The 65,956-nt window shown below is 44.1% G+C and overlaps 4 protein-coding genes across 6 annotated transcripts in view; all 4 read right to left on the bottom strand.

Annotated features, from left to right (window-relative positions):
* LOC131204477 (phospholipase A2 inhibitor gamma subunit B-like) overlaps positions 1-5,903 on the bottom strand; it is a 10,200-nt gene extending 4,297 nt beyond the window's left edge. The window contains exons 1-2 of the mRNA XM_058195833.1: positions 5,748-5,903; positions 1,326-1,422 (exon numbers count right to left, since the gene is read on the bottom strand). Of these exons, the coding sequence (XP_058051816.1) occupies positions 1,326-1,374 (49 nt within the window). The 5' untranslated portion in view covers positions 1,375-1,422; positions 5,748-5,903. The remainder of the gene's footprint in view (positions 1-1,325; positions 1,423-5,747) is intronic.
* Positions 5,904-15,496: 9,593 nt separating this feature from the next.
* On the bottom strand, positions 15,497-30,848 carry LOC131204681 (phospholipase A2 inhibitor NAI-like). Of its 3 annotated transcripts, XM_058196183.1 has the most exons (7): positions 30,664-30,679; positions 30,265-30,336; positions 29,765-29,912; positions 29,083-29,196; positions 26,411-26,554; positions 22,883-23,020; positions 15,497-20,587 (listed from the first exon to the last, which is right to left on the bottom strand). In XM_058196183.1, the coding sequence occupies exons 3-7, from the start codon at positions 29,811-29,813 to the stop codon at positions 20,307-20,309; spliced, it is 726 nt and encodes a 241-aa protein (XP_058052166.1). In that variant the 5' UTR covers positions 29,814-29,912; positions 30,265-30,336; positions 30,664-30,679; the 3' UTR covers positions 15,497-20,306. The 3 variants fall into 3 exon arrangements, with proteins under 3 accessions (XP_058052166.1, XP_058052168.1, XP_058052167.1); XM_058196185.1 differs by lacking the exon at positions 26,411-26,554 and having other exon boundaries at positions 30,664-30,848; XM_058196184.1 differs by lacking the exons at positions 30,265-30,336; positions 30,664-30,679 and adding an exon at positions 30,083-30,098.
* A 5,356-nt stretch (positions 30,849-36,204) lies between these two features.
* LOC131204588 (phospholipase A2 inhibitor PIP-like) lies at positions 36,205-45,687 on the bottom strand. Its single transcript, XM_058195992.1, has 5 exons — positions 45,551-45,687; positions 44,456-44,578; positions 42,419-42,565; positions 40,285-40,437; positions 36,205-37,250 (listed from the first exon to the last, which is right to left on the bottom strand). The coding sequence occupies exons 1-5, from the start codon at positions 45,597-45,599 to the stop codon at positions 37,042-37,044; spliced, it is 681 nt and encodes a 226-aa protein (XP_058051975.1). The 5' UTR covers positions 45,600-45,687; the 3' UTR covers positions 36,205-37,041.
* A 10,906-nt stretch (positions 45,688-56,593) lies between these two features.
* Positions 56,594-63,700, bottom strand: LOC131204560 (uncharacterized). The gene is made up of 5 exons (XM_058195949.1): positions 63,631-63,700; positions 63,457-63,523; positions 60,042-60,169; positions 57,356-57,508; positions 56,594-56,861 (listed from the first exon to the last, which is right to left on the bottom strand). Exons 1-5 carry the CDS (start codon positions 63,698-63,700, stop codon positions 56,599-56,601), a joined length of 681 nt encoding a protein of 226 aa, XP_058051932.1. The 3' UTR covers positions 56,594-56,598.
* Between the last annotated feature and the right edge of the window lie 2,256 nt (positions 63,701-65,956).

Genomic DNA, 65,956 nt, shown 5'->3' on the forward strand with positions numbered 1-65,956 from the left:
CTGATGGAATTAGCCCAAGGGTGAAATCCAAGAATGGATTTTTATGGGAATGGGGATTTTGCAGTATCCTTCCCCTGGAGTGGGGTGGGAATGGGGATTTTACAGTATCCTTCCCCTGGAGTGGGGTGGGAATGTGGATTTTGCAGTATCCTTCCCCTGGAGTGGGGCGGGAATGGAGATTTTGCAGTATCCTTTCCCTGGAGTGGGGTGGGAATGGAGATTTTTCAGTATCCTTCCCCTGGAGTGTAGGGGGAATGTGGATTTTGCAGCATCCTTCCCATGGAGTGGGGTGGGAATGGGGATTTTGCAGTATCCTTCCCCTGGAGTGGGGCAGGAATGGGGATTTTGCAGGATTCTTCCCCTGGAGTGGGGTCGGAATGGGGATTTTACAGTATCTTTCCCATGGAGTGGGGTGGGAATGGGGATTTTACAGTATCCTTCCCCTGGAGTGGGGTGGAAATGGGGATTTTACAATCACCTTCCCCTGGAGTGGGGAGGGAATGGGGATTTTACAGTATCCTTCCGCTGGAGTGGGGCAGGAATGGAGATTTTACAGTATCCTTCCCCTGGAGTGTAGAGAGAATGGGGATTTTGCAGGATCCTTCCCCTGGAGTGGGGTGGGAATGGGGATTTTGCAGTATCCTTTCCCTGGAGTGTAGGGGGAATGGGGATTTTGCAGTATCCTTCCCCTGGAGTGTAGGGGGAATGGGGATTTTGCAGTATCCTTCCCCTGGAGTGTAGAGGGAATGGGGATTTTGCAGTATCCTTCCTCTGCCGCACCCATTAAGCCACACCACGCCCACCAAGTCACGCCCACAGAGCCGGTAGTAAAAAAAAATTGGATTGCATCATCGGATTAGCCCAATGTCTGTCTTATGTAGGCGGATGGCATGGTGGCCTAGCTCAGGGGGTTCCAGACTCGGCAACTTTTAGATGGGGGGACTTGAACTCCCAGAATTCCCCAGCCAGCATAGCTTCTGGGAATTGAAGTCCACAGGTCTTCAAGTTGCCAAGACTGAACAGCCCTGGCTTACATTAAAACGAACGAACGAATGCGGTCTACAATGTGAGGGGCTCCCCTGCTTCTCCTACAGGCAGAGATGGCTGAGGGAACAAAAAAAATAAATCTAGAAAGGAGCCATAACTATGCAATCCAAGTGCTGCCTGTTTTCTAACACATGCAAATGATGATGATGATGATGATGATGGCTGGGGTTTCAGTCACACGATGGTGGGCACATCTTGAACCCCTTCCGTGGACACCCGAGACCTGCCTGGAGTCCTGGTAGTTCAAGGTTCTTGAATTGCTCCCAAGGTCTTCTCACCTGTAGCTAAGAAAGCGCCAAAGAGGCAACAGAATAAGAGGGACTTCATGGTGGAGGACAAGTTGACTGATGCCCAGGGCAATCTGGATAGAAATACCTGGAAGGGAAGGCAGAAATAAACAGGACCTAGAACACAATGTCGGTATAAATTTCTCAGAGGGCCAGTTTTCAAATAGCAATAACAAACCGGTTTCAAGAATCTTTCCCCCCCCCTTTAACAGCTTTAAAAAAATAGGAAGAATAGAAAAAAGACAAATCGAATAGAATAGAATAGAATAGAATAGAATAGAATAGAATAGAATAGAATAGAATAGAATAGAATAGAATAGAATAGAATGTAGAATGTAGAGTAGAAGAAAGAAGAGAAGAGAAGAGAAGAGAAGAGAAGAGAAGAGAAGAGAAGAGAAGAGAAGAGAAGAGAAGAGAAGAGAAGAGATAATATAGAATGTAAAATAGAATAGGATAGAATAGATCTGGAATGGCATGGCATGGCATGGCATGGCATGGCATGGCATGGCATGGCATGGCATGGCATAGAATAGACTAGAATAGAATGTAGAATGTAGAGTAGAGTAGAAGAGAGAAGAGAAGAGAAGAGAAGAGATAATATAGAATGTAAAATAGAATAGGATAGAATAGATCTGGAATAGCATGGCATGGCATGGCATGGCATGGCATGGCATGGCATGGGATGGCATAGAATAGAATAGAATAGAATAGAATAGAATAGAATAGAATAGAATAGAATAGAATAGAATAGAATAGAATGTAGAATGTAGAGTAGAGTAGAAGAGAGAAGAGAAGAGAAGAGAAGAGAAGAGATAATATAGAATGTAAAATAGAATAGGATAGAATAGATCTGGAATGGCATGGCATGGCATGGCATGGCATGGCATAGAATAGAATAGAATGTAGAATGTAGAGTAGAGTAGAAGAGAGAAGAGAAGAGAAGAGAAGAGAAGAGAAGAGAAGAGAAGAGAAGAGATAATATAGAATGTAGAATAGAATAGGATAGAATAGATCTGGAACGGCATGGCATAGAATAGAATAGAATAGAATAGAATAGAATATAGAATGTAGAGTAGAGTAGAAGAGAGAAGAGAAGAGAAGAGAAGAGATAATATAGAATAGAATAGAATAGAATAGAATAGAATAGAATAGAATAGAATAGAATAGAATAGAATAGAATAGAATAGAATAGAATAGAATAGAATAGAATAGACCCAACAACATATTAATTCAAAACCGGAGTTGTTTTTATTGGGGATCCTACCTGAGAAAATTAGTAAAGAAAATATTTATTTGATTATACATGTAATTACAGCAGCAAGAATTGTTTTTGCACAAAATTGGAAAGCAGAGAAAGTACCCCTGGAAGGAGAAATTATTAGAAAAATTGTGATATTTATTTATTTTTATTTATTTTATTTTGTCACAACAATATATGTAGGTATCATACAAAAAGATTATATAGTATATAAACACATATATGAGTAAATATAAGGAGGTATAAGCATATATAGGAAGAAGAAAAGAAAAACAATAGGACAGGAACGGTAGGCACGTTTGTGCGCTTATGCACGCCCCTTATGGTCCTCTTAGGAATGGGGTGAGGTCAATAGTAGAAAGTTTTTGGATAAAACTTTTAGGATTATGGGAAGAGACCACAGAGTCAGGTAAAGTATTCCAAGTACTGATGATTCTGTTACAGAAGTCATATTTTCTGCAATCTAGATTAAAGCGGTTGACATTAAATTTAAATCTATTAGTTGCTCTAGTATTATTGCAATTAAAGCTGAAGTAGTCTTTAACAGGAAGGACATTACAATAGATGATTCTGTGAGTTAAGCTTAGGTCTTGTCGAAGGCGACCGAGTTCCAAGTTTTCTAAGCCTAGGATTTCAAGTCTGGTGGGATAAGGTATTTTATTGTTTTCAGAGGAATGGAGAACTCTTCTTGTAAAATATTTCTGGACACGTTCAATTGATGTCAGAGATGTGGTGAGGGTTCCAAACAGGTGAGCTGTATTCTAGAATTGGTCTAGCAAATGTTTTATATGCTCTGGTTAGTAGTGTGGTGTTTTTGGAAAAGAAGCTACGCAAAATTAGTATATAATATGTATATAAATCTTGTATGTTTGTCTTGTGTTTTAATGTGTTCAAAATAAAAAACTTTTTATATATGTATATAAAAAGAAAAATTTTAGATTGTACAGAACTGAACAGATTAACTTTGATGATCAAAGAAAGAGAGGATTCAGAATATTTTAAGATATGAGATAAATTTTACCATTGGTTAGAAGAAAAGTACAGATAAGCAATGGATAACTATGTAAGAAAATGATAATAATGTATTTGTGGAAAAATGGTAACAGTTTAAATTGAAGTGAAGAAAGAAGAGAAGAGAAGAGAAGAGATAATATAGAATAGAATAGAATAGAATAGAATAGATAGAATAGAATAGATAGAATAGAATAGAATAGAATAGAATAGAATAGAATAGAATAGAAATGACCCAACCAACATATTAATTCAAAACCGGAGTTGTTTTTATTGGGGATCCTACCAGAGAAAATTAGTACAGAAAATATTTATTTGATTATACATGTGATTACAGCAGCAAGAATTGTTTTTGAACAAAATTGGAAAGCAGAGAAAATACCCCTGGAAGGAGAAATTATTAGAAAAATTGTGATATTTATTTATTTTATTTATTTATTTTGTCACAACAATATATGTAGGTATCATACAAAAGATTATATAGTATATAAACACATATATGAGTAAATATAAGGAGGTATAAGCATATATATAGGAAGAAGAAAAGAAAAACAATAGGACAGGAACGGTAGGCACGTTTGTGCGCTTATGCATGCCCCTTATGGTCCTCTTAGGAATGGGGTGAGGTCAATAGTAGAAAGTTTTTGGTTAAAGCTTTTAGGATTATGGGAAGAGACCACAGAGTCAGGTAAAGTATTCCAAGCACTGATGATTCTGTTACAGAAGTCATATTTTCTGCAATCTAGATTAAAGCGGTTGACATTAAGTTTAAATCTATTAGTTGCTCTAGTATTATTGCAATTAAAGCTGAAGTAGTCTTTAACAGGAAGGACATTACAATAGATGATTCTGTGAGTTAAGCTTAGGTCTTGTCGAAGGCGACCGAGTTCCAAGTTTTCTAAGCCTAGGATTTCAAGTCTGGTGGGATAAGGTATTTTATTGTTTTCAGAGGAATGGAGAACTCTTCTTGTAAAATATTTCTGGACACGTTCAATTGTATTGATGTCAGAGATGTGGTGAGGGTTCCAAACAGGTGAGCTGTATTCTAGAATTGGTCTAGCAAATGTTTTATATGCTCTGGTTAGTAGTGTGGTGTTTTTGGAAAAGAAGCTACGCAAAATTAGTATATAATATGTATATAAATCTTGTATGTTTGTCTTGTGTTTTAATGTGTTCAAAATAAAAAACTTTTTATATATGTATATAAAAAGAAAAATTTTAGATTGTACAGAACTGAACAGATTAACTTTGATGATCAAAGAAAGAGAGGATTCAGAATATTTTAAGATATGAGATAAATTTTACCATTGGTTAGAAGAAAAGTACAGATAAGCAATGGATAACTATGTAAGAAAATGATAATAATGTATTTGTGGAAAAATGGTAACAGTTTAAATTGAAGTGAAGAAAGAAGAAACAACAAAAGATGGAGCCAGGAAGAAACCACTGAGACGTCCCATAGAAGGAATTATTGATGTTTTAAGTGTATGTTTGTCTTTAAAATAAAAAACTTTTTAAAAAAAGAGAGAGAGAAGCAGCCAAGAACTAAGAAGAAATTTCCTGACAGTTAGAACAATTAATAGAACAACTTGCCTTCAGAAGTTATGGGTGCTCCATCATTCAAGGTTTTTAAGAAGAGATTGGACAATGATAGAGCTTCCTGCTTAAGCAGAGGGTTGGACTAGAAGACCTCCAAAGCCCCTTCCAACTCTTTTATTCTGTTTTCCTGCCTTCTGTTGAGCTCCCAGATCATTTGAAACACTCGATGGGGACTAGCCATCATCTCCATCTCACAGATGCACCCGTAGACAAATTTCCCTGGCTTTCAAGATCACTATTGTTTTCAGAGAAAACTTATGCTGGAAGCTTAGAGTAAACTCCATTCTTACTATCTACACAACAAAGAAAGGCAGGGAGCCTTTCTTTGTTGTGTAGCTAGTAAGAATGGCGTTTACTTAACCAAGTCCTTCAACCAAGGTCAGCATCTGCCCACCTTGAAGTAAGGTAAAAAGGGAAGAGTAAACCGTGTGGACCTTCACAGAGGAAAGCCAGAATACAAATACCTGTAGGATATTGTCCCCTGAAAGGAAACCAAGTCTTGGTTAGAAAGATCCTCAACCCTTAAGAAGGAAGAAGGCACTTACGTAGAGCTTCAAGAAGCTGCAGCCAGTAATTTTTCTCAGGGACTACCAGATGCTACCAGTCAATGGGCACAGCTCCTTCTCCCTTTTGTGTTTCCTTTTTGTAGGAGAGCTGGAATGTTTTTGGAAACACCTTTCAACTGGCCGTTATCCCTCTGGGATATATTTACTTTCCACCCAGATAGAGGATTTTGAAAAAAAGGTAAATCTTTGGCCAGTCCACTGTCCTTTTCAAGGATAACCTGAGGCAATCGCCCAGAAGGGCTTGACCTGTTCTGTTCTTGGAGCCAACTCTCCGTAGCCTGCTGGATCAGCCTGTGAACATGAGAGAGGCAGAGTGGGGGGGGGAGAGAGAGGCAGGGAGAGAGATTGACAGAGAGGGAGCGGGAGATGGGGGAGAGAGAGAGGCAGGGAAAGAGGGAGAGAAAGCAGAGCAGAGTGTAAGAGAGAGGCAGGGAGAGAGGCAGAGGGAGGGAGAGGGGACAGAAAGGGAGAGGGAGGGAGAGGGGGAGAGAAAGAGAGGCAGAGAGTAAGAGGGAGGCAGGGAGAGAGGGAGAGGAGAGGGGCAGAGGAGAGGGAGGAGAGAGAAAGAAGGAGAGGCAGAGAGTAAGAGAGAGGCAGGGAGAGAGGGAGAGAGAGAGAGGGGGCAGAGAGGGAGAGGGAGGGAGAGAGGAAGAGAAAGAGAGGCAGAGAGTAAGAGGGAGGCAGGGAGAGAGGGAGAGAGGGAGAGGGGGCAGAGAGGGAGAGGGAGGGAGAGAGGAACAGAAAGAGAGGCAGAGAGTAAGAGGGAGGCAGGGAGAGAGGAGAGGAGAGAGGGAGGGAGGGGCAGAGGGAGACTGAGGAGAGAGGGAGGAGAGGCAGGGAGAGGAGGGAGAGGGGCAGAAAGGGAGAGGGAGGAGATGGGGAGAGAGAGGCAGGAGAGAGGAGAGAAAGCGAAGCAGAGTGTAAGAGAGAGGCAGGGAGAGAGGCAGAGGGAGGGAAAGGGGGCAGAAAGGGAGAGGGAGGGAGATGGGGGAGAGAGAGAGAGGCAGGGAGAGAGAGGAGAGAAAGCGAAGCAGAGTGTAAGAGAGAGGCAGGAGAGAGGCAGAGGGAGGAGAGGCAGAGAGGAGAGGGAGGAGATGGGGAGAGAGAGAGGCAGGAGAGAGGGAGGCAGGAGAGAGGAGAGGAGAGTAAGGGAGAGAGGGAGAGGGAGAGGGAGAGGGAGAGGGAGAAAGGAAGGAAGGAAGGAAGGAAGGAAGGAAGGAAGAAAGAAAGAAAGAAAGAAAGAAAGAAAGAAAGAAAGAAAGAAAGAAAGAAAGAAAGAAAGAAAGAAAGAAAGAAAGAAAGAGAATTTGGGACAATTCTATTCAATTGGCCCATAAAATGCTGGGTTTGAAAGAGATTCCTGGCTTATTCGACCATAAGCACCCCTTGTTTAGCCATCTGCAGTTATAACAGTGCTGAAAAAGTAACTTTACAACCCATCCTCACATTTATGGCCATTGCAAGTCTGTAAGACAAAGAAAAACTGAAAGCACTGTTGCGGTTCCACTGAGTGTTCGCTCTGCTTAATGACCGCATTTCTGATCCCGGTTGTGGCCACTGAAGGAGGGCTACTTGTATTGATGTAGGATCAGACCATGCTACTGAGGCAGAATGCAAAGCAAAACAGTATTTTTCATGAGAGGTCAAGAAATCTAACACTAGCACTGATGATGTTACCTAGTTTGGTGAATGAAACGCCTGCAAGAAAACCACCAAGCTCAGAGAACGCCAAGGACCCTTCATGTCAACCCTGAGCTACAAATATTCTCCTTTGTTGGTATTATTTTTCTTATCAGATCCCACCAGCAGGTTCCCTGTGCTTCTATGGCTTCTCAGTAGATTTCTATGCAAATACAGAGTGTATTCAAGAGAAAAGGAGAGAGAGAGAAAGAGGGAGGGAGGGAGAGAGAGAGAGAAAAGAAGGACTAGGGGAGACATGATAGCAGTGTTCTGATATCTCAGGGATTGCCACAAAGAAGAAGGAGTCAAGCTATTCTCCAAAGCACCTGAGGGCAGGAACAAGAAGCAATGGGTGGAAACTAATCAAGGAGAGAAGCAACTTAGAACTAAGGAGAAATTTCCCAACAGTTAGAACAATTAACCAGGGGAACAACTTGCCTCCAGAAGCTGTGAATGCTCCAACACTGGAAGTTTTGAAGAGGTTGGACAACCATTTGTCTGAAATGGTCTAGGGTCTCCTGCCTGAGCATGGGGTTGGACTAAAAGACCTCCAAGGTCCCTTCCAATACTCTTATTCTGTTAAAAAGGAAAGCTGGTATCCTTTTCTGGGCTGAGATCTCTCTGTGGCTTTTGATACCATAGATGATAGTAGGTGACGAGGCTAAAAGATACAAAGAATGACTGCCGGAAATGGATAGGTCTAATTTAATGAAAAGAAGGACTAGGGGAGACATGATAGCAGTCTTCCAATATCTCAGGAGCTGCCACAAAGAAGAGGGAGTCAAGCTCTTCTCCAAAGCACCTGAGGGTAGAACAAGAAGCAATGGGTGGAAACTGATCAAGGAGAGAAACAACCTAGAACTAAGGAGAAAATTCCTGACAGTGAGAACAATTAATCAGTGGAACAACTTGCCTTCAGAAGTTATGGGTGCTCCTTCACTGGAGGCTTTTAAGAAGAGCCTGGACAGCTGTGGCAAGAAAGGTCGTAAAACAGGGCAGAACAACTATCTTGCTTAGCAACAGAAATGTTGGGCTCAATAAGGGCCTCTGGTGGCTCAACAGACTAATGCAGTCTGTTATTAACAGCAGCTGCTTGCAATTACTGCAGGTTCAAGTCCCACCAGGCCCAAGGTTGACTCAGCCTTCCATCCTTTATAAGGTAGGTAAAATGAGGATCCAGATTGTTGGGGGCAATAAGTTGACTTTGTATATAATATACAAATGGATGAAGACTATTGCTTGACATAGTGTAAGCTGCCCTGAGTCTTCGGAGAAGGGCGGGATATAAATGCAAATAAAAAAAAAATTTGTGGCCCTACATCAAGGACTTACCTATAGTATGGAACAACAATATAATTGCAGGATTACTGACTGTTCTCGCCCCCACCCCCCCGCTTCTTATATAAATATTATTATGCAACACCAAAGTTGCATACGGGTTCAGGGTACACTTCTCCTCTTGTCTGATCTAGCTGGTATTTTGCAACATATATGCAAACCTTTTTAGACTTTTTAAGGGAGGTCGATGCTCTCGTCGACTGAAGGGATTCCATATTGGTACATGCCCAGTTTTTCCAAACATTTGAGGATGCTGCATGCTTGGCCTTCCTGTTTTCAGGAAATACATGGGCAATACAGATCGTTCTCAACTTACGGCCACAATGAAGCCATCCCCACCCCAAAAAAAAATTGGGGGCGCTAAACGAGAAATTTGTTAAGCGAGTTTTGCCCCATTTTGCGACTTTTCTTGCCCCGTTTGTGAAGTGAACCTTGGCAGTTGTTCAATTAGTAACAGATGTTTGTGAAGTGAATCCAGTTTCCCCATGGACTTGGCTTGCCAGAAGGTCGTCTTGGAAGAAATTTCCGTCTGGGTTCAGTTCCAAGTGGGGAGAAAGACAGTGGAAACATGGAGGCTGTTTGGAAAGATGGTTTAATGGTGGACAGGACCATATGCTTTGAGGTCCTGGGCAATTGAGCACATGGGTGAGACAGCGAGAGAGATTTATACCCTCTCTTGGGCTTTGAACTTGCTTCCTGTTCCTGTGGCAAGGGCATGTATTCTGATTGGTTGGCAGACTCCCATGGGGGCCATACAGGGGTAACTTTATAGGCTGTCTTGAGTCCCAGGCTTGGTTGAATCTTACTGGGTGATGCAATCTTCCCAGGTGCCATGTGGTGAGATGGGTAGAGGGCTAATCCTATTATGTCCTGAGGGTGAAGGTCTTTTGTCTTGTAAATAAGCTGGCCCAGCCTTTTGTCTTGTAGATAGGTTGGCACCAAAATATCTTCCAGGGGTGGGGGGCAGGGAGCAGAGGCTCTGAGTTTATGTCTTTAGAAAGGATGTTTCTCCTTTAGGGAAAATATAATATTCTGCCTTTTTAATATTTCCTAGAATATTTCATTGTTCTAAGAGATGAGTGGGTGCTAACTTTCTACAGTCGCAAAAGAGGATCACTTGACCCCGGGACAATGCAACCATCATACATGTGAGTCAGTGGTCAAGTATCCGAATGTAAATCACATTAGGGTTAGCGTTAAGTTAGGGCTGGGGTTGGGGTTGGGGTTGGGGATGGGGATGGGGATGGGGATGGGGATGGGGATGTGGATGTGGATGGGGTTGGGGTTGGGGATGGGGTTGGGGATGGGGATGGGGTTGGGGTTGGGGTTGGGGTTAGGGTTGAGCTTAGGGTTAGGGTTGGGGTTGGGGTTGGGGTTGGGGTTGGGGTTGGGGTTGGGGTTGGGGTTGGGGTTGGGGATGGGGTTAGATTTGGGGTTGGGGTTGATGTTGGGGTTGGGGTTGGGGTTAAGCTTAAGGTTAAGTACAATACAACAATGATCCTAAGTATGAAAAACAGTCATAAGTCATGTTTTTTTCAGGGCCTTTGTAAGTTTGAACATTCACTAAGCAAACTGTTGTAAGGTAAAGGCTACCTGTACAGTACAGCCAGCCTCAGAGACCTGGATCAGTCAACCTATTACAATTGGGTAGGTCTGGTATGATGAAAAGGACTAGGGGTGACATGATAGCAGTGTTCCAATATCTCAGGGGCTGCCACAAAGAAGAGGGAGTCAAGCTCTTCTCCAAAGCACCTGAAGGCAGGACAAGAAGCAATGGGTGGAAACTCATCAAGGAGAGAAGCAACCTAGAACTAAGAAGAAATTTCCTGATAGTGAGAACAATTAAGCAATGAAATGGCATGCATTCTGAAGTTGTGGGCGCTCCAACACTGGTGGTTTTCAAGAAGAGATTGGACAGTCATTTGTCTGAAATAGTGTAGGCTTTCCTGCTTGAGCAACGGGTTGGATTAGAAGGTTAGGGTTAACCCTAACCCTAACCCTAATCCATACCACATCTCTGACATTAATACAATTGAACGAGTCCAGAAATAATTTACAAGAAGAGTTCTCCACTCCTCTGTAAACAACAAAATACCTTATTCCACCAGACTTGAAATCCTGGGATTAGAAGACTTAGAACTCCGCCGACTCCGACAAGACCTGTGTTCAACACACAGAATCATCTATTGCAATGTCCTTCCTGGTAAAGACTACTTCAGCTTCAATCGCAACAATACAAGAGCAAACAATAGAGATGGCTAAAATCTCAGCTTTTTTAAAAGACAATACGCAGGAAAGATATTTAATTGAATGGAAAAAATGGATTGATTATCTACAAAACAGATATCAGATTAAGAAATATCAGATTGCCTTTGAATAATTAGGAAGTATTATTTTATGTAATGGGGAGGGGGTTGGGAGATGAAAAGATTTGGATGAGGTTAATTGGATTAGAAGGGAAAATTTTACTCTATGTTTGGTTTATGTTTAACAATACCTTGTGATTGACCCGGGAAGCCGGGGAGAAGGGAGGGGAAGGGGGTTTTTAGGGAGGGGGGGGGAAAAGGGGGGAAATGTTTTTGTTTTTGAAAACTTTTTCAATTAAAAAAAAAAAAGAGCAAACAATAGATTCAAACTTAATGTTAACCGCTTCAATCTTGATTGCAGAAAATATGACTTCTGCAACAGAGTTGTTAACGCTTGGAACACACTACCTGACTCTGTGGTCTCTTCTCAAACTCCCAAAAGCTTTAATCAAAAACTGTCTACCATTGACCTCACCCCGTTCCTAAGAGGACTATAAGGGGCGTGCATAAGAGCCCAAAAGTGCCTACTGTTCCTGTCCTATTTGTTTCCTTTCAATATATGTGCTTGTATATAATGTTGTGACAAAACAAATAAATAAATAAATAAAAAGACTTTCGAGGTCCCTTCCAATTCTGTAATCTGCCTTTCTGATGAGTGGAAAGGAAGTAATGATATCAGCTATAGTGCCACCTCCTGGCCATATCATGCCAATGATACATACCAGCCCTTCAAGCTAGTCCAGATAAAAAGAACCAACGTTGCAATATTTTTTCCCCTCGCACATACGTGCTAGTCGTTGCCGACTCTAGGGGGGCGGTGCTCACCTCCGTTTCAAAGCCGAAGAGCCGGCGCTGTCCGAAGACGTCTCCGTGGTCATGTGGCCGGCATGACTCAACGCCAAAGGTGCACGGAACGCTGTTCCCTTCCCACCAAAGGTGGTCCCTATTTTTTCTACTTGCATTTTTTACGTGCTTTCGAAACTGCTAGGTTGGCAGAAGCTGGGACGGGTAACGGGAGCTCACCCCGTTACACGGCAGCACTAGGGATTTGAACCGCCGAGCTGCCGACCTTTCGATTGACAAGCTCAACGTCATAGCCCCTGAGCCACCGCGTCCCTATTTTTATTGTTAGGTTACAGTAATAGAATCTTGCAAGTCCAAAGGTACCACCTCTCCCCTCTCTTACTTTTTTCCCTCTTCGGATAAACTAGAAGACCTCCAAAGTCCCTTCCAGCTCTATTTTGATTGATTCCCAGAATGTGCCTGCAGTTTTCTTGGTAAAGTTTTTCAGAAGTGGCTTGCCATTGCCTCCTTCCTAGGGCTGAAAGAAAGTGACTGGCCCAAGATCACTCAGCTGATTTCGTGTCTAAGGTGGGACTAGAACTCACTGTCTCTTGGATTATAGCCTTACGCTTTAACCGCTATACCAAACTAGCTTTCTCCTGAAAACTACAGTAGTGGCCAAAGTTGTGGAAACCTTTTGGGAAAAGTGTATTTTTGAGGTTTGATGGATAATAACACCACCTTTTTGGGGGGGAGTTTCACAATAATCCTATTCTACTGCTCGAATGGCCTGGGAATAGCCCAGACCTTAACCCAACTCAAAATCTGTGGAAACTTGTTATTCAGAAGAGACCCAGTAATAACACCCAGTGAATAGAAGCCATCATTCAATCTTGGTTTCACATTATAGCAGGTGCAGAACTCAAGGACTTGGTTCACTCCATGGGAAGATGTTGTAAGGCCATAATTCATGCTAAAGTTTACCCAGCTAAGTATTAACTGACATGGTGATCATTTTTGCATATCTCATTTTTTCTATGGCGATAATTTTTGTACATCTCAGTTTTTTCTATGTGTTTCACTTTTCTTCTTTATACTGTAACTGCTATTTTAACAGCAAATCCTTCATAAAAGTGATTCCATTATATTCTTGACTGAATTACCTTTCCATTGATATATAATTTTATGGTACTACTCCAAAAAAAAAGTGGTGTTATTAGCTAGTTTTAGAAAATACACTTTTCCCAAAAGGTTTCCCCAATTTTGGCCACTCCTGTGTAGAAGGATCCCTTCTGAGATGCTTTCTCTACCTCCCATCATCCCCATCCCAGACTCAAATGTTTTCACGATCGGTTAGGGTTAGGGTGAGGGTGAGGGTGAGGGTTACAGTTAGGGTTAGGGTTAGGGTTAGGGTAAAGGCTAGGGTTAGGGTTAGGGTTAGGGTTAGGGTTAGGGTTAGGGTGAGAATTAGAGTGAGGGTGAGGGTTAGAGTTAGGGTGAGAGTAAAGGTTATGGTTAGGGTAAAGGTTAGGGTTAGAGTTAGGGTGAGGGTTATGGATAGGGTGATGGTTAAGGTTAGGGTACAGGTTAGGGTGAGGGTGAAGGTTAGGATGAGGGTAAAGGTTAGGGTTAGGGTTAAGGTGAAGGTTAGGGTTAGGGTAAAGGTAAGGGTTAGGGTAAAAGGGTGAGGGTGAGGGTAAAGGTGAGGGTGAGGGTGGGGGTGAAGGTGAGGGTGAGGGTGAGGGTGAGGGTTAAGGATAATGTTCCGCCCAGCTAAACAAACTTTACCCTCCCTTCCTTTATCTTTGCAAGAACTAGGGAGGGTCCTATCCAAGATTCTTCCTCAAATTGCAGTTTCGTCCCGGACTCAAATTTTTTTTATCTGGTTGTTGTCTTGGTGATGGTTCATCCTCCGGTTCCTTCTTCCCACTGCAACTTGTGTTCAAATAACAAACCTGGTCAGGTTAGTTCAAAACTAGCCTCTGTATTTGCCCTGTGTACATTAAGCCTGGCTGGTGCTCAGGCCCGTTGATTTGATTCAACTCTTTGTCTGAATGACAAAACTATGCACGAGGGAAGGAGAGGCTGGAGAGGAAATTCCAGGCCTCCAATCCAGCCTGCAGCAGGCCAACTTTGAGGAAAACAGATGTTTCCTGTCTGCTTATTTTGATCAACTCACTGACCTCAAAATTAATTTTGGACATTAAGTTCTAATACAAACTGCTAGGTATGAGAGAGAGAGAGAAAGACAGAAATATATATTTTCTACCAATATGCCAGAACAACTAGACACAAGAACTATTTACCGAATCTGCACTACTATTAATCGTTTCATAGTTCCCATCACCAATCTCTTTCCACTTATGACTGTATGACTATAACTTGTTGCTGGCAATCCTTATGATTTACATTGATATATTGATCATCAATTGTGTTGTAAATGTTGTACCTTGATGAATGTATCTTTTCTTTTATGTACACTGAGAGCCTATGCACCAAGACAAATTCCTTGTGTGTCCAATCACACTTGGCCAATAAAAAAAAAATTCTATTCTAAATTCTATTCTATTCTATGGAATTCACTTCACAGTTCCTTTCTGATTCAAGGAAGTTCCTCATTTCCTGAAGGAGCACCTGCTCAACCACAATGAGGAGGGGAAAAAGCCCCTCCTGAGATAGTCCTAGAACTATGTATGTGTACGCTGATTTCATATGGTTGAAAAATAGCCTGTGATGGAAGAAACGGACCGGAATTTGCCTGTGTGTAGGAGAGATAACGATAGTAAATGAATAAGACACATAGTACACTATGCCATGGGATATGGTGGCTCAGTGGCTAAGATGCTGAACTTGTCGATCGAAAGGTCAGCAGTTCAGCGGTTCGAATCCCTAGTGCCACGTAACAGGGTGAGCTCCTGTTACTTGTTCCAGCTTCTGCCAACCTTTGGTGGGAAGGTAACAGCGTTCCTTGCGCTTTTGGCATTGAGTCGTGCCGGCCACATGACCACGGAGACGTCTTCGGACAGCGCTGGCTCTTCGGCTTTGAAATAGAGATGAGCACCGCCCCCTAGAGTCAGGAACAACTAGCACATATGTGCGAGGGGAACCTTTACCTTTTTACACTGTTCCATGGTTTGGTTAGCTGTGGTTTAGTAAATAAATTGTTCAACACCAGCAACATCTGGTGCTGTAAAAATTTATGAATTAAAATTTATGACATCTTCAGCATGCAAGGAGAGATAGTGTTGGATTCATATGCAAGGAGAGATGGTATTGGATTCATAGTTCTTTTAATAGTCTATATGCCCTTAGTTGACCAAAGCACCTGAATTCCTAGTTTTTAATCATCTTTGCCCTTAACGGGCCTGCACACCTGAGTTCTCCAGTTCTTTTAATAGTCCAGGCCTTTAGCTGACTCAAACATCTGGTCATCCAGTTCTTTTAATAGCCCACACATTTAGTGGTCTCAAATTCCTGGATTCTCAGTTCTTTTAATAGTCTATGTTTTTAGCTGACTTGAACATCTGGTTATCGTTCTTTTAATAGTCCATGCCTTTAGAATAGAATAGAATAGAATAGAATAGAATAGAATAGAATAGAATAGAATAGAATAGAATAGAATAGAATAGAATTTTTTATTGGCCAAGTGTGATTGGACACACAAAGAATTTGTCTTGGTGCATATGCTCTCAGTGTACATAAAAGAAAACATACGTTCATCAAGGTACAACATTTATAACACAAATGATGGTCAATATATCAATATAAATCATAAGGATTGCCAGCAACAAAGTTACAGTCATACAGTAGCTGTCTCAAACAGCTGGATTCCCAATTCTGTTAATAACCTATGTCCTTACCTGCCCCAAACATCAGCTTAAATGTCCATCCATCATCAAAAATGTGAAAAGAAGGCGGGTCTTTTAGACAAACTGAAAAAGATATTATGATATATTATTTGATATTAAAAAATGTATAAGAACCCAAGCAACCACTGCATGAGGGACACCCCTATCCTAGGGAAGAAAAAAAATCAAGTGAAGTGATGCTAGGAGAAGGCCACTTCTCCTTGATAAAAATAAACACGGCTGCCAGAGAGCAGAGCAGAGCCAACTCGACAACATCTGTTTGCAAATGGAATTAGACTCCATCAACTCAGTATGCCTAGTTTAATGAAAAGAAGGACGAGGGGAGACATGATAGCAGGGTTCCAATATCTCAGGGGCTTCCACAAAGAAGAGGGAGTCAAGCTATTCTCCAAAGCACCTGAAGGCAGGACAAGAAGCAATGGGTGGAAACTAATCAAGGAGAGAAGCAACTTAGAACTAAGGAGAAATTTCCTGACAGTTAGAATAATTAATCAGTGGAACAACTTGCCTCCAGAAGTTGTGAATGCTCCAACACTGGAAGTTTTTAAGAAGAGATTGGACAACCATTTGTCTGAAGTGGTGTAGGGTTTCCTGCCTGGGCAGGGGGTTGGACTAGAAGACCTCCAAGGTCCCTTCCAGCTCTGTTATTCTGTATTCTATTCTGTATCTGGTTACCTCTATCCAACCCATGAATCCATGAAAAGAAGGACTAGGGGACATGTAATAGCAATGTTCCAATATCTCAGGGGCTGCCACAAAGAAGAGGGAGTCAAGCTATTCTCCAAAGCACCTGAGGGTAGAACAAGAAGCAACGGGTGGAAACTAATCAAGGAGAGAAGCAACCTAGAACTAAGGAGAAATTTCCTGACAGTTAGAACAATTAATCAGTGGAACAACTTCCCTCCAGAAGCTGTGAATTCTCCAACACTGGAAATTTTTTAAGAAAATGTTGGATAGCCATTTGTCTGAAATGGTGTAGAGTTTCCTGCCTGGGCAGGGGGTTGGACTAGAAGACCTCCACGGTCCCTTCCAACTCTGATATTATTATTATTATTATTATTATTATTATTATTATTATTATTATTATTATTATTATTATTATTATTATTATTATTATTATTATTATTAAGGCTGCAGGTTGGAGAGGAGAAGAATTAAGGCCTTAAGTAGCCTGTGGAGATGCAATCCACAGGCAACTGACCTGAGAACAGCCGCCTGCCACCCCCACACACACACACACACCCGTTTCAAAAGAGGATTCTTCATCCGGTTCAAAGTAATGTGTAAGAAAAATGACAATAACCAAGCTGACCAGACAAAGAAGCATCTCGATAGGAAGACGGACTGTTTTTATTGAGAATGGCTACAATAGAGAAGTCAATCTCCACAAGGAAAAATGGGTAGGGAAAAAAAAAAACGATGGGGGTGTCAAAGCTGTTTTAATTAAAGAGGGAAAAACATATCCGGTGTGTTTCCACCTGGAAACAACTTCTGGACTTTATGCTCAAAACAGAAAAAAATAAATAAATAAAACTTTGGTCTTGGGTTTCGAAGACTAGATTAACATTGTTGTTATAGAAGCGATTTATATCTACTAGAAATACAAAGCCGAAAAGTTGAGGTGACAACTGCATTTTGTATTGTACTGCACAAAATAGAGCGGGAGCTCATTCCCTTTTTTTTCTTCTGTTTCTTTTTACCTTCCTTCCCCTTTCCTTTCCAAACTTAACTCAACCCTTTGTGTTTTCCATTACGATAAACTCTAACAGAAACTTTTAAAGAGAGGGAGGGAGGGAGGGACAGAAAGACGGGGGGGGGGTGTGCTAGAGTAGCAGAATCTGGCAAATCTGATTCTGCTATGTCCCCTCCCCCTTTCACACCTATCCAAATTAGGGAGGTGTCTGTCTGTCTGAATCTTTTATGAATCCTTTCTGCTTGGTTTGGACATAAGCCATATTTTTCTCCTTGTCACTCTGGTAACAGATCCGCCCTACATCCGGCAAAGACATTTCCCTGGCTCTCTACAATAATCTATCTGTTGCCTGTAATTTGTTTGTTGGCGTAACCCAGCCTTTTCTCTCAGGAATTGACCGGATGGAATCAACGACCGAGAAACATGGACCGTGTTTGCCCGAAAATAAGACATCCCTGATAAGAAGCCCAATTGGGTTTTTGAGTGCATGCATTGAAATAAGCCCTCCCCGAAAATAAGCCCTCCCCGAAAATATTTAAATGCATGCACAGGCGGTCCCCACCATTTCCTCTGGTTAGGGTTAGGTAGACAGAGCTGGAAATCAGATAAGATGGGAAGAGGAGTCCCGTCTTGCTCCATGTGCCCCAAAATAATAAGACCTCCCCGAAAATAAAATGAAATGAAACAAAAATAAATAAAATGAAATGAAACAAAAATAAAACGATTAGGGGACTGGAGGCTAAAACATATGAAGAACGGTTGCAGGAACTCGGTATGTCTAGTTTAATGAAAAGAAGGATTAGGGGAGACATGATAGCCGTGTTCCAATATCTCAGGGGCTGCCCCAAAGAAGAGGGAGTCAAGCTGTTCTCCAAGGCACCTGAGGGCAGGACAAGAAGCAATGGGTGGAAACTAATCAAGGAGAGAAGCAACTTAGAACTAAGGAGAAACTTCCTGACAGTTAGAACAATCAATAAGTAGAACAACTTGCCTCCAGAAGTTGTGAATGCTCCAACACTGGAAATTTTTAAGAAAATGTTGGATAGCCATTTGTCTGAAATGGTGTAGAGTTTCCTGCCCAGGCAGGGGGTTGGACTCCAAGGTCCCTTCCAACTCTGTTATTATGTTAAAATAAGGCCAAGCGCTCATTTCAGGGTCCAAAAATATAAGACAGGGTCTTATTTTTGGGGAAACACGGGTATGAAAATGCAAACGTTGTGTGTTGTTGTTTTCAAAATTACAAGCAGATGGATGGGAATGTGAATCAGAATAATTGAAAACTGGAATCCACTGAAATGGATCACTCTGTCCTGATCTTACCAGCTCCACCTAAGACTTAGCTTTTATCTAGTGAACCGTGTTCTCCAATGATTGGCAAACTACAGTCCTCATTAAATTCCTCGTATATGACAGGCTGGAGATTGCTTCTCAAACAGACCGAGAAGGGGGTTGATGGTTTTCAAAGTTACAAGCAGGTACAGTTTTCCAGAAAAATGAAACTTCTGTCCTTGTTTCTCTTCCTTTCCATTGGAAGGCCCTAAAAAAATTGGAAAAGATTTTGGCACTGGAATGAATTGTATAAAGAGGCTTTAGATGAAAACCATGTTGATGGAGTTCTTGTGTAATAACTAAAATTTTTCTTCTTAATAAAAGCTACTAATCACAACCTTATGATTTATGATGAATGTATTTTTAAGATGACTATGATCACTTATAGCTTTATGTACAGTGAGAGCTTATGCACCAAAAACAAATTCCTTGTGTGTCCACTTGGCTAATAAAGAATTCTACTCTACTCTACTCTAAGAACTCTACTCTACTCTACTCTACTCTACTCTACTCTACTCTACTCTACTCTACTCTACTCTACTCTACTCCATTCCATTCCATTCCATTCCATTCCATTCCATTCCATTCCATTCTAATCACAACCTTTGAATTTTTTTCTGGAACCAACCGCAAAGAAGAAAGACTGTCTTGGCTAGTGCTGAAGGGAACTGAAGATTGTATATCCATCTGATAGTGAATGAGAACCACAATTGAACATTATTTCTCACCATCACAGTTGGTGATAACATTACAGCACATTAGCCGGCCCTTCTATTGTTAGAGGACAGCCCTGGACATCAAAAACATTAACTCAAGTGCTGTGAACCTCTGAGTAAGGACACTTTCCTGATTTTCTTTTGAAATATCTATGATTGTAGAAGATACAGAAGCTGGAAGCAAGCTGGATCACTTGAATCTTTAGATGACCTGACGATTTAATGCAGGGGTCTCCAACCTTGGCAACTTTAAGACTTGTGGACTTCAACTCCCAGAATCCCTCAGCCAGCAAAGCTCTGTGGCTCAGACTGGTAAGACAGTCTGTTATTAACAGCAGCTGCTTGCTATTACTGCAGGTTCAAGTCCCACCAGGCCTAAGGTTGACTCAGCCTTCCATCCTTTATAAGGTAGGTAAAATGAGGACCCAGATTGTTGGGGCAATAAGTTGACTTTGTATATAATATACAAATGGATGAAGACTATTGCTTGACATAGTGTAAGCCACCCTGAGTCTTTGGAGAAGGGCGGAATATAAATGCAAAATAAAATAAAAAATAAAAAAAATAAAAAATTCTGGGAGTTGAAGTCCACAAGTCTTAAAGTTGACAAGGTTGGAGACCCCTGCTTTAAAGCATCTAACGAAGCATACATTGGATGCAAGCTACAGCTCACAAAAATTATTAATATTAATAATTATATTAATATTAATATTAATTATTGTTTTTAATAAACTTTCTTAGCTGAAAAAGTGCTACGAGACTCCGGATTTTGGAATACCGTAGACCAGCACGGCATTTTTCCGATGATGAAATCTTGGCAAAAATCAAGCCAGGAATTTCCTAAGAAGGACGCCAGAAAGAATTGTGAGGGAGAGTCCAAACCATCTGGGAATGGGATTAACACCCCCAGAGAACCCTTGAATTATAGTCAAGTTATTCCACGGGCCGACGGTTGAGAACTCCTGCTGCTGGATTGAAGAGTCTGGTGTGCATTCCATAGCGTGATGTTCACTGTTCTCAGGAGCCATGGCTTCATATCCAACCAGGCTATCACAGAGAGCTTTGTTTGCACATCCCTTCAAACTGACCTCCACAGAAAACATACCTGTGGAGAAAATGAAAGGGATGAAGTGCCAAGATTGGGTCAATCACAATATTGCAGTATAACAGGGACGTCAAACTCAATTTCATGGAGGGGTTGTGTTTGACCTCAATGGGCCAGGGTGGGCGTGGCTAGCTTGACATCACTCGTGTCAGGGGCGCCTGTGGGGGCCCAAGTACTCCGCCAGTGAAAACGGGCTCTCAATCTCCGTTCTTGGCTGGGACGGCTTCCTGCAGCCAGTGGTGGGATTCAGCCAGTTCGCACCACTTCGGGAGAACTGGTTATTAACTTTCTGAGCTGTTCGGCAAACCGGTTGTTGGAAGAAATCATGAGGGCAGAGAACCGGTTGTTAAATTACTTGAATCCCACCACTGCCTGCAACCCTCTGCCAGCGAAAACGTGGCGTCCTCCTGAGCTCCATTTTCACTGGCAGAGGGTTTCAGGACACCGTCCCAGCCGAAAACAGAGATTGGGAGACCATTTTCACAGGCAGAGGCACCACGGGCCAGATCTAAGCACCCCCCTCAAGACGGATCTGACCTTGAGTTTGACAGCCCTGTAGTCTAATAAAGTTGGAAGGCATTTTGGAGGCCTGCTCATTTCCAACCTTCCCAGATTTCTGGTAGGCCCATTTTTCACCCTCCCCGAGCCTCCGTGTGCACCCTGCGCTTACCTGCATCCAAATCTGACTGCTTGGGGACTTCTGGGAACAGTGGGGTGGGCAGAGCCAGCCAGGGATGGGATTTGGGGGGTTCTCCAAATTGCACAGAATCTTAGCTAGAGGTTCTCCTGAACCCCTGCGAACCCCCAGCGGCCCACTGCTGATTTAAATGCAATCCACAATTTTTTTTAAAAAAAAAACTGACTTGAAAGGTCCAAAGAAAACCCTACACTAAACCGCTGAACCAATCAACCATAGCTTTGCCCAATGTGTGAACACAACGCGATGCTCCCATGTAACACCTCTCCTGTGCAGTCTGCACTGGTTGCCAGTGGTCTTCCGGGTGCAATTCAAGGTGTGGGTTTATTTATTTATTTATTTTATTTTATTAATTAAATTTCTATACCGCCCTTCTCCCGAAAGACTCAGGGCAGTGTACAGCCTTATTTAAAACACATAAATACACAACATAAATCCCAGATTTAAAATGCATTTAAAACGAAATATTTAGCCGGCCTAATTAACTAAAACGGTCATAGACCGATATAAAACCCTTAAAATTTAAAATTATAAATAAATTAATACATCAACATTAAGTTAAAATTAAGTTAAAACACTTAGGCTAGTCCCGCACGATTGAATAATAGAGTCTTCAGTTCCCGCTTGAAGGTTCGGAGGTCGGGGAGTTGGCGTAGCCCTGGAGGTAACTCGTTCCACAGGGTCGGTGCTGCCACAGAGAAGGCTCTCCCCCTGGGGGCCACCAGCCAAGTTATCACTTTTAAAGCGCTCCATGGCACAGGACTCGTTTACTTACGGGACCGCCTACTGCTACCAATAGCCTCCCATCGGCCTGTGCACTCCCATAGGGAGGGCCTCCTCAGGGTGCCATCAGTCAAACAATGTCGACTGGCGGCCCCCAGGGGCAGGGCCTTTTCTGTGGGGGCTCCTGCCCTTTAGAATGAGTTACCTCCGGGGTTGCGTCAGCTCCCCGACCTTCGAACTTTCAAACGCGAGCTCAAGACTCTGTTATTTCATCGGGCGGGGCTAGCCCAACGAAATTTTTAAATTGGGGTTTTATGATGGTTTTATACTAGTTTTAATCTGATTTGGCCAAATTTTTAGAATCGGTTTTTTAATAAACTGGACTAGAATTTTAATTTTAAATTTAATTTTAATGGGGTTTATATCATTTTAATTGTAATTTTAAATTTTGGCCTATTTAAATAAGTTTTTTAATTTAGTGTTTTACCTTGTATTATATTTGTATTTTTTACCGGCCTGTAAACCGCCCTGAGTCCTCTGGGAGATAGGGCGGTATAAAAATTTGAATAAATAAATAAATAAATAAATAAATAAATAAATAAATAAATAAATAGTTTTTAATGTTTGTTTATGTTTATGTTTTTATCTTTGGCTGTAAACCGCCCTGAGTCCTTTGGGAGACGAGCGGTATAAAAATCCAATAAATAAATAAACAAACAAACAAACAAACAAACAACCTGGAGTCCTCTAAGACAGATGGAAACTTCCATTGGAAATCCTGAGCTAGACCTCTGTCCCTTTTGATCGATGGAAGCTGTCCTCCAAAATCAGGCTAATGTAATTTGAGGAAGGTTTGACCTAAAGTAGATAATTACTCATTTTTGAATCCAGAAGTCCTTCGGCACAGTACAACTCGTCTCCGGTGCAATCAGTAACTTCTTCATGACATGTTTTTCCCAATGCAAAACATGCTGGGCATTGTTTCCCATTGGCTGGAGCCTTCTCGGGCAAGTCTATAGAAAAGATAGAACAATCAGACACGGGATGAGAAGCAAATATATTCCCAATGAAAAGGGCTTTAGAGAAGGGGTCTCCAGCTTTGGCTAAACGGGACGACTTGTGGATTTCAACTCCCAGTGGCTGACTGAGGAATCTTGGGAGTTGAAGTCCACAAGTTGTAAAGTCACCAAAATTGGAGACCCCTGCTTAGGGGGAAGAATAGAACAGAATGGAACAGCACAGCACAGCACAGCACAGCACAGCACAGCACAGCACAGCACAGCACAGCACAGCACAGCACAGCACAGAACAGAACAGAACAGAACAGAACAGAACAGAATAGAATAGAATAGAATAGAATAGAATAGATTTTTTTATTGGCCAAGTGTGATTGGACACGCAAGGAATTGGTCTTGGTGCACATGCTCTCAGTGTACATAAAAGAAAAGATACCTACATCAAGGTACAACATTTACAACACTTAATGATGGTTATAGGGTACAAATTTAACACTTAATGATAGAACACTTAACGATAATCATAGGGTACAAATAAGCAATCAGGAAGCAATCAATATCAATAAAAATCATAAGGATTACCAGCAATAAAGTTAACAGTCATACAGTCATAAGTGGAAGGAGATGGGTGATGGGAACGATGAGAAGATTAATAGTAGTGCAGATTTAGTAAATAGTTTGAGAGTGTTGAGGGAATTATTTGTTTAGCAGAGTGATGGCCTTCGGGAAAAAACTGTTCTTGTGTCTACTTGTTCTGGTGTGCAGGGCTCTATAGCGTCGTTTTGAGGGTAGGAGTTGAAACAGTTTGTGTCCAGGATGCGAGGTATCTGTAAGTATTTTCACAGCCCTCCTTTTGATTCGTGCAGTATACAGATCCTCAACGGAAGGCAGGTTGGTAGCAATTATTTTTTACAAGGCACACCTGCTGATGGAGTTTAAAGGAGAGGCAAATGGGAGGGGCGTTTGTCAGGAAAAAACACTGAGTTCATCTGGTGTTTATCTGAGTTCCTGGCATTCTCCCAACTGGCTTGATTTATTGCCATGCTTGTGGAATTCCTTATTTCGCTTGCCCTGCCGGATTAATTACCTGGTCTTGCCTTGTTGGATTTTTTTGTTAGAAGTTTTCTGCTTACAACGTTTGGGACTGAAGTACTGCCAGCCAAAGACCGTTACAGGTTGGTGGAAGAGCTCTCTCTCCAGGCCGGAGAGTTGAAAGGGACATTGGGGGCACAGTTGGTGATAATGGGCCTCTGGTGGCGCAACAGGCTAATGCAGCCTATTATTAACAGCAACTGCTTGCAATATTGCAGGTTCAAGTCCCACCAGGCCCAAGGTTGACTCAGCCTTCCATCCTTTATAAGGTAGGTAAAATGAGGACCCAGATTGTTGGGGCAATAAGTTGACTTTGTATATAATATACAAATGGATGAAGACTATTGCTTGACATAGTCTAAGCCACCCTGAGTCTTCGGAGAATGGCGGGATATAAATGCAAAATAAAATAAAAAATAAAAAATTCTGGGAGTTGAAGTCCACAAGTCTTAAAGTTGACAAGGTTGGAGGCCCCTGCTTTAAAGTATCTAACGAAGCATACATCGGATGCAAGCTACAGCTCACAAAAATTATTAATATTAATAATTATATTAATATTAATATTAATTATTGTTTGTTGTTCACTGAACAAATGCGGCAAGAGAGATTGTAAAATGGGGCAGAATTCGCTTAACAAATTTCTCCCTTAGCCACATAAATGGGGAGGGAGAAGGGAAGAGAAAAGTGGAACAGAAAGAAAAGGGAGAAACACAGATTCTGTCCGGGATTTAACTTCATGATCTTGATTGCTCAAGCCTTCTTATAAGCAAGATGTGCTACTTAGCAGATTAACAGATTTGAAAGGGACCTTGTAGGTCATATAGTCCAACCCACTGCCCAAGCAGAGGACTCTACACCATTTCTGACAGATGGCAGTCTAGTCTCTTCTTAAAAGCCTCCAGTGATGAAGCTCCCACAACTTCTCAACCCCACAGCTACCTCTCAAACCTCTTAAGTAAGGGAAGTAGGTGTAACATGATGATGATGATGACGACGACAACAACAACAACAACAACAACAACAGAGTTGGAAGGGACCTTGGAGGTCTTTTAGTCCAACCCCCTGCCCAGGCAGGAAACTTTCCTACACCACTACACCACTTCCGACAAACCCTACACCACTTCAGACAAATGATTATCCAATATCTTCTTAAAAATTTACAGTGTTGGAGCATTCACAACTTCTGGAGGCAAGTTGTCCCACTGATTAATTGTTCTAACTGTCAGGAAATTTCTCCTTAGTTCTAATTTGCTTCTCTCCTTGATTAGTTTCCACCCATTGCTTCTCCTGCCTTCTGATGCTTTGGAGAATAGCTTGATCCCCTCTTCTTTGGGGCAGCCCCTGAGATATTGGAACACTGCTATCATGTCTCCCCTAGTCCTTCTTTTCATTAAACTAGCCATGCCCAGTTCCTGCAACCGTTCTTCATATGTTTTAGCCTCCAGTCCCCTAATCATCTTTGTTGCTCTTCTCTGCACTCTTTCTAGAGTCTCAACATCTTTTTTACATCGTAGCAACCAAAACTGGATGCAGAATTCCAAGTGTGGCTTTACCAAGACCTATAAAGTGATCTTAACACTTCACATGATCTTGATTCTATCCCTCTGTTTATGCAGCCTAGAACTGTGTTGGCTTTTTTGGCAGCTGCTGCACACTGCTAGCTCATATTTAAGTGGTTGTCCGCTAGGACCAAGATCCCTCTCATAGTTACTACCATTGAGTAAGGTACCACATATACGGTACCTATGCATTTTGTTTTTTGTTTTTCTTGCCTAAATGTAAAACCTTCCTTTTTTCACTGTTGAATTTTATTTTGTTAGATAGCGCCCAATGCTCAAGTCTGTCAAGATCCTTCTGTATCTGTTCCGATATCCCAGGGGCTGCCATAAAGAAGAGCGAGGGGGGGGAAGGCGGGGTCAACCTATTCTCCAAAGCACCTGAAGGCAGACAAGAAGCGATGGGTGGAAACTAATCAAAGAGAGAACCAGTGGAACGACTTGCCTCCTGAACTCATGGATGCTCCAGTACTACAAGTTTTTAAGAAAATGGGCAACCCTTATGTCTGAAATGTTGCAGGTTTTCCTCCTTGAGAAGGAAGACCTCCGAGGTCCCTTCCAACTCTGTTATTCTGCTATTCAGTTCTGTGATTCTGGAATGCGAAGCGTTTGCCTCTCATTCAAGACTTCCGCCAAATTTTCTATCCAGTCATGATGCGAATTGCAGTTCCCAACACAGCTGAAGGGGAGGACAAGACAGGGAAACCTGAGGGAGGAGAACCGAGCCCTGCTGACATACTTGGAGGGACCACGTCTCCACATTCATCTCCATCGCAGCATTTCAGGTGGGCGACAGCTCTTCCTTGCTGGCCCAGATTAATTACTTGAACACCTTTGTCACAGACATCAGACGAGACACAAGTTTTGATAGTCAGGGATATCCCTGTGGGAAATGAAGAGAGAGAGAAACTGCTTTAACACCAGAAGAGACCATGATGGCCATTGCAGAGTTAAGTCAAGGGGCCTCTGTGGCTCAGACTGCTAAGACAGTCTGTTATTAACACAGCTGCTTGCAATTACTGCAGGTTCTAATCCCACCAGGCCCAAGGTTGACTCAGCCTTCCATCCTTTATAAGGTAGGTAAAATGAGGACCCAGATTGTTGGGGGCAATAAGTTGACTTTGTATATAAATATACAAATAGGATGAAGACTATTGCTTAACATAGTGTAAGCCACCCTGAGTCTTCGGAGAAGGGCGGCATATAAATGCAAATAAAAAAAAAAGTAGGAAGCATGTTTGAGAAGAGAAGCAACCGAGTTGGTATTCTTTCCCCTTTTCAGAAGCCAACCCAGCTGTTGGATGCATCCAGTGGGGTTTCCTCCAGTGTGGAGTACTTACTCCTTCCACCAAAGGTTTCTCCCTTCAGAACTCAATCCAAAGTGAATAAGTAGAGGAACACTTGGGGGAAAAGGGGGATCTTAGCCATAAAAACCCCTAAATAATAAGTATTTTTAATTGAGGTAATGTGAGATACAGTCAGGAAAAAAGAAAAAAAATGTTGTGGCCTTGACTATTTTTGGGGGGGGAGCCTTGTTCTTGACATATATTACAGATGGTCTAGGGCCGTGATGGTGCGTGTGCCACAGCTGGAAGGCAGAGCCCTCTCTGAGGGCACATGAGCCTGTTCTGTCTCCTTCCCCACTTCAGACTCACGAGCTGGCCTTCAGCCAGTGGATTCACGGCTCTTATCAGTCCTGGCAGAGAAATTGCAGCTGCCTGCCAAAGTTCAAACAAATGACTCACGTAGCAAGACTTTCAGCTCTTTTTGAAACGGATCAGCTAAACTTTGCTTCCCGTGGAGTGAGAGCAGTCCCAAAGCTCCTTATATATCCTGTGGGGTGGGGCTCCTGCCCCACCATTCCTTTTGGTGACACTGTCTCTCTAATCTTCTGAAGCACAGGTCAAGCCAAGCTTGATTATTATTATCAGCTGGGTCTGAAGGCGTAGCCTGGGGAAGGGAGGAATCAGGGGATGACGGCCTCATTACGTCCTCCGACTGGTCTGGTTCTGGCTCCTGGAGCCGAGCCAAAGGAATCGGTGATCCCAAGGTAAGCCTTACCGGCCCTTCCCCCTCACTCTCGGAGTCACTTTCGGGCATGGGGCCAGGTTCGGGGGCTGGAGTCACAACAGAGCCATTGCCCAGCTCAGCTCTACTGAGCATGCATGTGTGCGCTTCCCGCCGACCAGCTGATTTTTGCAAGGTGCGGGGGAGGTGGGATGCATGTGGGAGACATGCACGCATGCGCGGGGGGACAGGGGTTGTGCATGCATGCGTGGGAGGTGGGGCAGAGCGCAGGAGTTCAGTGTGTCCCCCAAAGCCTGTTTTTGGGCCCAGGAGGCTGCAGGGAGATTTGCTAGGCCAAAAATAGGGGTGGGGGGGTTGCACACGCATCCATGAGGACCGGGGGAGCATGGGGGGGGTCACGTGCACATGCAGGGGCAGGGGGAGCATTGGGGGTCATCTTTGCATGTGCACGGCGTGGGGGGCGCACATACTTACGGGACCATCTGCTGCCACTGACTGCCTCCCACCGACCCGTGCGCTCTCACAGAGAGGGACTCCTTGGGGTGCCGTCCGCCCAGCAGTGCTGACTGGCGACACCCAGGGGAAGGGCCTTCTCTGGGGGGGCTCCCACCCTCTGGAACGAACTTCCCCCGGGACTCCGTCAACTTCCCGACCTTCGAACCTTTCGCCGTGAGCTTAAGACACATCTATTTATTTGCGCAGGACTGGGCGAGGATTTTAATTTTAATTTAGTTTTTAATGGGGTTTTAGTATTTTAATTATAATTTTAAATTCGGCCTTATTCAATAAGTTTTTTAATTAGTGTTTTCTCTTGTATTTATATTTGTGTATTTGTGTTTTTAATAGGCTGTAAACTGCCCTGAGTCCCTTGGGAGATAGGGCGGTATAAAAATGTGATTAAATAAATAACTAAATAAATAAATTGTATTATGGGTGCCAGCCCGTGTGCGCACTGTCGCACTCATGTACTTTTGGCACATGACAAGAAAAAAGTTAGCCGTCACTGGTCTAGGGATTAAGGCACCATGCTAAAAACTGGGAGACCGGGAGTTCTAATCCACTTTAGCTATGAAAGCCAGCTGCGTGACTTTGGGCCAATCACCAGGAGAAGGTGAGTTCTAGTCCTCCTTTAGCCAAGAAAACCAGCTGGGTGTCTTTGGGCCAATCAAAGACACCCAGGGGAAGGTGAGTTCTAGTCCCACTTTAGGCATGAAAGCCAGCTGAGTGAGTTTGGGCCAATCACTCCCTCCCAGCCCAACCAACTTCACAGTGTGATTTTTGTGAGGAAATACAAGTCAGTTATTTATAAAGTAATAAAGGCAGAATAATAATGAAATAAAATCAACTTCCTTGTAGGAGACGCATCTTTCTTCTTGTACTTACCCATTGGGAGGACCATCTCAGTAACACTGCATCTGTCTTTCCCCAAATCACACGTCACCATATTCCCAGAACAATCTCCTATTCCAAGGCACTCTTCACATTCCAGAGATAATCCTACAGCATCAGCAACAAAAAAAGGACAGAAAATTGGCTACTTTTTTTTTTCTGCCCTGTTTGAGACCAAGATTTCACCAAGAATAAACTGAGTTGGTAAGGAGGAAAAAGAACCACTTAACAGATCACCTGGAAGGGTTTGGGAGCTTGTTCTGAGCTGTGGCACCTTCCAGATGCACAGCTTCTAGATTCCTTAACTGTAGGCTAGCTCTATGAAGCTAGTTTAAGGGAGTGGTGCACTAAAATAGAGCAAGTAATTATATACCGCCCCATTTTGTTTTATAGCAGGGGTCTCCAACCTTGGTCCCTTTAAGACTTGTGGACTTCAACTCCCAGAGTCCCTCAGCCAGCTTTGCAAAGTTTGAAAAACACCGGCCTAGAGATTTCGTCAGCTCCCCAAATCCCTTTCAGTACGCCAAATAAGAGTTCTTCCTTTCTTTGAAAGTCTACAAGCCGGTCTTGTCCGTGTGCCCCAAATTCTCTTGGAAAAAAGATGCTGCAAATTTGCAAAAGCAGTGAAGGCATGGAAGCTGTTTGCTTCATATATTTGTCACGCGTGCCTACTTACCTTTGACGATAAATAGGGCGAGAAGGAAGACGGTCGGTGAAGTCTCCATGGTGCTTTGTTCAAACGGGAAATCCTGAATATAGGAAATTCCTTTAAGTTGCCCGAAGCCGAGGAAGCATTTTTAACAGCAGCCCAAAACCACCACTTCCTGAAAAAGGAGGCGGATTTAAGAAATAAAAATGATTTTCTGGCAGGGGAAAAAAAAACCCAAAAGAGAACAGCAGGAATGCTTTACGGGAAACTAAATCTATTTGTTTCCTGTTTTGCTGTCCAAAAGTAAAGATTATTTGAAAAAACAACAACAACCACCAAACTTACTTGTGGATGAAGCCAAATAAAATATTAAACATTTAATAGCCAGCCAAAGTCATCTTATACATATTTTGCTTGGTGCCAAAGTAAAAGTTGCCAATTCTATTCTCCAGCAGAAAATACAGAATTGCTTATTTTGAATGATGGCTGAAAATTTAAGCTGCGTCATTGTAACTGACAGGGCTCACCCAAATGTGTGCAGCTGGGCTGTCCATTCTCCCAATTTTCAGAGCCAAAGTTGTCATGGCAGCATTCTTTCTCTTGTCGTAAAATCAAAGGAAAAGATTTGAGGTTCCTTAAACACTAACAAAGTCACTTAAGCAGAAGGTAACTAAGGCATATAAAACTTTTGCTGGACCAATTCTCGAATACAGCTCATCTGTCTGGAACCCGCACTGCATATCGGACATGAATACAATCGAATGAGTCCAGAGATATTTTACAAGAAGAGTCCTCCACTCCTCTGCTCGCAACAAAATACCTTATGCCACCAGACTTGAAATTTTGAGCTTAAGACAATTTAGAACTTTGTCGTCTTTGGTCTGACCTAAGCATAGTACACAAAATCATCTGCTACAATGTCCTACCTGTCAATGACTACTTCAGCTTCAACCACAACAATACATGGGCAAATAATAGATACAAACTCAAGGTAAACCGCTCCAAACTTGATTGCAGAAAATATGACTTCAGCAACAGAGTGGTCAATGCCTGGAATTCACTAACTACCTGACTCTGTGGTTTCTTCCCCAAACCCGCAAAACTTTAACCTTAGACTGTCTACTGTAGACCTCACCCCATTCCTAAGAGGTCTGTAAGGGGCGTACATAAGTGCACCAACGTGCCTACCGTCCCTATCCTAATGTCCCCATTTATTCATATCCATTTCCTGTATTCATAAACATGTTTATACTGTATATATAAAGGGTTTTGGGGAAAAAGGGGGATTTTTAGAATGGACAAACAGACCAAGCTGATGTTTGGCTTATGAAATACAGCTAAAACTGCCTTCAACTCCTCTTAGCCATGGAGAAATGGATTTTGACAGGCCTTCTGGAGCATATGAAGAAGTGAAACAGATTATATAGCAAGGGGTTTTTCTACCCCGGTGACAAACGATGACTCTGTGAAAATTTCAGTGTCCCAAAAGGAATTGCCACTGTAAGCGTTCTTTCAACTAACTCAAAACTTGTTGTGACTCGTCCTCCCTCCTCTCCTCAGCCGGGCCCCTCCCGTCTCCAACCAGGCCTGTTATCAGACTCCAAGTCTGATAATGAAGATGAACGGCCTGTCATGCCTCCAGCCCCCGGCCCTGGCCCCATGCCCGGAGAGGATGCCAGGAGTGAACGAACAAGCCTGATAAACCTCACTCATACGGCGTGTGTTCCTTTGGCTCAGCCATCAGAGGAAGCCAGCCAGGTGCTGGAATTACTGACAGCAGATCCAGCTAAGACAATTCAGTGTGGGAGGACCCTCACTTCCGGAGATCTGAGAGGCGACATCAACAGAAGGATTGGTGGGGCAGGCCTGGATAAATGCTGAGTCATGGAGCCACACCCCATTGCCTATATAAAGGACCTGCTTTTGGCATTCCAACCTTGAGTCAAGCAAAGTCTTAGCTAGTTTGCTGATATCGGACTCTATCGCTGAAGTCACAACTTGGACTCCTGCCTGCCCTGATAAACCTCGAAGGAACTTGGCAAGTTGCAAAGGCTTCGTTGCCAAGTCTGTTACGGACTTCCTTGACTCATGCGTCGGAGTGGGAGTGGGACACGACAAAACTTGGTCCCACTCTTCACAAGATATTCCTTAACAATAAAAGGTGATTCTAAACAGAGTTTGGTCAACTCCTGCTTTATGTCATCTGCCACATAGCTGAGTCCAGATGAATTATGGAAGATGGGATTCTACACTTCAGAAACAATGAAGATTGTACATCGTACCAAACCATTGTTTGTTCTCTTAAAATTTCAATTTCTCTCTTTAAAGCTTTTCTTAAAATATATTTTCGCAAAACAACGATGAATTGATAGGTTGCCGTGTCAAGAGACTGGATGCTCTGGAGAGGCCTATTCAAGCCAATTCTGACTCCAAGTGACTAGTCCTCGGTGAGCAAATCCTGTCATCTGAGATTTTCGCTTCAGAAGCCCTTTTGCTGATATTCAGTCCTGGCAGGGCCAGACCCAGACCCAGCGAGACCTAAACACTGAGAACTAGTCCCACCTTAGGCATGAAAGCCTGCTGGAGGACAGTGGTGGGTTGCCCCCGGTTCGGACTGGTTCTAGGCAGGTAGTAAAAGTTACTAGGCCCGTAGTAAAACCGGCGGGAGGCTCCGCCCACTGACACGAACGTCATCAAAAGCGATCTGCGCATGCTCGCGCGGGCACAACGCGAACTGGTAGTAAAGATAAGTAGAACCCACCCCTGCTGCAGGAGGGGCCAATCACCAGGACATTCTGAGTTCGAATCGTGATTTAGGCATGGAAGCCATCTGGGTGACTTTGTGCCAGTCCCTCTCTCTCTGTCCACCTCACAGGGTTGTTGTTGTGGGGAAAACAGGAGGAGGAAGGAGCGTTAGAAATATGGTGGGTTGCCCCCGGTCCGGACCAGTTCTTGCAAACCGGTAGTAAAACCAGTGGGAGGCTCCGCCCAGCGACTCCGATGTCATCAGGAAGCTTCTGCGCATAGTTGTCGTGTCCCACTCCTCTGCTGACGGCTGGGTCAGGGAAATCCGAATCAGGCGTGCCTCTGCAGCTCTGCCAAAGTCCTAGCAAAGTCCTCAGAGCAGGCAGGAGACCAGAAAGTGACTTCAGCAAGATATGTTTAGACTTTGCCTGACTCAGAGAGTGCCAGAAAGCAGATCCTTTATATAGGCCATGGGGTGTGGCTCCATAACTCAGCACTTATCCAGGCCTGCCCCTCCCTTCCTTCTGTTGCCTCCGCCTATCCAGTCTTCTGACGCGAGGGTCACTCCAGTCGGCAGCTGTTGGTAATAGACCTCCCTCAGGCTCACATGCTGTGGAGGAGGGGGAGGGGTCTAGTTGCTCTGTTTGCGTGGGCATGGAGCCAGAGCTGGGGGCTGGAGGTACTTCTTCCTCCTCAGCCTGTCTGGGCATGGAGCCAGAGCTGGGGCCGGGAGGCATACTAGGACATTCTTCAGTGTTCGGAAGCAGATAAGAAGACCCCCGCTGTTGTGAAAGCGGGCAAGACACAACAATGGTCCCATTGCAAACCGGTAGTAAAGGTAAGTAGAACCCACCCCTGGTTAAAAATGTTCACCTCCTTCAGTTACTTACGACTGCTCACTTCAGTCGCATTTACAACCATTTGATTCATGCGATCAAAATTCGGACATTTGATAGCTGACTCACTTTTTTTTTTATTTGCATTTATATCCCGCCCTTCTCCGAAGACTCAGGGCGGCTTACACTATGTCAAGCAATAGTCTTCATCCATTTGTATATTATAGACAAAGTCAACTTATTGCCCCCCAACAATCTGGGTCCTCATTTTACCTACCTTATAAAGGATGGAAGGCTGAGTCAACCTTGGGCCTGGTGGGACTTGAACCTGCAGTAATTGCAAGCAGCTGCTGTTAATAACAGACTGCATTAGTCTGTTGAGCCACCAGACGGTTGCAGCGTCCAGGTATTACGTAATGCCCTCTGATGACCTTCTGACAAGCAAAGTCATCGGGGAAGCCAGATTCACTTAACGACCGTGTCACTACCTTCATAACCGCAGTGATTCACTTAACAACGGTGGCAAGAAAGGGTTGTAAAATGGGTCAAAGCTCGTTTAACAAGTGTCTCTTGCTTAGCAACAGAAATGTTGGGCTCAGTTGCGGTCGTAAGTTGAGGATCCCTTGTATAAAAGGATCTTTTTTTTCCCCTGCAGGGCACAAATGAGAATTATGGAACAGGACTGGCGAAGGCAGGAAATATTATGTTGCGCATAAATATTGCTAATCTTTTTAAGTGCTGCCGGGGCCTCTGAGTACTGGAAGTATTGCTTTAATTGTACCAATGGGAGAAAAAAAAACCAACCACAAATCTGCAGAATCCTGCAGAATTTCAAAATAGCATATTGGATGGGAAGGGAGAGGAAATGCCACTCTAAAAATAGTAAAAGAATCTCTTGATTTTCGTTAAAAAGAGCAATAAAATGGGGAAGATGGTAGTACCTCTTTTTTTTTCCTGTTATTTTTGATGACTTCCATCAAAAAATATTTTTTGCTGTTTTGTTGAGTAATACATGTTTATCTGTCAGAGAATGCTGCTGCTTCATGCGGCTCTACATCCAGCCACTTAAATTTTGTTTTTAATTATGTGCTTTGCAAATTCAAATTTCTCAAAAATGTCCCCAATATACAATGCGTCATCGTTGGCCCGACAGTTCTAAGCTCATCTTTAGAACTACACAACCCATGCTTCAAAGTTATATGAAGCATGACATGAACGGTCCTTCATGCAAAAAAAAAAAAATTGGAAATATTGGGAGGGTTGGATTTGTTTGTGGAAAACACCAAAAATTGTAGTGGAAATGCATCCAGCTTTGGAAACAGGATTGGGATCATGAACAGGGGCTGCCAGAGAGAAGAGGGGGGCGGTCAACCTATTCTCCAAAGCAGGGGTCCCCAACCTTTCGGACCTCAGGGACCACTAAATTCATAATTTTAAACCCCACGGACCACTAATATGCTCTGCCTAATGACTGGCTGGATGGGTGTGGCTAGGTGATCATGTGACTGGGTGAGTGTGTCTGAGCCAACTCGAGGTCACTTACATCCAGGGGCATCTTATTGGTGTCTACTCACCCCTCCCCTGCCTGTCACTCCTCGCCTGCCCGCCCGGGCTCCTTAGGGCCCCAAGAGGAAGCAGTTATTGGAGCTAAGCAGCCACCATGAGAAAGACTTGGCAAAACAGCTCAGTTCAAATTGGATCTGACCGAGAAGGAGGCTCAGCAGAAGCACCTCACTGAGGACTAGGAGAATAGGCTTTCCAAGCAGAGGGAGGACCTGTGGGAGTGCAAGGCCAGATACCGGCACCTGGAGGCTCAGCAAGCTGAGATGATCAGTCAGTTCCAGGTTATGATGCAGTCCCACTGGAACAAGGCCCACCAGCTCTTCGCCACCAGCGGCACTTCCCTCTAGCCTTTGCCCAAAGCCTTTCACCAGGAGGCTGAAGCAGACCCCAAGTCGGAATTTCTGCCCCACTCCGATCCATACAAAAAGACACCGAAGGGGGACACTCTTTGCAGCAACACAAACATTCATTGCACATATCTGTCCCAGGGGCCGTAGTTTGAGGACCCCTGATTTAGTGCACTATAAAAATGCAAATAATTTTTCTGTGGACCACCAAAATTTTCTCGCGGACCACCAGTGGTCCATGGACCACCAGTTGGTGACCACTGGTCTAGAGCAGGGGTCTCCAACCTTGGTCCCTTTAAGACTTGTGGACTTCAACTCTTAGAGTCCCTCAGCCAGTATTCTAGGAGTTGAAGTCCACAAGTCTTAAAGGGACCAAGGTTGGAGACCCCTGCTCTAGAGGTGGTCAGATTAGGGCGATTTATAAACGATTGGAAATTTAAATATATATATATACAAATGGGGTTTGGTTCACATGTACACTTTAGCCCAGAAGCTGACCACTTTACAGTCCAGCACAATGCACACAACACCAGGGTTTACAGATTACAGCAGCATGATCAAAGTCCTGGTCCTTTAAACATGGATGATCACTACCGTAACCAACACTTTGACTATTTTTACCTCACACCATAAATGCCGGTCAAGGACATACGTGTCAGAGTTCCAAGTAATACACCCACAGCAAAAAGAACTCTGAGGCAAGCAGGTTCCTCTAAGAACAAGTTTATTGGACATATCATATTGACACAATCTGGTGAAAACCGACTTGAAGGTTCCTGTGGTTTTCACCTAATTAAAAGTAAAAGTTCCCCCCCCCCCACACACACACTTTCCCAAACAATCCATCACATGATCCAACCAAGGCTCTGTCTGGTTGCTTGGAAACTTCACTCCTCCTCTCCTCAGCCACCTGTGGGAATGTCCTTGGTTCTCAGGGGAAAACTATTCTGTTTTGACTACAAAACCCCAAATACTGTATCTCTATTCCCCCCCCCCTCTATCCCTCATCGCTGTTGTGGCAGCAGTGAAGCCTCCAAGATGGCCTCAAACAGGCCAGCTTCAGAGTTGACAATACAATGGTTTCCACGAAGTGTGACAATGATGATGCCGCAGCGAACTCTCTTCAGTGTCCAGTAACTACATTGGTGGGATTCAGCCGGTTCCCTCCAGTTAGGGCAAACCTGTAGCGGCGACTGCGGAAAGCTCCACCCACCCGTCCAGATGTAATGTGCGCCTACTGCAGACGAGCAAAGTGAACCGGATGGGAAGGTAAATTAATCCCATCTCTGAGTAACTAGCAGCACTATCCCTCCATTCTGTTCTCAACCCTTAGAAGCCCCATCTGGGATTAGAGGCAAATTTTGGCATTAGGCCCTCAGAAGGCCTATCTTTTGGACAGATCACCCCACTTTTTTTTTTCATTCTTCTCACTACCCATTTCCTTGACTTCCTTGGTGTCCATTTTCAACCCTGCTGGATGGGACGACAAAGCGAAGGCGCCCTGCAACTTTCACAGCTCGCTTGTTCAAGGTGGGCAGGTCAACTGGTAACAGAGCTAAGAAGAGGAGGAGCATTACTAGAAAGAGCTTTAGCTGCTGCCAATCAACCCTCTTGAAATATATTGGTTGATGTTGGCCCTGGATTTCCTGCATCCCAGCAGAGCAAATAATTGGGAATCAATCCTCGAAGCGCAGACAAGGAAAGCTCTGGATTTTCCTGAAAGGTGAGGACCTGCGTGAAGCCAAAGAGGGATAAGCAGTGGAGAGGGGGAAGAATTCACAAGCAAGATCTGAGTTTTAATGCTGGGGACATATCAAGAAAAGATGGTCACCAACAAGAGCCCAGCCTGGGCCGAGAGGAAGAGTCCAAACGATCCAGTTGTGGTGTCGACTGCCCCGGTGGTGTTCTTACAATTGCTATTGGGGAGTAAAGTAAATGGGGTAACAATGGCTGATATCTCCATCTTCTCACAGAAAGCTTTATTGGCGCATCCTTTCATGGTGGTGGTCGTATTTTTCCCTCCTGCGAAGAGAATGGGAGGAGATAGCTGTTAACACCTGGGAGCTAGCTGGCTTGGGGCAATGTGGGAGAGAGAAACTAGGACCCAGAGGAAACTTCCTTCTGCTTTCAGCATACATCTTCCCCAAAAGAGGGCATGGAACTGCATTCCCCAATAAGGGTTGACAAAGTGGTTGAATTCAATTTTTTTTTAATACTGGTTCTGTGGGTGTGGCTTGGTGGGCATAGCAGGGGAAGGATACTGCAAAATCTCCATTCCCACCCCACCCCAGGGCAACGATACTGCAAAATCCCCATTCCCACCCCACTCCAGGGGAAGGATACTGCAAAATCCCCATTCCCACCCCACTCCAGGGGAAGGATACTGCAAAATCTCCATTCCCTCCCCACTCTGGGGCCAGCCAGAGGTGGTATTTGATGGTTCTCCAGACTACTCAAAATTTATGCTACTGGTTCTCCAGAACCTGTCAGAACCTGCTGAAAAGCACTCCTGGGTTGACACAATAGACTTCATCAGAGGAAGATTAGTAGGTATAGGTAGTCCTTTGACCTATGACCATATTGAGCCCAGAATTGCAGTAGTAAGTCATACTGCTTATTAAGTGGATCACGATGTGACTATGCCCAATTCGATGAGTTTTTTGTGACAGTCATTAATGAACGGCGTTATTGTTAAATGAGCCAACTATACCCAATGGATATTTTTTGCCAGCAACTGGAAGTTATCCCTGGAAACTAGCAAATCTTGGTTATACAGGCCAGTTGCCAAGTGCCCAAGATATCCCATGATTGTAGAAAGGTGTCCATCAGTACTTCGAAATCGAGTCATGCATAGCTCCAGGGAGGTCCATCATAACTTTGCACGGTCATTAAGCAACCAATTGTAAATCAAGGAGTACTTATACATAATAGGCCAAGCATGGTTATAGTTGAATTGTTTAGGAGATTATATTTGGACTGCATTGGCAATTTGGTGACATAACATATTTGAATCCACACTGTTTGTTTAGCTAAAAAGCCGAGGTGGCGCAGTGGTTAGAGTGCAGTACTGCAGGCTACTTCAACTGCAGTTCGCAGTTCAAATCTCTCCAGGCTCAAGGTTGACTCAGCCTTCCATTCTTCCAAGGTGAGTAAAATGAGGACCCAGATTGTTGGGGGAAATAGGTTGACTCTGTAAACCACTTAGAGAGGGCTGTAAAACCACTATGAAGCGGTATATAAGTCTAAGTGCTATTGCTATTGCTAATGGCTGAGTGGGTTGTGCAGAACCAGAAAAATGGGTTAATTTGATAATTAGGTTAGGCGTGTTGAGTAAGAACAGTCAATGCAAAGAGGCCATTCCAACCTCAGCTCAGCAGAAAGCTTGATCGTACGGCGTACTATATACTGGTTTGCTTTCAGTACCATGGACAGCGTCCCTATAATTAAAACTGGAAGCAGCCACTGAAAATTTGCAGTGGCCTCACAGGACGTCAAGGGTCAAAACGTACCCTCAACACTACCCATTATTATTAGATAGAAAAATCCTAACTTTTTTTCCCTCCCAGCTCTCATTTAATTGTATGACATGGAGCTGTAGCATCTCAGGGGAGGAGCAAAAAAATCCCCTTGCAAGATGGCAAGTTCAATCTAGCAACTGAAGCCCTGTCTCTTTGATGTACATATATAAATGGGTGTGGCTTCTACTGTAATGCCACACCTCCCTCCTTTCAGATGTTGACCTCCCTCCCATGCATGGGAACGGCCTTGAAGAACAAGAGGTGAAGGGGAGAGTTGAGATAGGAGACTGTTTGGTTTGAGCATCTGAGAAGAAGGTTAGTTTTGTCTTTATCTATATCAATTGCTCGGAGCCACTGCCAGCAGTTCGATCCTGACTGGCTCAAGGTTGACTCGCCCTTCCATCCTTCTGAGGTCGGTAAAATGAGGACCCAGATAGTTGGGGCCAATATGCTGACTCTGCAAGCTGCTTAAGAGGTTGCTGTCAATGGTATACAAGTCTAAGTCCTATTGCTATAGGTGGTAGCAGCAAAAAATAAAATAAAAATAGAAAGTAATAGTAACAAAAGCTAGCAAATATGTGTTTTGGCCACATATGACTGGCCAGGGGAAGGATACTGCAAAATCCCCATTCCCACCCTACTCTGGGGCCAGCCAGAGGTGGCATTTGCCGGTTCTCCGAACTACTCAAAAGTTCCACTACCGGTTCTCCAGAACAGTGGTCACCAACTGGTGGTCCATGAGAAAATTTTGATGGTCCACAGAAAAATTATTTGCATTTTTTAATATTGCGCTAAATCGGGGGTCCTCAAACTATGGTCCCTGGGCCAGATACATTCAATGAACATTTGTGTTGCTGTAGAGGGTCTCCCCTTTCAGGGTCTTTTTGTGTGGGTCGGAGGGGGGCAGAAATTTTGACTTGGAGTCTGCTTCAGCCTCCTGGTGAAAGGCTTTGGGCAAAGGCTGGAGGCAAGCTGTGCTGGTGGCGAAGAGCCGGAGCGCCTTGTTCCAGAGGGACTGCCTCATGGCCTGGAACTGGCTGACCATCTCAGCCCGCTGAGCCTCCAGGCGCCGGTACCTGGCCTTGCACTCCCACAGGTCTTCCCTCTGCTTGGAAAGCCTGTGCTCCTAGTTCTCAGTGAGATGCTTCTACTGAGTCTCCTAGGTCAGATCCAATTTGAAATAAGCCAGCTGTTTCGCCAACTCTTTCTCATGGTGGCTGCTTAGCTCCAACAACTGCTTCCTCTTGGGGCCCTAAGGACTCCGGGTGGGCAGGCGAGGAGTGACTGGCAAGGGAGAGGTGAGTAGACGCCAATGAGATGCCCCTGGATGTAAGTGACCTCGAGTTGGCCCAGCCACGCTCACCCAGTCACATGACCACCTAGCCACACCCACCCAGCCAGTCATTAGGCAGAGCATATTAGTGGTCCGTGGGATTTAAAATTATGAATTTAGTGGTCCCTGAGGTCCGAAAGGTTGGGGACCCCTGCTCCAGAACCTGTCAGAACCTGCTGATTTCACCCCGATCTATAGGTTTTACCTTCTTTCTTCTGAAGAAACACTTCTGCACAATATATCTCATCCTCTCCAGTGCAGTTAATCGTCTTCTCCTGGCATCCACTCTGTTCCTTTGGCTCAGTATAGCAAGCAGGGCATCTTTTGTTGTTGGTAGTTACAATTTTTCTGGCGGGCACTGCAGGAAAGAAGGTTTAAGTTAAAAGAATAATAAAGGAGGTTGGGATGACCTCAGGGTAAGGGTTGGGAACTCAGAAACCAGCACGTTCCTCCCTTAGCAACTTTCTCAGTTCCGATGAAGAGAACATTTGTGATTCAGGGTTGAACTGTGGGATCCTTGGTGCTCTCTGAGCATGGTGGTTTTCTTGCAGACATTTCATTACCAAACTAGGTAACATCATCAAGGCTACCAACAGTGGTGAAATCCGAAGTGGTTTGCTACCAGTTCGCTGGCCGTGTATGCGTGCTGCATGCCAAACGCACACTGCATGCGCATGTGCAGTGCGCACCAAATGTACGCTGAGTGTGCAGTGTGCACCAAAGGAGGCTTGGGAAGGTAAGTAGGACAGCGAGGGGGAAATCAGCTGTGGCGCATGATTTAGCTTTGCTAGAAAGCAGGATTTTTTGCTTTCTAGCAAAGATAAATCCCACTACACAGCTGATCGTCGGAAATACCAGTTCGGAGGAACCAGTAGCTTTTTTTAAACTCCCAGTTTGCCCGAACTGGTAGCTAACTACCGGTTCAGCTTTTTAAACTGCCACTTCAAACAAACCAGTTAAATACCAGTTTGCCTGAACTGGTAGCTTTTTTTTTACTACCGGTTCTCCCAAAGTCCCAAACTATTGGTTTGCCCGATCCAGAGCAAACTGGTAGCTTTTCATCCCTGGTGTTGTGCCTCGCCCGCCCCCCTCTCCACAGCCGGGCCCCTCTCATCTCCTGTTATCTCAGCCAGGGACTGATAGTGCAGAGGAACGGCCTGGCATGCCTCCAGCCCCCAGTCCTGTCAGCATGCCCGGACAGATGGAGCAAGACGAATGGCCTGGCATGCCTCCAGCCCCCAGTCCTGGCACCATGCCCGGACAGACCGAGCAAATAAACCCCTCCCCCACAGCATGTGAACATTAGGAGCATGAAGCCAGTCACGAGCTGGGATTGCCGGCAGCTGGAGGGTGGACGGATCCACGCTTCCAGAGAATGGAGCGGCGACATCAGCAAAAAGGAAGGGAGGGGCAGGCCTGGATAAGTGCTGAGTCATGGAGCCACACCCCATAGCCTATATAAAGGATCTGCTTTCTGGCATTCTTTGAGTCAGGCAAAGTCTAATTTGGATTGCTGAAGTCACGTCTTGGACTCCTGCCTGCCCTGAGAACTCTGACAGAACTTTGGCAAAGCTGCAGAGGCTTTGTGGCCACGCTTGATACAGACTTCCCCGACCCGGCCATCAGAGGAGGAGTGGGACATGACACCTGGCTACCAAGTTTGGTAATGAAGCAAGAAAACCACCAAGCTCAGAGATCGCCAAGGACTCCACTTTCTCTATTCCTATCAGCACTATCATGCAACTGAGAAGTTGCCCTCCCCATTCATTGAAACACAATCTGACTACTTTGCCCTGTTATCTGGGAGATCCACAATATTTGAAAGGAAGAAATAGTGAGATTAAAGCAAGAAGTTGCAGAATCAGCCTATTGCCCCCAACAATCTGAGTCCTCATTTTACCAACCTCGAAAGGATGGAAGGCTGAGTCAACCCTGAGCTGGGCTGGATCGAACTCCTGGCAGTGTGCAGAGTTTGCCTACAATACTGCCTTCTGACCAGTGTGCCACCAATAATCCCATGCCTACCCAAGATTTTTAACATGCTCCACTGAATAAAGTTGAGTCCCTTTTACTAGAATGGATACTGAATACTGAACTTTTACTGAATGAGAGTCAATATGGAAATATCAAGAGGAACCTCAGCCTGGGATTTTGAAGAATTTCAAATGCCCTTGTCCTAGATGGTGGGCCTGCCTGTGGCCATCATGCTACTCTACATCTCACCAAAATGTCTCCCCACAAATTGAGCTATGATCTCATGCAGGAAAATTATCTTTAGGTGGGGAAAATGGGGGAAAGAATGGCAAAGAATCAGAGAAAACAAGAGCCCCAAAGTGTACAGCTGAAATTATGGGTGCACTGATTGTCCTCGCAGCAGGAAACGTGGCCTTTGATGATCTGCTGGTTGCCCATGTCCAGAACAGCCAAGCCCTTGTTACACTCCTCTGGACGGATGCAGCTCTTCTTGGTGGCATGGCTGGGTGGCCCTGTAGGGTTCCAAAAGAAGAGTTGGTGTCTGAAGCGGTGAATTGCTCAGTATCTCTGTGAGTGGCAGATAAAAATGCTCTTGAGCATGAACTTCCAGCATCCCCAGTCCTTCTCCAAAGTCCCAAGATTTCTGCCCCAACCTTCCACCATCTGCTAGCCTCCAGATATGCTAGAATATCAATCAGAATAGAACTAGAAGACTTGGAGGTCTTCTAATCCAACCCCCTCCTCAAGTAGGAGAACCTATACAATTTGTGAATGTCCAGTCTCTTTAAAAAAACCTCCAGTGATGGAGCACTCACAATTTCTGAAGGCAAGCCATACCACTGGTTAATTATCCTCATAAGTTATTTTATTCATGTTCTAGAACAGGGGGAGTCAAACTCGATTTCATTGTGGGCCACATCAGGGTTGTGTTTGACCTCGGAGGGCTGGGGGGGAGCCTCATGGCTGGGGGTGCGGATGGCTACAGTAGGCGTGGCCATGATGGGCGTGACATGGAACTCATGTCGGGAGCACCTTGTTGGCCAAGTGCTAAGGTAGGGCTTCCCTGAGACCCTCCATCACTCTCATTATAATCTCCTTCCCTCCTATCTTCCTTCCTTCCTTCCTTCCTTCCTTTTCTTCTTTTTCCTTCCCTCTTCATTCTCCTTTCTCCTTCTTTCCCCTCTTTCCTTATTTTTCCTTCTTTGCTCTATTCCCATTTTTCCTCTTTCTCTTTCTCCCTTTCCTGTCCCTTCCTGAGTGCTCAAATGCAAAAGGGAAAACATTTCTCCTTTTGTTTTTTAATTTCTTTTGATAGCCCTCTGCCAGCAAAAACGGAGCTCGGGGGGGGAGGGGCTGTACACAGAGGCAGAAGCACCAAGGCCCAGTCCTTTGCTGATTCCAGGGCCGCCCCATGGGCCAGATCTAAGCACTCTGTGGGCCGGATCCGGCCCATGGCCTTGAGTTTTACACCCCTCTTCTAGAACCTACAATGCAGCTAGTCCTCGGCTTTCAAATCTTTGTTTAGGTACCACACTGTAAGCCGCCCTGAGTCTTCAGAGAAGGGCGGGATATAAATGTAAATAAATAAAAAAATTTTGAAGTTATAACAACAGCACTGGGGAAAAAATTAAGTTCCCTGCCTTGAGTTAATTATAAAGGCAATAAAACTCAGATAATAAATAAACAAGATAATAATCGAAGGAGTCGTCCTTCTCTGGTTTTCCCTTCCCTGTTCTCCAGATTAGATTAGCCAATCTAGGAAAGAAGTCAGCAATTGATGGAGGCGACACTCACACAGGATGCTGAAGGATGACCACTGAGAGGTGGGTGTGTCTCAGCTGTGCTTCACATACACAAACACACAGACACACAGACACAGTCCTGAGGAAAAGCATCACATGGATTTTGAAAAGCATGTATGTGTGTTGAAGTACATTTGAACAGCCTTCACTGTTTCTATCCATCTCAGCAATGAGCTGTTTACGACAGGGGTCTCCAACCTTGCAACTTTAAGACTTGTGGACTTCACCTCCCAGAATCCCTCAGGCAGACGTGTCTGTTTCTCTTACCCACCAAAGTGGAGAGATTGCAGAGGAAGGGATTACAAAAGAGTAAGCAAAGCTGGCTGAGGAATTCTGGGAGTTGAAGTTCACAAGTCTTAAAGTTGCCAAGGTTGGAGACCCCTGGTTTAGGATACTAACTGACAGGCACACACAGAGACACAGACACGCACACACATTTTTTTTTCTTTGTCAGAACTGTGAAGCCAAGTAATGAAACCACAAGACATTGATTCCGTATATGGTTTAACCCTGCAGGATAAAATCAACCCAGTCTGTAGAAGAGGCCGTTCAGAATCATGTTGATTGGCTGCACGCTGAATTTAGACGTTTTGTACCTACCTAAAGTCTTTTCCAATAAAATGATGCTACATTTGTCTTCCGGAGTAGGGCAGACTTCCTTATTCCCTTGGCAGTTCTTTCCACTTGATTGACAAACGGTACATTCCTGGGACTTTGCAAAAACTGAAGAAACCAAGAGTAGAAAGAAAAGTGAATCATTTGCTTTTCCTTTCTCTTTTCTTCTTGCCTTTCCTTTCTCTTTCCTTCTTTCCTTTCCTTTCTGTTTCCTTTCTTTGCCAAAGTTAAATGATACTGGTAATAATCTGGCTGCCTGTGTGACTAACCATAACAACAACAACAATAACCGCAACAACAACAACAACAATTCAGGCCATTGAAAGAACTTGATAGGTGGATTAAAAAAAATGCCAAATCCTGTTTAAACTTCTCCTTCGATCCACCAAACGAATAATAACAATAATAAATTATTAAACTCGCATGCTGCCTGTCTCTGTACAGCTCTGGGTGACTCCCACTGAAGAAATTACATTAAAACCAATAGAACATAAAAAAATAAAATAAAGCTGAACATGAGAATTGCCGCGTTTGCTTCTTGAGTTGGGGTGGGGTGTGGAAGGGGGTTCCTGTCCAAATCCTTGTCAAGTATCCAGCAGCACATCATCCACAGCTTTCCACGCCTCCAGAGATAGTTGTGAATGCTTGCGATCCAACCTCAACAGTTTGCCCAGCTGAGCCCACACGAACTTCTGTCCATGTATGAAGAAGAACGCAAGTCTTGTGGCGCCAATTAGGCAACAACACACTTTGCTTCTGTTCCACGCAGGCATAGACACACACGAAGAGTTTGAAACACCCACAAAGCACTGGACTGGAGCAAATCCTCTCAGCTCTCTTTAACGGCAGAGGTAGTCCTGTTTCAACATGTCACTGAAGGCCACCATCTATTTACGAAGAGGTGATCATCTTAAGTGGGGGTGGGGAGAGATACTTCAAATCAATTTAATGAACATTGACAATTCCTTCCTTCCACCCCCCACCGCCCCACCGGGCACAATTGGAAGGATTGTTGGAACCCATTGTCCTGAAGAGGAGCCCTTCAGTCATCAATCATCCCAAAACGAAGGTACTACTCACCCAGAGTAAGGGATGCCGTAAGGAGGCAGATGACAAAAGACACCTCCATGTTGACAGTGGTTGGCTGAAATCAGAGCTGGGCTGGGAAGCTTGTTGAATGCATCAAAAGTCTCTGCTTCCGAGAGAGCTAGTCTGGCTTTATGGAGAAGGCAGCCAAAAAGGGGAGAGGAGATATCCAATCGTTGCTCCACCCCTGCCTCTCCCTCCCCTCTGCCTCCCCCCCCCCCACTTACAAAGGGATTGTGGCCAAGCTACGGTGGTGAGATAGCAACTTTCCGTAAAGGTAGCCATGCCTTTTTTTGCATCAAAGCCAATTAAGAGTCTTGCATCCTCATAAAAACAATTGCACTGATTAGCCCACACATCCAATTTTTTTAGACTTTATCAATAGACAATAAGATAAACCTGACTGCTGGGTACAAACACTCTGCAGTCTGTCTTTCTTTTTCTTTCTTTCTTTTTTCTTTCTTTCTTTCTTTCTTCCTCCCTCCCTCCTTCCTTTCTTCCTATATTCTTCCTCCCTTCCTCCCTCCCTCTCCCCTTCTTTCTTTCTCTTTCTTTCTTTCTTTCTCTCTCCCTCCCTCCCTCCCTCCTTCCTTCCTTCCTTCCTTCCTTCCTTCCTTCCTTCCTTCCTTCCTTCAGGTGGTATTCAGCAGGTTCTGACCAGTTCTGGAGAACTGGTAGCAGAAATTTTGAATAGTTTGGAGAATACCATCTCTGACTGGCTCCGCCCCCATCTATTCTCTGCCTCCCGAGTCCCAACTGATTGGGAGGAAATGGGGATTTTGCAGTAACTTTTCCCTGGAGTGGGGAGGGAATGGAGTTTTTACAGTATCCTTCCACTATCACACCCACCAAGCCATGCCCACAAAACCAGTAGTAAAAATTTTTGAATCCCACCACTACCTCCTTCGTTCCTATATTCTTCTTTCCTTCCTTCCTCCTTCCTCCCTCCCTCTCTCCCTCCCTCCCTCCTTTCTTTCTTTCCTTTTTTTCTTTCGATTGGTTGACTGCCTCTACAAGGTGAGGAGAACCATCAGAATTCCCAGCTGCCAATCTTATAAAGGAGGAATCCAAAATAAAAACCAGTTTGGGATTCTTTTAGCTTTCTCTCAGTCCAGCTGTTGGATTTTCTTTGCTCTGAAATTCAGGAGGAAATCTGGAGAGGTTTTTTTTTTTTCCTCCTTGTTGATGAAGGTTGGACCTCTGGGATTTGACAGAAATCAGATGCCGGTTTTAAAAGAGATTTCCTGTGGCAGAGCTGCATGTCTGGTACTACTAAACATCTTTGCTCAAAATCATGAACAATCTTTCCGACAACGAGTCGCCCTTCTGGCGTCTCCTGTCAGATAATTATTTGTGCTCGTATATTTTATCCTTTCTGTCCTTTTAAAATATTACCGGTATTCACTAAAACAAATACAGTACATGAGAGTCCTCCGAATTCTGAGGCATAAATGTTAGATGCTACCGCATTTCTTCTCTCTCCCTACACCCATCCCTGCTCTTCTTTCCTTCTATATTTTTTAGGAAATTGAAAACTGAGAGTGTTGGGGTGTTGACCCAGTCTACCCTTATGTACTTCTGCAGTATCGGGAAAAACATTACATGCCAACGTACAGCCTGGCACCGATCCAACAGTTAAGTGCACTGCGGTGAGAAACTGAATTTTAAAAAAAATAAAGCCCGACCATTAAGAGCTCTGCAGCACTTAACTGTTTTGGAAGTTTACGTTTTACGTTATTAAAGTAGGAAATTAAGTCTCATGCTAGCCAAACCTCTCTCATAATATTGAATTAGAGAAGAAAGACAGAATGAGTGCCTGAGACATAAGGTAAATTTAGTTGATGGGTTGGTTTCTATTCTGCCTTTTGACCAGGAATTCAAGGCAGCAAATGCTACTCTCCCCTACCTGCCATTTTTTGCCCACAGCAACAACAACCCTGTGAGGTAGATTAGGCTGAGAATCATCTAGTGAGCTTCTGTAGTAGAAGCGAGATTAGAATAGGGATCTCCCCAATCCATTGGACCGTGATGTCTCTCTGGGCCCAGAGGCCTCTATGGAGAACATCGTGCAGAGATGGGATTTACTCACCTTCCCTACCAGTTCGCAAATGTGAGCACGCACGCTACAGGTTTGTAAATCACCTTCCATGCATGCCTGGCCTTGAAAATGTGGCAAAATAGGACGTCATTACATCCAGGCGGGTGGGCGGGGCCTACAGCAATCGCCGCTACCGGTTCACGCGAACCAGACAGAACCAGCTGAATCTCATCTCTGGTATCATGCCTGATCCCAATTCCCTTTTCCCCTTTACTTTTCAAATAATTTTATTAATTTTACAAAGCCTATGCATTAGAACAGGGGTCTCCAACCTTGTCAACTTTAAGACTTGTGGACTTCAACTCTCAGAATTCCTCAGCCAGCTTTGCTGGCTGAGGAATTCTGGGAGTTGAAGTCCACAAGTCTTAAAGTTGACAAGGTTGGGGACCCCTGGTCTAGACCAACTCCATACTGAAGAATTCTGGGAGTTGAAGTCCACAAGTCTTAAAGTTGACAAGGTTGGAGACCCCTGGTCTAGACCAACTCCATACTGAAGAATTCTGGGAGTTGAAGTCCACAAGTCTTAAAGTTGACAAGGTTGGAGACCCCTGGTCTAGACCAACTCCATACTGAAGAATTCTGGGAGTTGAAGTCCACAAGTCTTAAAATTGACAAGGTTGGAGACCCCTGGTCTAGACCAACTCCATACTGAGGAATTCTGGGAGTTGAAGTCCACAGGTCTTAAAATTGACAAAATTGGAGACCCCTGGTCTAGACCAACCCCATACTGAGGAATTCTGGGAGTTGAAGTCCACAAGTCTTAAAATTGACAAGGTTGGAGACCCCTGCATTAGAAAACCCCACAAACTAACAAACAAAAGAAAATATGAAAAAGTATAAAGAAAAAAGAAAGGACTATATGATGTATGACTTCTGACTTCTTCTTCCAGGATCTCAAGAAGGCTTACTTTCAACTCTTAGTTTAAAGTTATAATAAAATGTCCATTTTCTTCCCTTTATAAATTACAACAATCATCAAATCCATCTGTCAAAATTTGGCAAGCAGTCCACAAAGGGCTTCCGATTACAGATGAATAAATGATTTCTTCTTTTTTTCCAGAGATCTTTCTCTCATAAGGGCCATTCACTTGGCCTCCTTGCCAGGTCTGTCATCTTTATCGACCATTCCTCTTTTGAGGGAATCAATGGATCTTTACAATACTGAGCGAATAATAGTCGCGCTGCTGTTATCATATATTAGCTGATAACCCTGCCTTGCCTGGGTATTTATTTATCCCAAACCCGTATTAGACAGGAAGAGAAACTTCACACTGAGCCCCTATTTCGGCGAGAATTAAATTACTTAAAACTCTTTTCCCTGTGCCCCAGAAGCATCAAGTAAAATGTACCACATGGTTGTTTTGCTAGCTGATCCATGATCATTTGATATGCTTTTTTCTGATCTTGATTTAGAAGTGGTTTCTTGTCCGCAACATGTGCACTAAGTGTTGTGCCTCGCTCGCCCCCCTCTCCGTAGCCGGGCCCCTCTCATCTCCTGTTACCTGAGCCAGAAACGGATAATGAAGACGAACAGCCTGGCATGCCTCCAGCCCCCAGTCCTGGCACCATGCCCAGACAAACCGAGCAGATAAATCCCTCCCCCACAGCATGTGAACATGAGGAATATGAGGCCAGTCACGAGCTGGGATTGCCGGCAGCTGGAGGGTGGACAGATCCACGCTTCCGGAGAAGGGAGAGGCGACGTCAGCAAAAGGAAGGGAGGGGCAGGCCTGGATAAGTGCTGAGTCATGGAGCCACACCCCATGGCCTATATAAAGGACCTGCTTTCTGGTATTCTTTGAGTCAGGCAAAGTCTAATCTGGATTGCTGAAGTCACACCTTGGACTCCTGCCTGCCCTGAGAATTCTGACAAAACTTTGGCAAAGCTGCAGAGGCTTTGTAGTCACGCTTGATACAGACTTCCCCGACCCAGCCGTCAGAGGAGGAGTGGGACACAACACTAAGCCAGTGATGGCTAACCTTTTTGCCGTCGCATACCAAGAGTGGGGGGAGTGCAAGGGGCTTATGTACATGCATGCCCACCCCCATAATTCAATGTGCCCCACCCCTCACGCATGTGTGCATGACACCCCTCCCCATGTGCCCCCCAGCTTTTGGCACACGATGGCCCGGTAAACCTGGTGGGCCCGTTTTTTTGCCCTCCCCAGGCTCCAGGGGCTTTCTTGGAGGCTGGGGAGGGAGAAAACGGCCTTCCCCACCTCCCCGGAGGCCTTCTGGAGGCCAGAAACAGCCTGTTTCCCGACTTCCAGTGGGCCTAGAAGGCCTATAGACGTAGGTAGAATTGACCTTGGGAGATGGGTGGTGGGGAAGAGATGCTGCCTAGGGAAGGATGAGATGTGAAGATGAGGCAAAAAAAAAAAAAAGAGAAGCTCACAAGGGAACCATCCTGGCTTTCTAGATTATATATATATATATATAAAAAACAGAAGCAGATTTGTACTTTCAGCCTTGCAAGATTCTTGCAAAATTAATGTAGCTTTACGGTAAAATAGGATGAGTTCATCTGGGATCGTTTCCTGCCTGATCCTGATTGTGCTGCTTGCTAGGGCCAAAAATCAAGAAGGTGACAACAATCATTTGATCAAAATCTACCTCTGTCATGTCCCCCTCCCCCTCCGACGACCGGGTCTAGGAAGTCCGTATCAAGCGTGGCCATGAAGCCTCTGCAGCTTTGCCAAATTCCTTTCAGATTTCTCAGGGCAGGCAGGAATCCAAGTTGTGACTTCAGCAAACTAGATGAGACTTTGCTTGACTCAAGGAATGCCAAAAGCAGGTCCTTTATATAGGCTGTGGGGTGTGGCTCCATGATTCAGCATTTATCCAGGCCTGCCCCTCCCTTCCTTCTGCTGACGTCGCCTCTCAGATATCCGGAAGCGAGGATCCTCCCACTTTGAATTCTCTTCAGCTGGATCTGCTGTCGGTAATTCCAGCACGTGGCTGGCTCCCTGCTCACACACTGTAGGAGTGAGGTTTGTTTGTTCATTCCTGACATCCTGTCCGGGCATGGGACCAGGGCCGGGGGCCGGGGGCTGGAGGCATGACAGGCCATTCATCTTCATTATCAGACTCAGAGTCTGATAGCAGACCCGGGATGAGATGGGAGGGGCCAGGCTGAGGAGAGGAGGGAGGACGAGGCACAACAACGTCTTTCTTTGTGGTGGAATCTGCAGCTGAAGTGGGAGGAGGAGTGAAGAGACTGGCTAGCCCTGGAATCGTTGAAGGGGAGGAAACTACGGAAAGCAGGCTCTCCCTAAACTTTGGAGGGCTTATCTAAGTTGTTCTATGGCAGGCAGGTCAAACTCAATTTCATTGAGGGCCGCATCAGGGCTGTGATTGACCTCAGGGGGGCCGGCTGCCGAAGCTGACTGGGTGGGTGTGGCCAACTGGGTGGGCGTGGCCAGCTTGACACCAATCCCCAAACTGCTGGCATGTTTCCTCTCTGCACTGGGTAAACCAGGCTGATGCCACACTGGCCTGATGTTTCCTCTTTGGATTGAGTAGATCGGACCAAAGCTACACAGGTAGACCAGGCCAAAGCTTTGTGGGTAGACTGGGCCAAAGCAATACAGGTAGACTGGGTCGAAGCTACGCAGGCCAGCCCCTTAAATTTTCCAGGACGGTCCTGTTGCGACGCCAAGCCCAAGTTGGTAGTAGGAAACTCAGTCAGTGTAAAAACAAACAAACTTTATTTGAACAGCTGAGAATTACTTCATTCTCAGCGTAGTTCAACTCAATTAAAGCAAATTCCTCCCAAAACAAATTCCTCAGTCCTATCACCAACCTTGGTCCAATTAGGCAAACTGCCAAAGGCCTTTCTTGGCAAAAGTTCAGAAGACACCGATACAAATGCAGCAAGACAAAGCTATCAACGTTGTTTTCCGGCAAAGAGCACAAACGCCGTTGTTGGTCTTTTAAGCCTTAGGGGAGGGGTCAATCATCTCTTGGCCCTACTCCTGAATTGCCTTCTTTGCTTGAGCTGCTCTTGCCTTCTGGCAGCTCTTCTCATGCGTGCATTAGGAACAGGCTCTTCCTGTTCCTCTGCCTCATTACTATCAGTGTCTGCACCTCACCCTCCGATGACCCTGGCCCCACATCAGCCTCTGACGCAGAGCCCTTAACCGAGCCTTCCCCAGCCTCCAGGACTGGCCCAGCTCTTCCTCAGCCTCATCGCTGTCCGACTCCATTGCCAGCTCCGCAGGCTGCTGGCGGACCACTACAGGTCCCACGGGCTGGATCCGACCACATCGCAGGCCACATCTGGCCTGCGGGCCTTGTGTTTGACAACCCTCTTCTACGGTGAACGTAATAATAATAATATCAGAGTTGGAAGGGATCTTCTAGTCCAACCCCCTGCCCAGGCAGGAAACCCTACACCATTTCAGACAAATGGCTATCCAACATTTTTTAAAAAATTTCCAGTGTTGGAGTATTTACAACTTCTGGAGGCAAGTAGTTCCACTGATTAATTGTTCTAACTGTCAGGAAATTTCTCCTTAGTTCTAGGTTGCTTCTCTTCTTGATTAGTTTCCACCCATTGCTTCTTCTCCTGCCTGCAGGTGCTTTGGAGAACAGCTTGACTCCCTCTTCTTTGTGGCAGCCACTGAGATATTGGAACACTGCTATCATGTCTCCCCTAGTCCTTCTTTTCATTAAACTAGACACACCCAGTTCCTGCAACCGTTCTTCATAGGTTTTAGCCTCCCATCCCCTAATCATCTTTGTTGCTCTTCTCTGCACTCTTTCTAGAGTCACAACCTCTTTTTTTATATAGTGGCGACCACGAAGTAATGCAATATTCCAAGTGCGGCCTTACCATGGCATTATAAAGTGGTATTAACACTTCACGTGATCTTGATTCTATCCCTCTGTTTATGCAGCCCAGAACTGTGTTGGCTTTTTTGGCAGCTGCTGCACACTGCTGGCTCATATCTAAATGGTTGTCCACTAGGATTCCAAGATCCCTCTCACAGTTACTACTATTGAGCAAGGTACCATATATCTGGTACCTGTAATGTAGTTAGTTTGGAGAGATTCTTGCAAATTGGCACGTAGCAATAAAGATACTTCCCTGCTCAGCTCCCAGGGTAGTTCTGGTAGCTTGCGCCTGACATACATAGCTATGTGTACAGCTAATCCTTGACATACAACAGTTTGCTTAGTGACCATTTGAAGTTACAGCGGCACTCTAAAAAGTGACTTAGGACCATTTTTCCCACTTACAACCATTGCAGCATTTCCATGGTGACATAATCAAAATTCGGATACTTGGCAACTGAGTCATATTTATGATGATCGCAGTGTCCTGGACTCAAGCAGATTTTTAATTATTTACTTTTATATCGTGCCTTTGTTATTTTTATCAACAAGTCAAGGCTGCAAACATACCAAATACTGCTTCCTCCTATTTTTCCCCTCAACGACAACTCTGTGAGATGGGTTTGGGTGAGAGAGAGGGACTGGCCCAAAGTCACCAGCTGGCTTTCATGCCAAGGCAGGACTAGAATTGGCTGTCTCCTACTTATTGGCTTAAAGTCACCCAGAAGGCTTTCATGCCTAAATCAGGATTAGAACTCACAGTCTCCAGGTGAATGGCCTAAAGTCACCCAGCCAGTTTTCATGCCTAAAGTGGGATTAAAACTCATTGTCTCCTACTAATTGACTCAGAGTCATCCAGCCAGCTTTCATGCCTAAAACAGGACTAGAACTTCCCATCTTCTACTGATTGGCTCAAAGTCGCTCAGCCAATTTTCATGCCTAAATTGGAACCCGAACTCACAGTCTCTGAGTGAGTGGCCTAAAGTCACCCAGCTGACTTTCATGCCTAAGCTGGGAGTAGAACTCTCCATCTCCCAGTTTCTAAGACAGAGGATGAGGCTTTAGAGCTGAAAACTTTCCTAATCCCTTGACAATCCCTTTCTCTTCAAACGCTTCCAATAATGTTAGGCAAAGATCAGCATGATATCATGTACCATATCCAAAAATGACTCGAGTGCTCAGTGCAAACATTTTATTCTCTGCCCAATGCTATTAGAAGGTTCTTCTCGCTGTAATGCTGCATCCCACATTTATACATTATGTACACACTGCATAATGTTTTCAATAAAATATAAGATGAGACAGAATGTAAAATACAATCCACGTCCATTAGGAACTTATATCTTAATGGAAAAGTAATGAGTAATAATGGAGCAATATTGCAGGATTTCATTTGAAACCATATTCTCCAATCGTACCATCTGGGTAACTTTTACTTTTATAGTGAATCAGTATAACCAGAACAGAATTACTTTTGAGATAAACAGTGTCATCGTCCAACAGATCAGCGTATGTAATAATAATAATAACAGAGTTGGAAGGGACCTTGGAGGTCTTCTAGTCTAACCCCCTGCCCAGGCAGGAAACCCTACACCACTTCAGACAAATGGTTATCCAACATCTTCTTAAAAATTTCCTGTGTTGGAGCATTCACAACTTCTGGAGGCAAGTTGTTCCACTGATTAATTGCTCAGGCAATTTCTCCTTAGTTCTAAGTTGCTTCTCTCCTTGATTAGTTTCCACCCATTGCTTCTTGTTCTACCCCCAGGTACTTTGGAGAATAGTTTGACTCCCTCTTCTTTGTGACAACCCCTGAGATATTGGAAAACTGCTATCATGTCTCCCCTAGTCCTTCTTGTCATTAAACTAGACATACACAGTTCCTGCAACCGTTCTTCATATGTTTTAGCCTCCAGTCCCCTAATCCTCTTTGTTGCTCTTCTCTGCACTCTTTCTAGAGTCTCAGCATCTTTTTTACATTGTGGCGACCAAAACTGAATGCAATATTCCAAGCGTGGCCTTACCAAGGCATTATAAAGTGGTATTAAAGTGTATTTTAATGATTAGGATTCAGATCAATTTTTCAGGACTGATTTGCAGGTTATGGTGATCAATAACTCTTCTAAAAAGAGCAATGTTGAAATATATTCGCACTTCGGGCAGTAACTGAAGTTTCTTCTGAAGATCAAAGTCTCACATTATGACAATCAAAGTATTTTTGGGGGTGGGTAGGTTTAAAATGCCAACACAGCTGATTATGGTTTATTTAACAAACCATGTGTCAGCCTCCACTCCAAGCTTCACTCTATTTGTGTTATATGTGTGCAATTTGTATTTAGTAGTTAGATTGCAGTGTCAGTATGTTAATGTAAAATAACCATGAACCTAAGATGTATACTATCCGATTAACAGAAGAGGGCCCTTTAAGAGTGTCGTCTGACATAAAAGGAGGGGAGGTGGGCAGCAAATGTTTGAATCAGCATAAACAGACAGGCGGGCTTTCCAACGGACCCTGCATTCCTGAGATAAGAAATTGCCGGAGACCTTCGGAAGAAGATTGGGGGGTGGGAGGCGAGAAGGAGCTGGCATTGGACCAGGACTGCCTGACCTTTTGTGGGAAGGAGGGACTAACGAGGGGATATGGGATGTTAGCCATATTCTGTCTCAGATCCAACTTTACACTGCTGTTGTCCGGATGTATTTAGTAAAAGTACTTTTCTTTATTTTCAAATGAAGTTAAGGTATATTTTTTCCTAAATATAATCAGAGGCAACCTCACACCATGATTAAGCAAACGGTGGCTTAATTTGACATGAGAACCCAGGCAGTAACATCAATGTATTTCACTATATATCAACTCAGAAGCAGATCCCGCTGAATACCAAAATGACCCCACGCAATGCTCTTAGACCAGATATAGGTGCAAAAATTAGAATTCTCTCTTTATTTATTTATTTTTGATAAACTGAATTGCCTTCCTGACTGCATTCATGCAATATGCTAAAGTCCAGCCAGTCACAAGGCAGAATCGAAAGCACTGTAAGCGAATCCAGATGCTGGAATTCGCACGTTGGGATTGATGGTTTAATGCAGTGGTTCCCAACCAGTGTGCCGCGGCACTAAGGGGTGCCGTGAGATCTTTTGAGGGTGCCGGGAACTTTTGAGCTACGGAGATTTTAAATATCTATTTCCTTATAAGGGTGCCGGGAACTTTTGAAAGGCTTTCCAAGGGTGCCTCAAACAAGAAAAGGTTGTGCCTCAAACAAGAAAAGGTTGGGAACCACTGGTTTAATGTAATGTGTGACTCAACAAACCAGCATTTAAATAAACCATGGGTTTGCCTTGCTGTGGCACACCACCTTTCCAGACTTTCCCAAAGAAGAAGATTAAGGAAGGAAATAAAGATGAATTAGATGTTTTGTGAAAACAACAACAATAAGTGAGACGGTAAGAAAGACAGGAGAATTAATCTCTCATTCCCTTTATTTTAATTTTTTGACAATTCGGCTGAGAGCTGCATTATCCGGGGCGGTCTTATTTTCGGGGAAACACGGTAGATATAGTTAATTAACCAGCTTAATTGTACTGATTCAAGCAAAATCAACAGTTTAATTCCACCAGAGTCAATGGGATATATTCATCAAACTCAACTTAAATCCCACTGACTTCAAGGGAAATACACTGGAGCTAAGCAAATTAAGGGATCTGACAGTGAATTTACCCTTTGGGTGGGAGTCTCAACCTCATTCAGAAGATGGAGCCAAATATTTCCAGAGGCAGGACATAAAGTGCATTCATTTTAATTCCGTATCAGCAGAGCGAAAGCTTACATTAAATGCAGTTAACAATTCCCATTTAGTTCATCATTTCTCACATAAAAGAATACCAATAGATGGCAACATTGGAAAGGACATTAAGAGTGGCAACAGAGAGGTGTAAGATCTTGCAGAATAAATTTAGTTGTGGGCTCCTCAGTGTTCGGTGCGCGGGATGGTTTTCTTGCAGACGTTTCGGTACCAAACTAGGTAACATCATCAGTGCTTAAAGGGAGGGAGATTGACCCCAACCTGATCCTTCTTAAGGCCTTTGCCGGCTACCTTTGACATAACTAGGAGAGAATTTTCACAGCAAAGATCCCAAGGATGCATGGAAGGAAGAAGGACACCTGTGGCCCGAGGTCCTTCTTCTCCAGAGTGAAAGCCAGGCGTCGCAACGATGAAAAAGCCCCGTTGGCTTTAGTGCACTGAAGGTTTTTAAATGTGAACGTGTAAGTCCCGAACTGGAAGAACTTATTATTTCCCATTTTGTCGCAGACCGATCGACTGACACAACCTTTTCCAGCAAAAAAGATTGTGGTGGTCATATTCAAGGCTGAAGAAAAACAGTGTTTTAGTTTTAGGGACTTGTTAAAAGTATTTGCATTACAGTTTCTTTGCATCAAATGTATGAAAGATTTCTGAACAAAGGATGGGGATGCTGATGAACATGGAGCAGAGGAATCACAATCCCAGATAGAAATAAAGAGACATGTAGGTAGGTAGGTATTATGTATGTAGCAATAGCAATAGCACTTAGACTTATATACCGCTTTACAGTCCTCTCTAAGCGGTTTACAGAGTCAGCCTATAGCCCCCAACAATCTGGGTCCTTATTTTACCTACCTCGGAAAGATGGAAGGCTGAGTCAACCTTGAGCCTGGTGAGATTTGAACTGCCAAATTGCAGGCAGTTGGCAGTCAACAGAAGTAGCCTGCAGTACTGCACTCTAACCACTGTGCCACATACTGGCTGATTGATACTAGTTGGCTTAGTATATCTAACAGCAAAAGGAGTTTAAATAAAAGAGAAACGATAAAGATAGCTTACGGATATACGTATGGATTATTTCTCCATTCATTTCAATACAGTTCACTAAATCACCCAGGCAACGCACTTCTCCATCAGCATCACAGTTATTGTAACCGGTTCTGAAACATCTTGGGCAAGATTTCCCATTTTCATACATGCGAATAGGTGGATCTGCAAATCACAGAATAAATTCACGTAGCAACATCATAGATTAAAAGCAATTATCAACAGAGCTTATTTTCCCTTTCACAGACTTTTTAGATTCCCCCCTGGGGAAATCTGCTAAACAGTAGAATCATTGGATTTCCAACCATTTTGTCTTTCTGGTATTCTGATTTAGGGGACTGGAGGCTAAAACATATGAAGAACAGCTGCAGGAACTGGGTATGCCTAGTTTAATGAAAAGAAGGACTAGGGGAGACATGATAGCAGTGTTCCAATATCTCAGGGGCTGCCCCAAAGAAGAGGGGATCAAGCTATTCTCCAAAGCATCAGAAGGCAGGAGAAGCAATGGGTGGAAACTAATCAAGGAGAAAAGCAACTTAGAACTAAGGAGAAATTTTCTGACAGTTAGAACAATTAATCAGTGGAATGACTTGTCTCCAGAAGTTGTGAATGCTCCAACACTGGAAGGTTTTAAAAAGATGTTGGATAACCACTTGTCTGAAGTGGTGTAGGGTTTCCTGCCTAAGCAAGGGATTGGACTAGAAGACCTCCAAGGTCCCTTCCAACTCTGTTATTCTATTATTGATGACCCAGTCCCTTTCAATTCCAGAAGGAATTCCTTTGCTCATCGTATTTATTTGACATGAGGCTTTGTTGTCCTTGCGGGTAAGTTTAGTGAAGGCAGATGAAAAATGGGTTATGCCAGCTCAAGTGAAGGGGCATTAAAGATCAAACAACTGGAAGTTGCCACCTTGCCTTATCCTGGTTTAAAAGACAAAATGCCACCTGTTTATTACCAAGTTGTATCTATAGATGTGATCAGGGGTGGGCTTCAAAAAGTTTAGCAAGGGATTGTCTGCCCGGTTGCTGAGTGGGCGTGGCCATGGTGGGTGTGGTTTAGTTGGCCTCCTGCACCGCAGGGGGTTTTTTTTCCCCTCCCCAGGCTCCGGAGGCTTTTCTGGAGCCTCTAGGAGGGTGAAAACGGCCTCCCCAGGCTCTGGAGGCCAGAAACAGGCCTGTTTCTGGCCTTCCCAAATTTCCGGTAGACCCATTTTTCGTCCTCTCCAAGCCTCCATTCATGCCCTGCACTTACCTGCATCCAAAACCGGCTGGGTGGGGACTCCTGGGAGGGGAGGGGTAGGGTGGGTGGAGCCAGCCAGGAGTGGGGTTTGGGGGGTTCTCCGAACTGCACAGAATCTTAGCTAGAGGTTCTCCCGAACCCCTGCGAACCCCCACGAACCCCCGGCAGCCCACTCCTGGATGAGACGTCTATTAAAAGGTGGCCAGGCACTTTCTTTGCCTCCTTCCAACAACTTTGCAAAAGATCTTGATCAAATGCCTGGATCTTCTCTTTCCGATGTTTCTAAGACACTCCAGTTACCTCTCCTTTTGCAAATTAGGGAGAAGAGTGGACTTGAACATGGATTTTGTGATGTTCTTGATATAAGCTTTAAAGATTACAGATAGTCCTTGACGTATGACCCCAATGGAGCCCAGAAATGTCCTTTGCCAAGCAGGAGAGTCATGAAGTGAGTTTTGCCTCAGTTTGCGACCTTTCATGGCCAGGGTTGTTAAGTGAATCGCTGCAGTTGTTAAGTTAGTAACACAGTTGTTAAACAAATCTAGCTTCCCCCTTGACTTTGCTGGTCAGAAAGTCACAAAAGGCGGATCGCATGACACAGGAACACTGCAACTGCCATAAATACATTCCTGTTGTGACTCTGGCCCCCAAGCCTGTCCTCATGGAGGACGATGACTCTGAGAGTGATGGGGAGGAGCCTACAAGGCCTCCCTCTCCGGGACCCTCCTCCTCCCTGGCAATGCCTCAGGCTCCAGCTGCTGAGGATCAATTTGGATTGACCCGAGGCAGCGACGAAAAGATAAGCGTGCGGAGCAAAGGAAGAGGTGTGGCAGACTCAGAGATTGCTGAGTCACTGAGCCACACCCCAGAGGGGATAAAAGTGGGTGGAATTGCCATCTGGCCCTTGTGACGGACAAAAAGCTACCAAGTGTGAACTTCAGATCGGTTGTTTGGGAGTTAAAGGCCTGGACTGTGCAAAGGCTTTTTTCTGTGAGCTCTTGGCAACGAATCTTGGACACATGGGCTTCTGTCTCCGTAAGAGATAAAGAATTCGGAACTTGGCAGGTCTTTGCACTGTAGCTGCCAAGGCTTTCATTCACTACTGAAAATCAGGTCTGTTGCAAATATAAAGGACTGTGGGACATGCGTCTCTGTGTCTTCTCTGTGAAGTGGGGAGGGGGACAGAACAATTCCAGTTGCAAACATCTAAATTTTGATCATGGGGCCATGGGGACGTCGCGATGATCGTAAATGTGAAAAAAACAATGATAAGTCACTTTTTTCAGTGTTGTTCTAACTTCAAACAGGCACTAACAGAATGACCATAAGTTGAGAACTACCTGTAGAAAGGCCTCGCTTCTTTCCACTGGAACTTTCCCGTACGTAGATTTCTTTTTTTCAACAATTAAAAAAGAAAAGTGCCAAAAGCAAAATAAAATTCAAAAGCATTTTACATACCTCGAGGGGAAAACATGCAGTTTGGGTCCTTTTCATCGCAAACCTCAGAAGTAAAGTCCAAAGTAGAGGCATTTCCAAAATCAAAATAGAAGGAGCCAGTCAAATTATTTGGTGGATTTACACAGCTTCTGGAGAAGAATGAGTTTACAGAATCCCGTTCTATGGGGAAAATATATTGATTAAGGAATGTTATCAATTGAGCATCACACAGCTCTGTCTTACAACCAATTCTGTCAACGGAATCAGCCAAATGTAACACTTTGTAGCTTCTAACGCTCCAGTTTGTTTTGGGGTTCCTTTGTGGCTTTGTGACAGATACCCTACACCAGTTTTACTACCAGTTCTGTGGGTGTGGCTTGGTGGGCATGGGCATGGCTTGGTGGGTGTGGCAAGGGAAGAATACTGCAAAATCTCCATTCTTTCTCCACTCATGGGGGAAGGATATTGCAAAATCTCCATTCCCCACCTCACTCTGGGGCTAGCCAGAGGTGGTATTTGCCGGTTCTCCGAACTACTCAAAATTTCTGCTACTGGTTCTTCATAACCTGTCAAAACCTACTGGATTTCACCAGTGGTGGATTTCAAAAAATTTTACTACCAGTTCTGTGGGTGTGGCTTGGTGGGCGTGGCTTGGTGGGCATGGCAGGAGAAGGATATTGTAAAATCTCCATTCCCACCCCACTCCAGGGGAAGGTTACTGCACAAACCCCATTTCCTCCCGATCAGCTGGGATTCGGGAGGCAGAGAATAGATGGTGGCAGGGCCAGTCAGAATTTTTACTACCAGTTCTCTGGAACTACTCAAAATTTCCGCTACTGGTTCTCCAGAACTGGTCAGGATCTGCTGAAACCCACTTCTGTATTTCACCTGTGCCCTACACGCTCACCACCCACTCCCCCAGCTGCCACTGACCCATGAAAATGAAGATGAAAATTCTATTAGTTTTTCTCTTCGTTGGTTTTCTTCAGGGCTCTGCATGGTGTGTGAACCCCTCAACACGGATAACTAAATGAGCAGTTAAGCATGTTGGCTGAATACCAGCCAGTGACTGGTAGAGTGCAACATTACTCATTGAATATCTATGGGTACTTCCCAACTTTCAGATTGTACCGGCTCCACTGAAGATAAGTGTATGCCCCAGTGAGCATTCTGAAACAGCCAAGCGTTGTGCAGCATTAAAGCAACCTTCCCATTGTTGCGTCAGCTCTACACAATGGAAGAAAAAGGACTGCATATACAGGTTTTACCACAACAGTCAGCCCCCTCACAGTTGTTAACAAATAAGCAATATGACAATGATGTAATGATGTAATTATAGAATGGAGAGTTTGGAAGTGACACTAGACATCTTCTAGTCAGAAACCCTCTGCTAAAGAAACCCCGACAGATGGGCCATCCAACCTGGAATTAAGGCGAAATCTCCTACAGTGAGGACAATTAACCGGTGAAACAGAAGTTGCCTTCAGAAGTTGTGGGTGCTTCGTCACTGGAGGTTTTGAAGAAGAGACTGGACAGTCACTGGTCTGAAATGGTGTACGATCTCCTGCTTGAGGAGGGGGCTGGACTAGAAGACCTCCAATGTCCTTTCCAGCTCTATTCTGATTCATTGATTGATTGATTGAAAAGAGGGTCTTGCGTGACAATTTTTTTTAAATTTGAATTTATATCCTGCCCTTCTCCGAAGACTCAGGGCGGCTTACATTGTATTAAGCAATAGTCTTCATCCATTTGTATATTATATACAAAGTCAACTTTATTGCCCCCAACAATCTGGGTCCTCATTTTACCTACCTTATAAAGGATGGAAGGCTGAGTCAACCTTGGGCCTGGTGGGACTTGAACTTGCAGTAATTGCAAGCAGCTGTGTTAATAACAGACAGACTTAGTCTGCTGAGCCACCAGACAATCTTTGAATTGTCCTAGTTGAACAGCTCCTAAAGAAAAGTCTCCTGGTGTCTGTTAAAAGTCTATTTCCTAGTAATTTAAATCTATTGTTTCACATCCTGTTTTTTGGAACAATTCTAAAATTTTTGCCTCATCTTCTACTACAAGGCGGCTCTTTAGATATCTGAGAACAGCTATCACATCTCCCCAATCTTGTCTTCAAGGCCCCTGGTAGAGGACCTGAGATTTGAGGAGCAGACATACCACCATTAGGGCAAGAAGAAAAAAAAATTTAAAAAAATACACAGCTAGGCAAATACACTCACCTACCTGCACACACACCACCTTAGGGATGCAAAGAGAATTTTTATATACGGACACAAACACATATACATGCATACCTACACACAGCACCCATAGGGATGAGAAGGGAAATATCAGGCCACTTACGTATCGACAGTGTGGTGCGAGAGGCAACACCTAAGCATGTTGCTTCACAGTCTTCTGATATGGTAGCTCCTAGGCAGGGAATAGGTCCACCGTCTGCACAGACATTGCATTCTAGAGAGAGCAGAATGGATTTATTAAAAAAAAAAAAGACTTGTTTGAGATTTCGTCAGATTTCAGTTGTGTCATTATGCCGTAAATATACTTTAAGACCGGGGTCTCCAACCTTGGTCCCTTTAAGACTTGTGGACTTTGCTGGCTGAGGGACTCTGGGAGTTGAAGTCCACAAGTCTTAAAGGGAGCAAGGTTGGAGACCCCTGCTTTAAGAAGAGGACATTAGCCTTCTTCCATTTTTTGGTCTTCCTATCCTAGCAGAAGGTTGGTAAGAAATGGCTCCTGATGAATTTCTCTGGATACAGAGAGCAAGAAATCTCTGACCAGAGAGAAGGTTTGGGGTGGAATGAGAAGCTGAAGGCTGGAAAGAAATTCCCCTAAATTGCTTAGGATGAAACTCTGATCACAGAGAGGAAGGCAGCCATGCTTGGGGTGGAATGAGAAACCATCCTCAAAAAATAAAAACCGGAAACTTACAAAAAAACGTGTGCTTTTTAGTGACCCACACAGAGAGAAATACAAGAGAGCTATTACACCAAGGGGGAGCAGAAAGATACCCGCAGATGAACACACCTGCCTGAATTGTATATAACTTTCATTAAAAACAAGATAAAACAAGCCAAGTCAAACCATGGGCTAACCCCAAAGTAGCAGTAAAGTAATGACAGTAAGAAATGACTGTAACTATCTTCCTAGATTCTGACTGCGCTCAACTTTTAGCTCAGATTCCATTGATTTGCATCCTCTTCCATGCAAAAAGTTTCTGCCTAACCCAACCTGAATGACTGATTTTATGAAATGCTCCGACAGCCAACACCATGCTCTGTACATGTTCAGAGGTCTAACTCAATCCACATTTCAGTATGTGTTCCAATATTGGTCCCGGATTCTTTGCTGCCTGAACTTCCAACCAACCCTGCTGGCTCAAGGAATCCCATTCCACCTTCCTGGCTTCCCCCCATCCTTCCACCCGAAGGCCACCTGAAGTTGGTCACCTTGGCGGGCTTGCCTTGGAGAACCTATTCGGTTGATGTAATCTGAGAGGAAGAAAGAACTGCCTAACACAAAACGTTGGTTGTCCGCTAGAAAACCGCTACAACTGCATCAGAAGAAGTGAAAATTAATTCAAAGAACCCCAACGTACTTTTTGCCTCTGCGGATCTTGCCACAGGAAGGAGGAAGATGGTGAAGATGAAGAGCACAAAGGCAGCCATTGTGATGCCCTTCAGGTCGGTCTGGGTTCTGTGAGATGGAGATCTTCTCCGGGTGCGGTACTTATAGGCAGGGAGTGGTTGGGAGCACGCTGCCTTTTGAGGAAAAAGAATGGCAGAGTCCAGCATATATTTTTCCTCTTAAAAGTATTTACACTATACAAGGACGTCACAACAGGTGATGCCCGCTTATGTGCGTAACGCCTCTTTGTGCAAACCTGAAGAATTACAAGATCCATTTCAAGTTTGCTCTGTTCAGGTTGGAGTAGAAAAATCCCAGATAGCCTGGCTTGTGTGTGTGTGTGTGTGTGTGTGTGTGTGTGTGTGTGTGTGTGTCCGTGTGCGTGTGTTTGTGCGTGTGTGTGTGTGTGTGTGTCCCTTCCTAGTGAGCCACAGGGCAGGGGATACCACCATGAAGGATAATTTCTTCCAGTAACCCTGTATAGCTATACCTGGCCATTTCCTTAACATTCTCCAGTGTTGCCAGAGGGGAAGTGTGCAGAATTTCTTCCACCTAATTCTTCCAATCCAAGGGTCATATAAGAGAAAGAAATATAAAAAGGGTAAGGCAAACATTGTGAAAACTCGAGGAGCTGCAGGAAACATGAATTGGTGTTATCAGTTTTAGGGCGGGTGTGAGCTTCAAGTTGTAAGATACACGCCTGCATACATAATGGTTGGAATAATGGTTGGAATCGCACAATACAGAGTAAGTGTGTTGTTATATCAATTCATTTCCACGCACATTCCCAAATAATCCATAAGCAAAGTTCAAATTAAACAATTAAATAGGCTGTGCTAATTGCTGGGAAACTGCTTCTGGATTTTGTGCTCGAAATGGGGAAGAATTTGACTTTGAGATTTGCTAATTTGATAGGTTTGTTGTTATAGAAATGGCTAGTACATATTAAATATTTAAAAATAAAAAAGTTGAGGCTGTATGTAGAGATATGTTATTGTACTGTGCTACAGAGTTGGAAGTCAATGCTTGTCTTTCTTTCTTTCTTTCTTTCTTTCTTTCTTTCTTTCTTTCTTTCTTTCTTTCTTTCTTTCTTTCTTTCTTTCTTTCTTTCTTGCTGTCTTTTTTCCCCTCCCCTATTTTCCCATTATTTTTATTTGTATCTTACAATTTGATAAGTTTAATAAAATTGTTTTTAAAACATGCTTTGGAAATTCAGCCACTAGTTTATTCAGGCAATGATCTCATTGTGCATGTTGATGAATGCATGTGTTTGTTTGTTTATTTATTTATTTAGAGAATTTTTATGTTGAAACAGAATGGATGGATTCATAAAGCATGCTAAACCCTAATCCTGCATTATCCAAATTCTTTTCCAGAATGTGTGTAGGGAAAAAAACATGATTTGGAGTCAACTTGAAAATAGACACCTATGTGAAGGATGTGTGGTTCCAAAATATGATAGATAGATAGATAGATAGATAGATAGATAGATAGATAGATAGATAGATAGATAGATAATATAAAACAAAGTTTGGGTTGCTCACATATTTATGATTTATTTATTCATAAATGCTCATCCCAGCTGTGAATGGCTAGCCTAATTTTAAAAATGCAGTAAGAAAATGCAAGAAACTATTGCCCCCCACTCCCCCCGCGCATGCCCAAGTGACCCCCCCTGTGCTCCCCCCACTTTTGGCACGCAAAAGGTTACTGGTGGGCCTGGTAGACCCGTTTTTCGCTCTCCTCAGGATACAGAGGCTTTCCTGGAGCCTGGGGAGGGTGAAAACAGCCTCCCCACTACCCAGAGGACCCCCAAATGCCCTTCAGAGGCCAGAAACAGCCCATTTCCTGACTTCCAGTGGGACCAGAAGGCCTGTTTTTCACTCTCTCCAGGGTCTAGAGGCTTTCTTGGAGCCTGGGGAGGGCAAAAATGGCCTTCTCCCCTCCAGAGGCTGGAAACGGCACATTCCCACAGTACAATGTGTGGCAGGCCTGAAGGCTCAAAGATGGCTCCCAGGCCTGATAGACGTCTTGCTCAGAGATTTTAAAAAAATGTATTTATAGATGAAGGAGGTACTTTTTTCTAACTCCCATTGGTTGTGAAAAAATGCTCCCGAGGGACTTAATAATCATTTTTACATGTTCCACTAGTGGCTTATCAATTCCAGGGTGGCAGCCATCTTAATAATGAGTGAACTTCCACATGGCAGCCATTTTATGACAACGTCCATTGCATTCTCTGGGAATTTGATCCAATCACCTAACCAAAAAAAATGCTCTGGTTTATCTAGTGAGGC

The sequence above is a fragment of the Ahaetulla prasina genome, chromosome 10, assembly GCF_028640845.1.
Source record: "Ahaetulla prasina isolate Xishuangbanna chromosome 10, ASM2864084v1, whole genome shotgun sequence".
Classification (NCBI taxonomy): Eukaryota; Metazoa; Chordata; class Lepidosauria; order Squamata; family Colubridae; genus Ahaetulla; species Ahaetulla prasina.

Bases quoted from the DNA above. Each gene is read 5' to 3' on its own strand.
- LOC131204681 (XM_058196183.1), bottom strand. From the start codon at position 29,813: ATGGAGACTTCACCGACCGTCTTCCTTCTCGCCCTATTTATCGTCAAA. The intron at 29,197-29,764 runs GTAAGTAGGCAC...CTGATGCTGTAG, and splicing joins CGCCCTATTTATCGTCAAAG to GATTATCTCTGGAATGTGAA. The intron at 26,555-29,082 runs GTAAGTACAAGA...CATTTCCCACAG, and splicing joins TGAGATGGTCCTCCCAATGG to GGATATCCCTGACTATCAAA.
- LOC131204588 (XM_058195992.1), bottom strand. From the start codon at position 45,599: ATGGAGGTGTCTTTTGTCATCTGCCTCCTTACGGCATCCCTTACTCTG. The intron at 44,579-45,550 runs GTGAGTAGTACC...TGGTTTCTTCAG, and splicing joins TACGGCATCCCTTACTCTGG to TTTTTGCAAAGTCCCAGGAA. The intron at 42,566-44,455 runs GTAGGTACAAAA...GGAACCCTACAG, and splicing joins TTTATTGGAAAAGACTTTAG to GGCCACCCAGCCATGCCACC.
- LOC131204560 (XM_058195949.1), bottom strand. From the start codon at position 63,700: ATGGCTGCCTTTGTGCTCTTCATCTTCACCATCTTCCTCCTTCCTGTG. The intron at 57,509-60,041 runs GTATGTAAAATG...TGTGATTTGCAG, and splicing joins CTGCATGTTTTCCCCTCGAG to ATCCACCTATTCGCATGTAT. The intron at 56,862-57,355 runs GTAAGCTATCTT...GTTTTTCTTCAG, and splicing joins AATAATCCATACGTATATCC to CCTTGAATATGACCACCACA.